Raw genomic sequence first — 72,089 nt, forward strand, 5'->3', positions numbered from 1 at the left:
ATGACTGTTCACTTGAAGTTTCATTTTATTTAAGTTGCTGACTCATAATTTTCAAATGCTGAATCATTCACGGAAAAGTACTGATTCATTCACTGAGGAAAAATTAAGTTATTCAAAATAATGAAGCATTTTCTGTGCTGATTCTTTCACTGAAAAAAAATTAAGATGTTCATTCGAAATATAGATGTATTTTTTGTGCTGATTCATTCACTGAAGAAAAAATAAGTTTATTCATTCAAACAATGATGCATATTCCGTGATGATTCATTTACTGAAGAAAAAATTTTCTATTCATTCAAAATAATGATGCATTTTCTGTACTGATTCATTAACTGAAGAAAAAATTAGTTATTCATTCAAAATAATGATGCATATTCTGTGCTGATTCATTCACTGAAGAAAAATTGGGTTATCGAAAAAAATTTTCATTTTGTTTTGTTTCATTCACTGATGAAAAATTTAAGTTTTCATTCAAAATAATGATGCATCTTCTGTGTTGATTCATTCACCAAAGAAGAATAGAGTTATTCATAAAAAAAAAAGATTCATTTTCTGTGCTGACTCATTCACTGATGAAAAATTTAAGTTTTCATTCAAAATAATGATGCAAAAATTTAGGTTATTCATTCAAAATAACGATCCATCTTCTAAGCTGATTCATTCACTGAAGAAAAATTGAATTATTCATCTGAATTATTGACGTACTCATTAAATGCATTCATTCACTAATTCATTCTCTGCATCTTTCTCTCCCCTTCCCCTTCCCTTCCCCCTCCCCTCAACAGAGTGATGGTGTATCTGTGGTGGTGGTGGCTGGAAGCGGAGATGGGCGTGCGGTGGGTGGGCGGCGGCGTGTGGCGGTGCCGCCGCTAGCCTAGCCCGCTCGCGCGCGCGCCGTCTCCGATGCGCCGCAGCAAGAGCTACTGTATGAACGCAGAAGCCAACCGCCAGCACCACCCACCCCCGCCTCCCTACGGGGGTGTCGTCGTCCACCCGCCCACCCTCTGCGGCCCCGATTGTCCCGGAGGAGGAGGAGGAGGAGGAGGAGGCCCTCAGGAGCCGCCCACAGCCGCCGCCACCGCGTCCGTCGTCGTCACGGGATCCCATCACAGCGTCGACCTCTGCAGCGCTACGCCCACGCGACCGGCCTATGGGCGTGGCGTGCCCCAGTGGAGCGACGGTCGTGGGCGTGGGGGAGTAGGAGGAGGAGGAGGAGGAGGTGGCTCTACCCACAGCGTGGGTGGGAGTTCTTGCGGGGGCGTTGTGGAGGGGGGGTTGGGTCCTTTGGAACCCCTCCTGCCGCCCCTTCCCCCGGAGTTGGAGGAACACCTGCGCACCTGTCGGTGCACCTGTAATCATATGGGATACGGCAACTACCAGCTCGGTGGCATTCCTACGACTGCACACTCAACGGTTGGTGGCTCTGTTTGTTTGGTTGTATGTTTGTCTCACCTGTTTTATTTATCTTTTTTTCTGGGGGGGGGGGCACTCTCAAAGGACTGATTTTTTGCTATATAATTTTTTTCTTTGGGAATTTTCATAAATTTTCCTGCTTTCATTTTGGCTCAGAGGACTGATTTTTTTCTGTATATTAATTTTTTTCTTTGGGAATTTTCATAAGTTTATTTTTGGGGTTTTTTTAGAGCTCACAGGGTTATTTTTTTCTCCATATCAATTTTTTTATTTCGAAAATTTTTGCAAAATACATAATTTCCAATTCATCTTCCAAGTTTTTTCTTTATCTATATTTTCATCTATTCCCAGTTACCTGGTTTTTCTTTTTAGCTCACAGAGATGTTTTTTATTTAAATTACTTTTTTTTTCTTTACAGTTTCTTATATATAAAATAAATAATTTCCAATTCATGTTTCAGGTTTTTAATATTTATATCTATTACCTGTTTTTTTTTTTTTTTTTTTTTTGCTCAAAGGACTGATTTTTCCTGCATATGACTTTTTTCTTTAAAAGTTCTTATATAAAAATAAATAATTTCCAATTCATGCTTCAGGTATTCTTCCTATCTATATTTTGATCTATTCCCAATTACTAGTTTTTTTTAGCTCACAGATATGTTTTCCATCCATATTAATTATTTCTTTAGAAATTTTTTGGATGATTTTTTCCAATTCATCTTTCAGGTATTTCCTGTAGGTATCTATATTTTAATCTACTAGTTATTTCCTCTTTTCCTTCCTATTTTGCTTTAACCATTATTTAGTATATGTTTATCATTTACAGGTGTTCATCAACAGCAATACATCATACAGTCCTTTGCAATTCCACATACAAATGTATTATTACGTGCTGCGAAAATTTATTTATTAATTTTCATATACAAACGTATTATTACGTATTGCGAAAATTTATTCATTAAATCTCACGTACAAATGTATTATTACATACTGCGAAAATTTATTTTTTGAGTCTCAAGTACAAATGTATTATTACGTACTGCAAAAATTTACTTTTTGAGTCTCACGTACAAATGTATTATTACGTACTGCGAAAATTTATTCATTAAATCTCACGTACAAATGTATTATCACGTACTGCAAAAATTATTTTTTGAGTCTCACGTACAAATTCTCTACTGGAAAATGTATTAAGTGTTTCTCTAATAACATTGCAATCTCCTTTACGAGCTCATAACTAATGCAACCCAATACTTCCCCTTGGGTATTATATTCTTACTACACATCATAAGACAATTACATGGGCACCACCTCTCTCAAACAGGTAACCTGGGTAATTCAATACGATTTAAACATTCCGTTTGTGCTTGCGTGCGCTTGCGCAATTGCCTGTATGTGTGTGTGCATGCGCATCTGTGTGAAATGAGTTTCATCTGTTTTAATTCGCATGAAGCTTCCATTTTTTCTCTCTCTCTCTCTCTCTCTCTCTCTCTCTCTCTCTCTCTCTCTCTCTCTCTCTCTCTCTCTCTCTCTCTCTGCGTGTCGTGTGTGTGTGTGTGTTCCTGTGTATGAGCATGTGTGTGAAATGAGTTTCATATGTCTCTCTCTCTCTCTCTCTCTCTCTCTCTCTGAGTGTGTGTGTGTTCCTGCGCATGCGCATACGTGTGAAATAAGTTTCATATGTCTAACTCACACGAACCACCACCCCTCTCTCTCTCTCTCTCTCTCTCTCTCTCTCTCTCTCTCTCTCTCTCTCTCTCGTGCAGCGGACCGGCTAATTAACGACACTCCCCACTAATCCGGCCCATTCTAAGCACCGTCTAAGCTTACATTTACGTAGAGGCGTCCACCTGTGGACGAGGGATACATTTCACAAAAATCCCCGAAAAAGAGATATGGCCCACCTGTCCTGTCACCTGAATGGAAACTAATGAGGCCTTTTACGGCCGCTGAGTCGGGTTACTACTTATTTCAGTAAAGGCCAGGTGTGGAGGGAAAAAAGGACTCTCTCCAAATTAGAGGGGATTAGAGACCCGCATGTTTTTTTTTCTCACGCGGGATAAATTTTTAGTAATTGAGAGCGAAAATAAACTGGTTGGTGGGTGTTTAGTGGCAAAGGTGAGAATCGACTTTTTTTTTCTGTCTTCCTCTCTGCTGCTCGTTCGTTTTGGGTGAGAGGGTGTAATGTGATATGAAGAAGTTTGTGAGTGATTACCTAACTAGCTTTGTATACTGATCTGTTCGTATCTCTCTCTCTCTCTCTCTCTCTCTCTCTCTCTCTCTCTCTCTCTCTCTCTCTCTCTCTCTTTCTACTTTTATACATATATATATATATATATATATATATATATATATATATATATATATATATATATGTGTGTGTGTGTGTGTGTGTGTATATATACATATATATACAATATATACAAATATCCATATATATACAAACATATATATATGTATATATATACATATACTGTATATACATATATATAAATATATAAAGAAACAGATGTGTACAGGGCTATAAAATGAAAGAATAAAAAAATTACCATTCTCACTTTCCCATTTCCAAAAGAATCCTGAAGGAACACCCACGAAAATAAAATGAGAGAGAGAGAGAGAGAGAGAGAGAGAGAGAGAGAGAGAGAGAGAGAGAGAGAGAGAGAGAGAGAGAGAGTCAAATAAACTAGGAGCTCGGAATCAGGAAACAGGGCGTATAAATAACACAAGTCGTGACATATTGCATCTAACAAGGGAATGTTTATTGCAAAGTGCAACGAGAGAAGATCCCTCCTGCAAATGAAAGGGCGGAGGCAGGAAATGGCAAGACAAATACACAGAGGAATATCCGGGGCATAAAAGAAGGGGAAATGCTGTAACGTGATAGTCTGAGAAAGGGATATCTCTGCATTCTCTGTTGTGCAGTCCAGAGATCGTGTTGCCATCTTAACAATGACTTCTTCCACATTTTTTTTTTGTAATGTAAACTATACTAAGGTGAATGTTATTATGTTGAATAATTCTGAGGTGAATGGTATCATACTGAGTAATCCATCTATTAACTCATTTATATTTTTACCCATTTATTTTCTTCCACTTTTTTTGTAATATAAACTATACTGAGGTGAAACTTCTTCCACAGTGTTTTTATAATGCAAACTATACTGGGATGAATGATATTAGATTGACTTATTTATATTTTTACCTATTCATTTTTAAATTTGTTTACTTGCCTTTTTTCTAATTACTGATCCCTTTTCATATTTCCTATTATCTTCTGTTTTTCTTTGCTCTTGGCAAACTAAATTGAATGCATGTGCTTATTTGTATGAGAGAGAGAGAGAGAGAAACTAAGCTGTCCGTCAACTACAGAAGACAGTCTCGGGGGGGGGGATTAGGAAAATACCTTTAAGAAATACCGTTCGTTCCCCGTGCAAAGTAATCTCTGGATCAATGTCAGAGACTCCTATCATCTGCGACCCTCATATAAAAATATATGATTTATATAAACTGCACCCCTGTAGATTTAACTTTCATCAAGACCAAATGTTCTGTCAGGACTTTTTTGATGCAAAATCTCGACGTACCCGTGTTGAGTGTGAACGAAATAAGAAAGCATATTGAGAGGCGTTGGATACCCGCATGTTTAACTACAAAAAGTATACGAGAGTAGAGAGAGAGAGAGAGAGAGAGAGAGAGAGAGAGAGAGAGAGAGAGAGAGAGAGAACCAGAGTCTAGAAGGCAATTTACTGCTAACACGGTAGGGAATATGCTTTTTCCCTCTAACTGAAAAAGAGTATCACATTGTGGCCCATACTATTTCACCTTTTCATAAATGTCAATTGATATTTTTACTCTTACCGAGAGAATATGAGAGATATTTCTCAGAGAGAGAGAGAGAGAGAGAGAGAGAGAGAGAGAGAGGGATAAATAAATTCAATATTTTCCGATTTGGTCCCCACGAAAGTCGCCTCTGAGACAAACCTCCTGTGGTTCCTTACTTCTTCAAAAGTTTGAGCAGCTTTCCCTGAGGGTGGGGGTAAGGTTTTTTTTTTTTTGGGGAGGGGCGGGGTAGGAAGGTGTCGTCTTGTCCCTTTGAAGACACCTGACACTGACACCCACCTCCAGCGGGTGTTGTGATATAGACCAAAGGAACTGGGTGAACATGAGCGCGTGTGGGTGATTTTTTAATCTGGAGCATTCCAATTACTAAAGCGAAGGTCTGCTAGGTTTAATCCTCTCTCTCTCTCTCTCTCTCTCTCTCTCTCTCTCTCTCTCTCTCTCTCTCTCTCTCTCTCTCTGACAAATACACACACACATTCCTCAGTTCGGTAAGAGTAAAGATTATCAACTGATATTTGTAAAAGGGCAAAAAATTACGGATAACAGTATGACTCCTCTCTCTCTCTCTCTCTCTCTCTCTCTCTCTCTCTCTCTCTCTCTCTCTCTCTCTCTCTCTCTCTCATAAATAAAATGAAGAAAATCTTTTGTATGATCAAGGAAAATCTTTGTCAATATTTTGTTGATGAAAACTAAACCCCAAAAATTTTATTATCATGATACATGAAAATCGTATTCAAATTTTAATTTCTAACAATGTTAATTTCTAAAAGTGTTAATTTCTAACAATTTTAATGTCTAAGAATGTTAATTTCTAAAAATGTTAGTTTCTAAAAATGTTAGTTCCTAAATGTGTTAATTTCTAAAAATGTTAATTTTCAAAAATGTTAGTTTCTAAGAATGTTAATTTCTAAAAATGTTAGTTTCTAAACATTTTAATTTCTAAAAATGTTAGTTTCTAAACATTTTAATTTTTAAATTTTAATTTCTAAAATGTTATTTTCTAAAACCGTTAGTTTCCAAAATGTTAGCTTCTAAAAATGTTACTCTAAAATGTTAACTTCCAAAAATGTTACTTCCTAAAAATGTTAATTTCTAAAAATGTAAGTTTCTAAAAACGTTAATTTTTAAAAATGTTGGTTTTTAAAAGTGTTAATTTCCACAAATTTTAATGTCTACGAATGTTAATTTCTGAAAACGTTAGTTTCTAACAATTTTGATTTCTAACACTGTTACCTTCCAAAACTGTTAACTTCCAAAAATGTTGGTTTCTAAAAAGGTTAATTTCCAGAAACGTAAATGTCTCAGAATGTTAATTTCTAGAACATTTGTACTTCGTTTTTCATATCTGAAACGCTAAAACTCATTCTTTATACACACGTATGAAATAAGAAATCATTTCACTTATCTACTTCCACCTTCTCGTAAAGCATTTTTGCGATACTTTCTTACATATTGCAAAATTATTTATAAAATTATATTTCACACAAATGGAAACTATACAGTTTTATAGATGACAAGTGAAAATTCTGAATCTGAAAATGTATAATGGCTTTATTGGTGACAAGTGAAAATTCTGAATATGTAAATATATAAAACATAAAATAAAATTAATTTTTAGTATATATACAGCTGATGTGATAATATCCCATGCAATTAAATATAGTAATGAATATTTAACTGATTTAAAAAACCAACCAATGACCCATGCCGTACTAACAATTTTGGTTTGAAGAAATAAACTAATGATACTTTTTCTCTTAATTTGTGGATCGTGAATAAGTAAACTAAAGCTAAGCTTTGCATTCTACCCTTGTAGTCTATAACATGACAGGAAAAAAACAACAATAATATTGACTGCAAACATTCAAACATGCAAACATTCCCTCCTTCTTTTTTTCTCTTAATGTGTGGACCGTGAATAAATAAACTATAGCTAAGCAATACATTCTACCCTTGTAGTCAATCCCATGAGAAGAAAAAAACAACAATAATATTGACTGCAAACATTCAATCCCTTTTTCTTATTTTTTGGGTTGTGAATAAATAAACTGCAGCTAAGCTCTACATCTATAAACAACGATAACATTGACGGCAAACATTCGAACATGCAAACATTTCCTCCTCTCTCTTTTTCTTTTTTTTTTTTTTTTGTTCTTATTTTTCGGGTCGTGAATAAACGCCAGAGAGCAAAGTGCGAACAAATAATACTGCTTATTTCACCCGCACGCTTGAGCGGACACCAAGAGCTTTGAAAATGGGCCCAGAGGTAAGTTAGTCTGTCATAATAACACTGCATTGCAGCCAGATCCGCAAGTGTCGTGGCTCTCTCTCTCTCTCTCTCTCTCTCTCTCTCTCTCTCTCTCTCTCTCTCTCTCTCTCTCTCTTAAAAGCTTCCTTCCAAAGAAAGCCACAAGGAAAAGTGAGGAAATTCGCTCTCTTTTTTTTATGACAGACGCCAAGAAGGTCTCGAGTTTACATTCGGATTGCGCAACGAGGAATGCAAGGTTTTGGGGAGAGAGAGAGAGAGAGAGAGAGAGAGAGAGAGAGAGAGAGAGAGAGAGAGAGAGAGAGTCTAGAAGAAGAGCGAGAGGGAGAATCTAGAATTGAAGAGCGAGAGGGAGAGAGAGAGAATAGAAGAGAGAGAGAGAGAGAGAGAGAGAGAGAGAGAGAGAGAGAGATGGCCTAGAATGGAAAGGAAAAAAGAGAGAGAGAGAGAGAGAGAGAGAGAGAGAGAGAGAGAGAGAGAGAGAGAGAGAGAGAGAGAGAGAGATGGCCTAGAATGGAAAGGAAAAAAGAAAGAGAAAGAGAGAGAGAGAGAGAGAGAGAGAGAGAGAGAGAGAGAGAGAGAGAGAAAATGTGCTGCTTCTCGTAATGAACATTCATTAATTTGAAACTGTTTAAAACGACACGTGAAATACTTTTCCTGTCTCTTAATGTCTAAATACCCAAACCGCGCCTCCCCCCCTCCAAAAAAAAAGCAAAATACAACCCTATTACAAGCATAATCACAAACAACAACAACACGTCACAAGAACAATGAAGATGGCTACCGGAAATACAGTAAACTAAGAGTAATATTTCATATAGAAACACAAATTTTAATTAATAAATATTTCTCCCCTATGAAAAAATATTAATTTCGAACGCTGTCGATGAAAAATATGACGGAAATATTAATTATTACGATGCAGGCAGGATTTTTACGGGGATGCAATTTAATTGACACGAACGTTCGATAATTACGGTTCCAAAATATTTCGGGACCGTTCCACTATAATGTTGTTATTACTATCTAGAATATAGAATATAGGATTTAGGCCAAAGGCCAAGCGCTGGGACCTATGAGGTCATTCAGTGCTGAAACGGAAACTGACAGTAAAAAGGTTTGAAAGGCGTAGCAGGAAAGCCTCGTAGTTGCACTATCAAAATAGCGTAAAAATATGCCGAAGTATCTTCGGCAAAATCGAGTTTTCTGTACAGCGTACAATGTTGAATGAGCCGCAGCCAATGAAACTTTCAGCCACGGCCCGGTGGTGGCCTGTCCTATAGCACTACCAGACGCACGATTATGGCTAACTTTAACCTTAAATAAAATAGAAACCACTGAGGCTAGAGGGCTGCAATTTGGTATGTTTGACGATTGGAGGGTGGATGATCAACATACCAAATTGCAGCCCTCTAGCCTAGGTAGGTTTTAAGATCTGAGGGCGGACAGAAAAGGTGCGAACGGACAGACAAATAGCTATTTCAATTGTTTTCTTCCACAGAAAACAAAAATTGTTAGGAGAGGGTGGAAAGTAATATAGAAGAGTGAGAATATGATCGGAGGTGTAGTAAAAGAAATGAAAGGGGTTGCAGCTAGGGGCGGGAGGGACGCTGCAAAGGACCTTAAGTAATGCTTACAGTGCACCACATGAGGTGCACTGACGGCATTAACCCCCTACGGAGAGAATACGCGGTGAGTTCATTCAATAACATATGGTTTTGAGACTATAGGCCTACTGCTGCGTGGCTTTTCTCCAGAGAAACTGACTCAATGTTACAATAAGTTAGTTATCATAACAGTCATTATAACAGTTAATCAAAAAAGCTAGTTTCTGATTAATAAACGACTAGGTCTATAGCCCAGGATTGCAAGGATTGTGCTTCTTTGACTGATGAGCATACTAAGTAACGCGTAGGATTTTATGGTAGGATTTTATTACCTCTTAATGTTGAGATTTTCTTGTCATGTCAGCCATATTGCACAGAAAGTAGGAAATCCTAGCAGCATATCAACTGCTGTTGATACAGCTGTAAAATCTTTCAAATATATATATATATATATATATATATATATATATATATATATATATATATATATATATATATATATAAGACCTTTATATATATATATATATATATACATATATATATAAGTATATATATACTGTATATATATATATATATGACCTTTATTATAATAATATACATATTATATATATGACCTTTTTATATATATATATATTATATATTGTTTTATATATATATATATATATATATATATATATATTTATATATTTATATATTTATATATATAATGTAAATATATATTTATATTTATATATACATATGTGTGTGCGTGGGTTTGTATTTTATATACAGACGAATAGATAAAAAAGATAACAACTCAAGAATCCACTTCTAAATATACACACATTCGAGAGCTGGAAAAAAAAACCCAGCTACGATAAGTGCCCAAAACCGCCCCTAGAAACCCTGATAAGCTGGTGCATTTTGTAACAGACCACTACTGATTGATTTATGAGGGATTGTTAATGATGTTTACCCTCCATGATAAGGAAACTCATTAGGTAGACGTTACGGTCTAAGTGCTTATTCAGCCTTAGAGACTCAAAGAAAAGATTCATTAATGAGAGCACTATAAATAGGCTACAGGGAGGCTGCCTTGGCATAGACCTTCTCTCTCTCTCTCTCTCTCTCTCTCTCTCTCTCTCTCTCTCTCTCTCTCTCTCTCTCTCTCTGTGGTCAGAGCCATTATATTCACACTATTGCCTGACATTCTCTTGATTGACAGTTCCTTTTCGGTTGCTCGTCTCTCTCTCTCTCTCTCTCTCTCTCTCTCTCTCTCTCTCTCTCTCTCTCTCTCTCTCTCTGTGAAGACAAAAAGTCACAGAGGAAAATAAGTCTAAACAAAGTCTTAAACTCCTTTTATTTTCTACATTTGTTTTATGACGACCAAAAGGCACAGGTAAAAATAAGACTTAAGAAACTCCTCTTATCTTCCGTATTTGTTATCATAAAGACCAAAACATACAGAGGAAAATAAGTCTTAAGAAACTCTTGTTATCTTCTGCATCTGATTCGTGAAGACCAAAAGTCACAGAGGAAGATAAGTCTAAACAAAGTCCTCTGATCATCTATCTACATTTGTTTTATGAAGTTCAAAAGAGTCACACAAGAAAATAAGTCTAAGCAAAGACCTAAACTCCTCTTATTTGCTATATTTGATTCAAGAAATCCAAAACCCAAAGATGAAAAGAAGTCTAAAGAAATTCCTCTTATCATTTGTATCTGACTCAGGCGATATTGACCTTAACAAGTAAATAATGCGCCGAAGTTTCTTCGGCGCAATCGATTTTTCTGTACAGCGTATAATGAAGGCCACCGAAAATAGAGCTATCTTTCGGTGGTCTCGGTATAACGCTGTATGAGCCACGGCCCGGTCGTGGCCTGTCTAATATCGTTGCCAGATGCACGATTATAGCTAACTTTAACCTTAAATAAAACAAAAACTACTGAGGCTAGAGGGCTGGAATTTGCTATGTTTGATGATTGGAGGGTGGATGATCGACATACCAAATTGCAGCCCTCTAGCCTGAGTAGTTTTTAAGATCTGAGGGCGGACAGAAAAAGTGCGGACAGAAAAAAATGCGGACAGAAAAATGTGCGGACGGACAGGCAAAGCCGGCACAACAGTTTTCTTTTAGAGAAAACGAAAAAACCCAGACATGGCATGCCTACCTTCTCCTATGATTACGGTACGTCTTTGCATTCCGCCTCCTGCCTCCTCCCCCCACCCCTAGCCAAACAAAGTCAGGAAATTTAAGGTAACCCAGCTTTAATCTGCATCTAATGCTCCCCGGCAGCAGCAGAACCAGAAGAAGAAGAAGAAGTAGGAGAAGAAGAAGAAGTAGGAGAAGAAAAGTAGGAGCCTTATCGTTAACCGAAAGAGAGCACATTCCGACAAGGGAGCATGATTGTCGTCCATCCGCCATTCGCCTGTCGACACAAGCAACAACGCGACCTTCCCGAGCAAAGCAAATAGAGAGAGAGAGAGAGAGAGAGAGAGAGAGAGAGAGAGAGAGAGAGAGAGACAACATCCGGACAACGCACACACACGCAATTCCCGACGACCAGCGCGAGTTTCAGGCGTTCGACCGTTTTCCAAAAAGATTCGACTGCGAATAGAACCTTCGTCCTGACGACGACGGTTCTGTGAGGGAGAGAGGGAGGGAGGGATGGAAGGGGGAGGGGAGAGGGGATTCCCTCCGTGAACGATGGGAAATGGAACGGAACGGGACTCGTTGTTTTCAGCACCGCATTATGCCGTTGTAGTTGTCCGGTCATGTCGAGTTTATTATCTCTTGCGATCAAGAGAGCGGCGTCTAGTGTTTCCCTTTACCTACTGGGATGTATTAGTGTGTGTGTGTGTGTGTGTGTGTGTGTATGTGTGTGTATGTATATATATATATATATATATATATATATATATATATATATATATATATATATATATATATATATAATATATATTTATATATATATATATATATATATATATATATATATATCATATATATACATATATATATATATATATATATATATATATATATATATATATATATATATATATATATTACGTTTATTACAAAGCAATCATAACTGAACACTTAGGTCAAAGATAAAGAAGAGAGAGAGAGAGAGAGAGAGAGAGAGAGAGAGAGAGAGAGAGAGAGAGAGAGAGGAGTGAACGGGAAAGGAAAGAAATGTAGAAAGGCCAGCAGTCAAGTCTGAATGGAGGAGAATTCTTCCCAGTCGTAACAACCTCCTCAGAGGAGATTGGATATTCCTCAGTGTCAGTGCCAACCTCTACCTGAGAATGTCTCCTTCGGATTCTCTCTGAATATCATCGTATTACGGGAGGGATCCTTTTCATTTCTTTGTCTGTGATGGGATCTCTCTCTCTCTCTCTCTCTCTCTCTCTCTCTCTCTCTCTCTCTCTCTGTCTTCTGTGCATGATTTATATATATATGTATATATATATATATATATATATATATATATATATATATATATATAGATATATAGATAGATAGATAGATAGATAGATAGATAGATAAATAGATATAGATATATCTATCTATCTATCTATATCTATATATATATAGATATATAAATATATATATATATATATATATATATATATATATATATATATATATATATATATATATATATATATATATATATATATATATATAGCCTACACACGAATATGCGACTTAAAAAAACTCAAGCTTCTTTTTTGTAAGAGCTAAAAATGACGTAAAATATCCACGAAATCTACAGAAAGTGTACTAATTAAGCTATACCCTTTATAGTACGAGTCTATCACTCGAGAAATATATTAGGCGACATTCTTTAAAAACTTTGTAAATCGCGATTACATACCAACGCGTTTTTGCGGCAACACTTTCATTAAAATTAAAAAGTAAGAAATAAAAAAATCTTTCGTCCTATTAAATGTTGACTGAAATCAACAAACCTAGGATAACTTGGCTATTATATATATATACATACCGTATATTAAATATATATGTATTATACATATATGAAATTGCGTGTTTCTATTTATTGATCGACGATTTCATTAGTCTTAACTGTATCAAGATTATAACCCCAACAATAATTAATTAGATGCAATCTTGCATGACATCTTCGTTATTTACGTTACCATAACCTTAAATGATTTGTAATTAGAGCTAAAATTACGTAAATCGTGTCAATGCGACAATTAAACAAAAATAAGGCTTTAATTACAAATACATAAACTATAATGTGTTTTATCGTGCATTTGCGGCATAAAATCACCTAGATACTACTTGTTTTGTCCCGTTCTGTCATTTTACAAAGTCGTATGGTAATAATGAAAAAAATTCGCTCAAACCCCCAGCCCCTACATTTTGTTTTTGCTTTTCCAATATACAGAAGCACCATACCCATACCCATACCCGTACCCAAACCCATACCCATATCCTTACCATACCCATATCTATACCCATACCCCTACCAATATCCATTCCATATCCATTCCGTGCCCATACCCATATCCATATCCATGCCATACCATTCCCATACCTATGCCCTAAATATTAATAAGCATGCCATGTTAATAATAATACTAACAAACAGGTGAGTAATGATTAGTGATGAAGATAATGGTGATTAATGCGAAAATGATCAAAAACTATACTCGCGCACAATTAATAACCATTAATACACACAGAGTATGTTAATAACAAGCTTGAAAAACCTGTGAATAATGATTGACGATGAAGATAATGGTGATTAATGAAAACAAATTTCCAAAAACTCAGTATGGCCATACACAGAGTCAAGAAACATTAATATACATATAATATGATAACAATAATCATGTGCGTAATTATTAATGATTATAGAGATTAATGCAAAATTCTAATTAAAATTTCCCAGCCAGTTAATAAACTAATAAACATTATTATACATGATTATTACGTTAATAACAATACTAACAAACTTGGGGATAATAATGAATAACAAAGTATTGGTGGTTAATGCATAAAAAATAATCATTAACAGATGAAAATATAACGTAAAAAATAATCATTAACAGATGAAAATGTATGTAAAAAGATGGGTAACGGTAAAAAAGACAGTTGTACTCACCAATTTTTAAGAAGTTCTTGTCGTGTTTATACTTTGTGGAGTTGTCAGTTGTATTAGGCCTAATTCACAGACAGGCAGGGCCATCAACACGTAGTTGAAAAGACTAGGCCACAATTTGCACAATTCCAGAAGATTTTATCGTGTTTATCATTCGTAAAGTAGCCAGCTGTATTAGGCCTAATCCACAGGCAGGCAGAGGCCATCTTTTCAACGCCGCAATTTGCATTTGTAGTAGTACGCCGAGCTGACAGGAGAACGACGAGGACATGAAATGGTCTGCTTTAAATCCATGGCTACACAGACCCTCGTAGTCGTCACAGAGTTTGGCAGGCTTCGCGGCACTTGGACACCACAAGTACTTTTTCACTGTGTGCCTTTTGTTCTCTTTCGAGGTGACAGACATCTGTTCCAGCCTGTTTCTCATCAACAAGAGCGTTCGTTTGCCGCTGCCAACGTAGGCCTGTCGCAAGCATCCTTCGTTAAAAGGCGAAAACCGGTATTATAATGGCGAATGAAAATCTTGTTGTAATGTCCTAAATTCACCAGGGCAACATAGGCTAGAACTGGTTTTTTTTTTTACACCACTCTTGTTAAGTTTCTTTTTTTTTTTTTTGGTACCACTCTTTTTAACAGTTTCTTTTTTTTTTTGGTACCACTCATTTTAAGTTTTTTTTATTTAGCCACTCTAACAGGTTTTTTTCGGTACCATTCTTCTTAACAAACTTTGGCAGGGCAGACTAAATCTTTTTATCTTTTTTTATGTCTTTTAGCAACATTAACAGCCCATATTTCCGATCTACTAACCCTTCTTCTTCCTTTTTCCTGCTGGAACAGCTGTTCAGCCTAATCAATAGAAGGTTCCACAAATTCGGGAACCGTTTTTGGTGGTGTCTATGGCCCTGGCTTCAAAACTATATTGATGGAATACTTACCCACGCATAGGCCTATGGGGCTGCTAGTGGCACAATGGGATGGAAAACCACATTCTGTATCACTGTCACTTATAATGATGCACCCCACACGTCTTCTGTTGTGTCACTATCCCTAGGCTATAACAAAATGATATAGTGAGATATTTGTCTCTTTCCACGGTATTCACTATAGGCCTAGTAGCCTTCCCCTCCTCTTTTGTTTGTTATTTCTGTTTTCTTCTTTATCCTCACTATTAGGACACTGCGTTGCTCAGTAACAGTGACAAGATCCATTGTCGGAAAAGGCTCATAATCATCATTACCACAATCATCATCCACGCAAGAAACATCGCCTGTAGTTCAAACCTTGACCATAGAAGCCACCGACAGCTACAAAGATGTTTCAATTTCTTACTCTTTTTTCACACTATCCAGAGACGCCCAGACCACAATGCACACTTCCATAGAATCTATGTTGTCTAGACTCACTATAGCGGTAATATTATCGTTCACTGATCAATAAAAACCGACGATAATAGCGATAAAAGCTATTTGTTTACGGAACAATCACGTGTGCTCAACGACTACTGAATCTTGCGAACGCTGATTGGCTCTCGCGGGACAATAACAAAAGCGCTGATTGGCTGTCCCGCCGCTTGGCGTTTGACGGTAGTCTTTTGAGTAGTGTCAGTTACAACGGCTCTTCTTAAACATATCTGGTAGATTTGCCAGCCTGTTGCATGGCTTATAACATTCTTCCGGGTGAAAGAACTTTGTCGTAATGCGTCTTCAGATACATATACGCAGTCGTTAGTGTTAATTATAGAATGCTTTGGTTAAAACAATTTTCGACCGTAATAAAGGCGGTGTATATTATTATTCTTTATAAAATATTTCTCTCGAACGTTCGACGAAAGGCTTTATGTTCTAATATGAATTTCTTAGAAAGTCCCGCATAAAATGTTTCTCGAGTGATGGAATCATGTATAACCAAACATAACAAATTATAAAAACTATTTAAACCCTTAATATAATGTTCTAATCATCGTTAGGATTCGTCTTTCAACAGTTTACCTGTTATCGAACTTGCTCGATAATTGTATCATCTCTCTTCCATTATTTACGTTTAGTATCACATTGTGGGTCTTACGCTGGCACTTCATAAGCTTTTTATTAAAGACTTCGGGTGCTTGTGAAACTTAACAACTTGAGTGTTGTCAGAGAAAAGTATTTGATCTACTGAAACTTTTTGATACATCATTTGTACAGCTACATGTATAAGCTGTAACAGTATATATCTATCCGACCAGGTATACATGTCATGAAAGTGTAACTACCTGTGTAAGTTAATACAGTAACTAAATCACCTGCATTCTCATCCATTTTATTTCAATATATTTTTACAGCTATATGTTTAAGCTGTAAAAGTGTCGAATTCAACCAGGTGTACACCTCATGAAAGTGTAACCCCTGTGTAAGTTAATATACAATCCACAATACCTGCATTCTCATACATTCATTTCCCCCCCTATGGGTGTAAGTTAAATATAAAACCCCGCCGTGCCTGGCATTCATAAAGATTAATTTTCCCAGATGGCTCGCCAAGTATCCCTCCTCAGTGTAAATAAAGACATTGAACTTGAACGGAGTAGTAGGAGGAGCAGTGGGTGGAGTGTGGCACTGAGTGCCAGTGAGAGTAAGACACTCATGGTAAGTAAGTCATAAGCAGTGCACCAAGGTTAACCTCCCTCCCCATTTTGACTCCAACACATCCCCCACCCACTTCTCAACAGCCCTAGGTACCCCCCCCCCAACCAAATTCTTGTTTGAATAGCGAAGTTCACTAAGAGACGGTGATCACTGTACTTTATAACATGCGATGTTTTACCATTAACTCCCAAAATCGCCGTTTGAGGGGGCACCTTCTATTAGATGTTTCCTTTGACGAGTAGGATGAGGTGTTTACAGAACATTAAGTTACTGGAGCGTCAGTGATGGATATATCCCTTGATTTTAGGTCATTTGTTATCTCCTAACCTGGATATGCTTCCCCCAAAATTGGTTGTCAACCACTGAGAGAGAGAGGACCTCCCTTCTTCCAAGCAACCTGAGTACCCTTTGCGGTAGATTTCCTTGATATAGGCCATCTGTCAGTTTCCCCCCCTGAACATCTTGTTCAAAATGGCTACCAGCCACAGAGTGAAGAGAGGTCTAGCATTCTTAACACGCACGAGGTAAATGTGCCTTTATTTAGACAATCTGTTATTCCCTTTACCTGAAAGTACCTCCCTGAACTGACTGTCAGTCAAAAAACAAAGAAACCTCTACCTTGAGGAAAATGTTACCTCAAATAATAGTCTGTTATCTTTTCAAACCGGGAGAAGTTTATATGCCTTTATTTAGACAATCTGTTAGTCCCTATACCTGAGTATACCACCCAAAACTGCTTGTTTGTCAAAGAGCAAAGAAACCTCTCCATTGAGGAAAATGTTACCTCAAGTAACAGCTTGTCATCTTTACAAACAAGGAGAGGTTCACCAGTAATGTATGTCCCTTCAGAAACTGAATGAAACAACTTGAATCACAATCAAATAGCCTCCTGAAATGTTATGTTACACAGAGCTGGTTCATGAAAAACGACCTTGACTTGAGCCTAATACCAACTAAATTTTTCCACCTGAGGAGAGCACAACCTGAGTACTAAGTACTAATTCCTGAATGTAACGTACCACTCCCATAATCCCCTATTCCTTTAATCTCCATAGAGGTATTATGTGTGATGTTTTCAAGTTAAAGTTAAGGGTTGTCTAGAATAAGTGACAGAGTATCTAAAGCAATTATGAAAATATATCATCTGAATATTTTTCCATCATCGTTCTCTGCTTATCATCATCAGTGCTCTTAAGATAATAATTAAATTAACCATTTTCACAGGATTATCATTGTAATTATTGTGGCCATTGTTTATTTTCCTTTAAAATCATCTCAGTTTTCACTTGATGTGCATCCATTTGTCTGATAAAATAAAAATTAATAAATGTAAATAAAAATACGGGGTTGGATCTTACAGTCTAGTGTTGGGTGAGATATATTATAGAAGAGGGTTATATATATTTGTATTATGGAGCATTTGTGTACGTGTATATATGTGTATGTGTGTGTAAAGTACCTCAAAGGTCTAAGATAAAGATGATTTTACTCTGTACTGAATCATCAGAGGCTGTATTAGGTATAACTTCATTGTTTAATTTCATGGAACCACGTGACTTTTGGAGAGAATGGAATGACAAATCAGAGTGGTTGATTAATTATTAATGACAAATTTATTTGCAGAGGAGGAAGGTCAACATCAGAACCAGCAGGATTGGTAATTGTAGTAAGAGTTAAGGTCAATATGAGATGAGTAAGACAAGGTCAGTTTAACAACCACTTGAGGTCATGACCCAGTTTTGTTTTTAAATCGCAGTTTTACAGATTTAACATAAATCTCTCCCTTTCTTTTCCAGCACACTCTACCCTTACCCAATGGCCCAGCAAACCGAAGAAACACCGACGGGGTAGTCTTCGCCGGCGCCCCGAGAATCTCTACCGAATCCTCCCGAGGGTCGAGAAGCCTCGGAGGGAGCCTCAAGAGAGTCTGTAGCCGAGCGGGCAGCGCCTCGGGCTCGGCGACCATCATCGCAGCTGCCGGAGGAGGCAGCAGCGGTGACATCCCCTGCAGGAGAAGCGGCGAAGGGAGCCTAGGAAGCGGAGGATCCCTCACCAGGGACCGCGACGGGAGGGGAAGCAGCAGCTTCCGAGAAACGGCCGTCTCGACGCCGGCGACTCCGGCCAGCTACCGAAGGGCCACTGCCAACCACAGGGCGGCGTCTGTAGCCACTGGTTCGGGCCCCCCGCCGAGATATCAGATCTCCGAGTACACCTTCGAAAGGGACCAACCAGACTCTCCTTTCTCGGACGAGAAGGACAGCAGCGAGGAGAAGAAGAAAGGTGAGGAAAAGGGGAAAGGGGAGGAGAAGAAGAAAGGTGAGGAAAAGAGGAAAGGTGAGGAAATAAGGAAAGGTGAGGAAAAGAAGAAAGGTGAGGAAAAGAGGAAAAGTGAGGAGAAGAAAGGTGAGGAAAAGAAGAAAGGTGAGGAAAAGAGGAAAAGTGAGGAGAAGAAAGGTGAGGAAAAGAAGAAAGGTGAGGAAAAGAGGAAAAGTGAGGAGAAGAAAGGTGAGGAAAAGAAGAAAGGTGAGGAAAAGAGGAAAGGTAAGGAAAAGGGGAAAGGTGAGGAGAAGAAGAAAGGTGAGGAAAAGAGGAAAGATGAGGAAACGAGGAAAGGTGAGGAGGAGAAGAAGAAGGGTGAGGAAAAGAGGAAAGGTGCGGAAAAGAGGAAAGGTGAGGAAAAGAAGAAAGGTGAGGAAAAGAGGAAAGGTGAGGAAAAGAGGAAATGAGAGGAAAATAGGAAAGATGAGAAGAAAAAAAAGGTGAGGAGAACAAGAAAGGTGAGGAAAAGAGGAAAGGTGAGGAGAAAAGGAAAGATGAGGAGGAGAAGGAAGGTGAGGGGACACAAGGATGGCGAGGGGCTTTGGTAGACACACTGACGAAGGGGAGACACTCTCTCTCTCTCTCTCTCTCTCTCTCTCTCTCTCTCTCTCTCTCTCTCTCTCTGTAGTACATTATTCCCTTAATAATAAAATTTGAGAGGCTTTCGTAGACATACTGACGAAGGAAAGACTCTCTCTCTCTCTCTCTCTCTCTCTCTCTCTCTCTCTCTCTCTCTCTCTCTCTCTCTCTCATTACATGATTTATTAACAATTAACTCTACCACATTTTTGCAACAGTTATTGACAGTTATGACACCACCCTGACAACGGACTATAATATACAATAATTGTAATAAATGTTAGAAAAATATTATTTATGAAACGACTGATATCATTTCACATTCTTCTCTCTTTACTCCCTTCTTCTCCTTCTTCTCTCTCTCTCTCTCTCTCTCTCTCTCTCTCTCTCTCTCTCTCTCTCTCTCTCTCTCTCTCTCTCTCTCTGGTAAAAGTTAAGAAAGCAGCATAAAATGGGAAATGTTAAGTCTCAAGTCAAACACAAATTTTTGAACTCTCTCTCTCTCTCTCTCTTCTTTTTATCCTCCTTTCTTCATGAAAAAAATATTGACAATCTTCCCTGTATATTCTTTCCTAGTACATACACAGTTGAGTCTGGCCCTCAGTTCATTACTTAATATTTCTAAATATATTATCCTCTATATTTTCTTTATTTTCGTGATAAAATCTCTTAAACTGAATTGATAAATGTGGTTTTAATCACTGCAAGTCCTTTAATCACCTTATTCGGAGCACGGTTTGTGTGCACACTTGCATAAGCTGTCATATCAGCAAAGCCAACTTATTAACAGATATAAATCTAATTTGTATACCTAATGACTTAATTCAGGCGAGTCTCCCTCGGTAAATTCATTAACCCCCAAGCTTTGGAGACAAACGTTTATATAACATGGATGGGATTTCTTTCGAGTCTGTATTCAGAATTAATATACTTGCGTACATTCATATATATGTATACATATACATACACACAGATAGACAGACAGACACATGCATAAAAGTCTATTGTCCATCGTAATACATGCATTTATGTGTGCATGTATATATAGGTATATATATATATATATATATATATATATATATATATATATATATATATATATATATATATATATATATGTACGAGGGCAATAGGCTTTTTATCCTTCTCGTAACCAGGGTGACAACGGGACCTCGTTCTGATAAGGGGACCCGGGTTCGTTTCCCGCTACCAGACATCACAATTTCTTCAGATTTCTCGCACTTGGATCTTGAGGCTTTGTAGTTACAAGAGTATCCAAAAAACTGCGAAGAATTCGAGAAGTTAAGAGGGCATTGTGGATTGTACAATTGCATATATATATATATATATATATATATATATATATATATATATATATATATATATATATATATATATATATATATACAGATGATTATGTATTTACAGTATATATATAGAGAGAGAGAGAGAGAGAGAGAGAGAGAGAGAGAGAGAGAGAGAGAGAGAGAGAGAGAGCTGCCCGTGGGTTCATGTAGATCATATTCAGGTAATCACAGACAGTAAATTACTTATATACAAAATAATACAAGTAAATCACAATCCTTTATCTAGTGATCAGATTAACTTCCGTTCTGATGTCATTCACTTACTCTGTTCTTTGATGCTTACAATCGTCGGTTCTTTATTCTTCTCCTCTTCGTCCCTTTGATCTTATCCTTGACCTTTGTGACGCCGAGATGACTCATTCAATCAAGAAGGAGGGAAAAAAATTATAAATCATTGATCACGAAATCAGAGCGAATCATCTTTCATCTTCCAAAAGTTTCACTTGAAAGCGAGTGTAGGATTCAGTCTCAGATTGGCTTGCTGAGTGATCGTTAAAAAAAGTCCTACGTAGATAATGTATTACGTCATAGTTATAGGATAACTGTTAGTTCATATCCTACGTAGATAATGTATTACGTCATACGTATAGGAAATATATTGGTTATTAAGTCAATGCCTTTGGTTAATTAAAATTTGATGTCCTCATATATATGACTTTGTGTATGTACGTGTGTATGTTTCACCAACCGTGAGATGTGTATAAATGTATGAATTTGTGTATTTATGTATGCATGTATGTATGTATGTATGTATATTTTACCAACCGTGTCCCTGACCTAACGACCTAGTATGAAAAGACGTTTATCTTTGGAATAATAATAATAATAATAATAATAATAATAATAATAATAATAATAATAATAATAATAATAATAATAATAATGTATTCAATGATAAAAATAATAATTATAATAAAATAATAATAATGATGACCTCTTGAATAATAATAATAATAATAATAATAATAATAATAATAATAATAATAATAATAATGTCCTCAATGATAAAAATAATAATTATACTATAATAATAATAACCTCTGAATAATAATAATAATAATAATAATAATAATAATGTATTCAATGATAAAATAATAATAACAACAATCTTTTGAACAACAACAACAAAAATAACAATAACAAACCTTCCGACCTCCTGCAGGATTCGAGGCCTACACTTGGCGTCACTGGTGCGTGCTGGCGGCCTTACTCCTCCTGAGCGGCGGGGTGGTGCTGGCTGTGGCCGTGCCCCTGGCCTCCAGGGGCGGCGCCCTGGCCCAGTCACAGGACACCCTCGCCAGAGTCCATCACATCCTCTCCACCGTACCTCTCATCGACGGGTGAGTGGCGGTGTGTGTGTGTGTGTGTATATATATATATATATATATATATATATATATATATATATATATATATATATATATATATATATATATATATATATATATATATATAAATATATATATATATATATATATAAAATTTCTGACTCACATCAAGGATCAGAACCCAGGTCTTTCAATTGAAAGGCAAGGGCGCTGCCCACTAGGCCACACGAGTCAAAAGAAGTGTGGCCTAGTGGGCAGCGGCCTTGCCTTTCAACTGAAAGACCTGGGTTCGATCCTGATGCGAGACAGAAATTTATGTCTGTTCACACGTGATTGTCAGTATGTATTTGTATGTTCTATTCCATACAGTGATTGTGTGTTGATTATATATATATGTATGTATATATATATATATATATATATATATATATATATATATACAGTATATATATAGTCCATATATATATATGTATGTATATATATATATATATATATATATATATATATATATATATATATATATATATATATATATATATAATAATACTTCTACGACAAAAATCTCCATCGTCAGCGATACAGATCACAGCTGATTTAATGAAAAGGGTGAAAAGATTAAGCATAAATAAGATTAACGTCCAAAATATTATCAGTCACCATTTCAAACAAAACACACCTTTATAGACTTCTGCGAAAGATCTCATTTTTGAATGCCTTAGTGAGTATAGCTTCTACCCTTAACACACAGAGAGAGAGAGAGAGAGAGAGAGAGAGAGAGAGAGAGAGAGAGAGAGCGTCACCCCTCTTTTATCTCTGGCAATATATTCATCGGATATTCTATTATACATTTGCATAATTTCTTTAGGAGTGAATAAACTGCTCCCATAGCTATGATTTTTTTATATAAGTTGTTTTTTGCTATATGAATAGAAAGGAGGTTCTTCATTTGAAAGAAAGGTTTTTTTCAGTTGTAATGTATAATATGATTATACGTCATTGATAGGATTTCTTCAGTTTTAATGTATAATATAAATATACATTATGAATAGGATTTATTCAGTTTTAATATACAATATATTTATACATTATTGACAGGATTTTCAGTTTTAATGTATGATATAATTATGCATTATTGATAGAAAATTTCTTCAGTTTCATGTATAATATAATCATATATTATTGATAGGATTTCTACATTTTTAATTTATAATATATTTATATTTTATTGATATGATTTTTTTCATTTTTAATGTATAATAACATTAGTTCACCAGTGCTGGTAAAAATGACTGTATTATAAAAGAGAGTCGAACCAGTCCTTAAGTATCTGTCTATATTTTGAGTGTGTAACACAGACAGTCTACAATTAAGAACCTCCATGTCTAAATGTCACAGATTCTTGAAAAAAAAAATATTGCAGAGCTACATAATCTACTCGATAAATCATTAGCACGAAGAAATGGCAGAATGATTTGAATATTACTTTCATTTTTACAGAACAGGTGAGTTAATGGCATGAAGACTACCTTTCACCTCTCTGCTTCAATTAAGCTAATAGGTTCCCATTAAGGCCCAGGTAACATGATGCGTTTTGAGAGCATTTGAAGTGGTCCGTGTAATGCCTATCATTACAAAGTCAAAATCAGACCGTGAGGGAGAACTTTGACCTTTGAGTCATCTCTCTCTCTCTCTCTCTCTCTCTCTCTCTCTCTCTCTCTCTCTCTCTACTAAACATCATGTGTAAATATATATATACGACTAGATTTTAAATCCAATCTCTCTCTCTACTCATAAACATCATGTGTATATAGATATACATATATATAAGACTAGATTTTTCTCAATCTCTCTCTCTCTCTCTCTCTTTCTATACTCATAAACATCATGTGTAGATATATATATACTAGATTTCAATATCTATATATATATATATCTCTATATATATCTATATATATATATATATATATATATATATATCATATATATATATATATATACAACTAGATTTTAAGTCAATCTCTTTTCTCTCCAATCTCTCTCTCTCTCTCTCTCTCTCTCTCTCTCTCTCTCTTCGTGGACATGACGTGTAGATATATATACAAGAGTATATTTTAAATCCAGGCTCTCTCTCTCTCTCTCTCTCCTCATAAATATCACGCTTAGATGTATATAACATACTAGATATTAAGTCCAGGTGATCTCTCTCTCTCTCTCTCTCTCTCTCTCTCTCTTCCTCCTCCTCCTCCTCGTAAACATCATTTCTAGACATACAGTATAAGAAAGACTAGATTTTAAATCCACGGCTCTCTCGCTCTCTCTCTCTCTCCTCATGAACAGCAGCATCACGTGCACCTCCTCCCAGATTTCAGGGCCCCAATTAATAGTGAATGTGGTCATTTCCCACCCCCCGCAGTCTCGGCCTCTGAATTTAAAATGAAGCTATTCTTTGCAAAGAAAGGGCCTGTTATTTATTAAGTAAACGCTTGGAACTTTTCTTCTGTTCCATTTAATCATTTCTTGTTTTACTTTCATTTTCTTTTAATTAAAGTTATTTTTAATTAAATTTAATCCTTTCTTTCAGTTTTCCTACACGAGTGTGGTCAGTTAATTATTAAGCTATGCTCGGAACTTTTCTTCCTTTCCATGTAATCATTTCTTATTTTTATTTTCTTTTAATTGAAGTTATTTTTAATTAAAGTTATTACATCTTTTTTAGTTTTCCTACACGAGAGTGGACAGATATTAGCAAACCTCCGGCAAGGCAGAGTTATCCACTGGCCCCTTCCCTCTAAAAGGTCCCTCACCCAGTTGAGGAGGACCTCTGCCAAAATTTGGTCACCTATTTCCAGCCATGAGGTCCAATTTGGGACAAATTTTCGTCAATTATGTTTTGAGAAATCCCAGTTATAAAATCTGTGAACCTCTTTTTAATGAAGTTGATCGAATTAATGGCGTTTTAATATTTAAAAAAAATAATTCGTAGAAAAGTATCAATAAGAAGTTTTTCGCTACATCTACTTATCTGTCTGGAAAGTTGGGAAACAAGATATAGGCCTAAATGGGTCAATATTTTAAAGAGTAAGATTCATGACGTTTTAATATGACAAAAAATCGTATAAAAGCATCAATAACACATTTCTCGCTCTATATACCTATCTGTATGGAAAGCTGAGAAAAAAATAATATAGGCCTAAATGGGTCTAAATATTTTAAGGATTAGGATTCAACTTCAGAGGACTGATGATGCAACCAAATACACTCATCAATAAATCTCGAGTTTCCCATTTTCTTAATAAATCATAAAATATTTTCTATTCGTGTCCAGCAACAAACTCGAAGCTGGTATCAACCCGGTATGTAACCACCTTTACGCGTTACCTACTCCGAGGCGCTAGTACTGAACATGGTGGAAGCTCCTTGGGACGCCGTGTTTAGTATTAACCTCTCGGGGATGAAAGTATTAAATGCAAATGGGTGTTTATAGTACTTTGATCCCCGAAGGCTAAGTACTGTGCATATAGTACTTTGATCTCCGAAGGGCTGGTACTAAACATGGCGAAAGCTCCTTGGGACGCCTTGTTTAGCACTGTTAATCAAAGTATTATATGCAAATGGGTGTAGCCTTTGGTCCCCAAGGGCTATTACAATAATACTTTGATCTCCGAGGGGCTTACTAAACATGGCGGGAAATGTGAGAATCAAAGTATAATACTCTGATATAATACTCTGAGACTAGTACTGTGTATATAACACTTTGATCTTCGAGGGCTAGTACTAAACACGGCGTCCCAAGGAGCTTCCGCCACGTTAAGCACTAGCACCTAGGAGTAAGTGATGCATAAAGGTGGATACATAAAGGTGGGTACATACCAGGTAAATACCCTCGAAGCTTTAAAAAGAATTACTCGAAAATATTCAAGAAAACAAGAAGCCAGGTGTTGATTGTGAGGGTCGTATTTACATAGCGTTGGCTCACGTAACCTGTAGAACTCGTTTCCATCACCAGCATTCTCCAAAAGAAGTTATTCCTATTTCTCCCAACCGTAATTCCCCGGAGAAAATTCGGGTATTTATGGCACCAATTCTTCCATCTCGGCCTCGACGGAAAAAGAAGGAGATTGAAATTCAATCTGTTTTATCGATACCGAAATGGGGACTCGATCGGGACCTCTCTCTCTCTCTCTCCAGCCGACCCTCGGCTCCGCTATCAGATGGTGACGACAGAATGGGCCTTCCGAATTTCCATTCCGGTTCCTTAAACGAGAGGGGAGGGAAGTGTGAGTCAATCCAAACCCTTAAATGAGAGGGGAGGGGAGTGTGAGTCAACCCAAACAACGATTTGTGTAGAGTTAGACTCCGGAATACCACGAGTCAGTCTTTGGAATACTATGAGTCGCTCGTTTCTCTAAGCGATTTCGCCGACTTTCTCCTTTCTGTTTGTTATAAACCAAAATAAGAAACTTCTTAATATATTCTTTTAAATTCGAGGCCATGTTTCCCAATTTATAGTTTCTCAGTTCTATCACGGTTGGAACTCAATATAGAATTTAGGCCAAAGGCCCATCGCTGGAACCTACGAGGTCATTCAGTGCTGAAACGGAAATTGACAGTAAAAGGTTTGAAAGGTGTAACAGGAGGAAAACCTCAAAGCAGTTGCACTATGAATCAATTGTTAGGAGAGGGTTAAGGAAAGTGAGATGGAAGAAAGAGAATATGAACGAAGGTACAGTAAAAGAAATGAGATGTGTTTAGCTAGGAGGCAGAAGGGACGATGCAAAGAACCTTAAATAATGCTTGCAGTACACCGCGTGAATTGCACTGAGGGCACTACCCCTTTACGGAGGTTCCTATCTTAGTTGATTGTGTGAGTGCACTTTTTTCACCTTTTTCAAACAATTAGTCAACAACTCCCTTTTTCAAAGTCCTTTCGTAATCTTGAAACTCAAATAATTTCTTAAGATGTTTCGTGTTTATTTATGCATGTTCCATAAACTTTACAATAAGCTATTTCACATTCATTGTCATTATTTTACTACTTTCTTGAGCATTTCTTCACATGGGGACATTTATCCTGCGAATGACCACACGTAAAGAAAAATGCCACTGACATCAATTAAAATGTTGCTCAACGTGCATTATAACATCTCAACCCTGGAAAACCGCTTGTAGAATTTTTTCTACATTTTTCTCTTATTAAACCTTCAGCTTACAGTATGCTTGCTTCTGTTTGTGTGTGTATATGTATGTGTGTGTGTGTGTGTACGATTGCGTTCGTTTGCGGTAGTTCATGTGGCTTGGTTGGTTGGCAGCGGTCTTGTCTTTCAATTGAATGACCTGGGTTCGATCCTGATGTGAGTCAGAATTTTATTTCTGCTCCATATATATATATATATATATATATATATACATATATATTGTACAGTATATATATTATATATATATATATATATATATATATATATATATAAATATATATATATAATATTTATATATATATATATATATATATATATATATATATATATATATAATTTTTAATGTAAAATTATGTAAAACACACTTTGACATTTAAACTACAAAAGCAACAGGTATCTCTTCAAAAAACCATCATTCCATTTCGCCCTCGCTTCCACATCAAAAGAGGAACACTATTTCCAAAAACCATCCAGTGTCTAACTAAAAACAAAAACAAAAAAAAAAACATTCATCAAATAAAAACTGCAACACACGCGAAAAAAAACAGAACCTCTCTATTTAAAATCCAATTCTGTTTTATGGGAACCCATTCCTTGTAGTCATTTTCCACATGAACAGATCATACGAATTGTAATCCCCACCCCTTACTGAACGAGGCCGGAAGGATGACATAGTATAATAGTAGCGCTGTCGGGGCTACCAGTGAATGCCAAGGGAGCATAGAGGCGAAATTGGTCCATATTTCAGTTACATTTGCACCTTTAGATCCAATGGTCCGTTGCAGATCGGGGGGCGTTCAGGCAGCGCAGGGGTGGATGCAGAAAACTGCTGGATTATTTGTATATTTCTTTATTTATGTATTTATTTTCATTTATTCAGTATTAATTTATCTATTCATTCGTCTTTGCAGGCAGGCTGGATTATCATTTATTTGTATATTTATTTTATTTATTTAATGTTAATTTACTTATTCGTTCATCCATATGGCCAGGGGTTCATATAGTAAATTACTGGATATCATATCTGTATTCCCGTATTTATCTATTTAATATTGACTTATCAATTCATTCGTCTTTGTAGGCAGGGATAGAGGTAGTAAATAACTGGATATCATTTATTCATTTTTATTTCAATATTTCTTTGTCTGTTCATTTATTTATATTTTTCCCTGCGAATAAATACCGCAGTAGAGGACGTTTGAAATGATTCAACAAAATAAAGCGAAGTTGCAATTGTGCATAGTATTAAAATTACAGCTTACTTTAATGGCAATTGGAAGGACATCAGAGACTAATGATATTCTATTACTATCTTCCATAAAAAGTCTTTCTATTTAATGTAATCTGAAGTGTAACTTTTTTTTTAATGTTTTTAGTAGGACGACCCATAGTTTAGTAAACCCCTTAAAACATCTCTCCTCCGGTTTTGACAATTCAAACTAAGCCACTTTGTTTACACTGTAAAACACCAATATAACCAACCTCTCTTTTCGAAGAAAAGCACCGTTGTTTACTATGTAAATAATCATATCGATGGTATTACTGGATTACATCACTCCCCACTCACATATTCCCTTCTTTGTGTTCCCTTGGGAAGAATGACTTGGCGTGGAATAATAATAATAATAATAATAATAATAATAATAATAATAATAATAATAATAATAATAATAATAATAATAATAATAATGCAACCAAGCTTTCTTTTCTTGGAAAAATATTGTTTTTATCATTGTGTAAATAATTATGTCAAGGAAATCAACGTATTACATTGCTTCCTTCTCACATATTCTCTTATATTTTCTTTTTCGTGTTCCCTCAGGCACTAATAATAATAATAATAATAATAATAATAATAATAATAATAATAATGATGGACTAACGCGTGATGCAACCAGGAACCCTAGACTATAAAGACAACCCAGTAGAATAAGATGACTGTGATAGACCAAAGTAATAATAATAATAATAATAATAATAATAATAATAATAATAATAATAATAATAATAATAATAATAATAATAATATAAACAAGCTTTTTCTCGAAGAAAAATATTGTTGTTTTTCATGTAAAAATAATTGTATAGGAAATCAACGGATTTCATCACATCCTACTTACATATTCTCTTATATTTTATTCTTCGTTATGTTCCCTCAGGCACAATGACCTGGAGTGGAATAATAATAATAATAATAATAATAATAATAATAATAATAATAATAATAATAATAATAATAATAATAATACAACCAAGCTTTCTTTTCGGGGGAAAATATTGTTTTTTATTATTGTGTACATAATTATGTCAAGGAAATCAACAGATTACATCACTTCCTTCTTATATTTTCTCCAACATTTTCTTCTTCATGTTCCCTCAGGCAGAATGCCTCGGCGTGGAACGTACGGAACTTCCTGACTTCTTCCTCACCTATTCTCCTCTTTGTGTTCCACAGGCACAATGACTTGGCGTGGAACATACGGAACTTCCTGACTCTTCACAATTCAAGCTGACTTGGCGTGGAACATACGGAACTTCGTCCACAACAAGCTGGAAAAGGTGGACATGTCTCAAAACCTCTCCAACGTGGAGCCCTGGGGGAGCTCCCAGTGGTCCCACACGGACCTGGCTAGGCTGAGGCATGGCAGAGTTGGAGCCCAGGTAAGGAGTCGAGATTGGTTGATTTATAGTTACTAAAACTGGCGTCACAACGTCTAGGATATACAATTTGCAGTTCTCAGTGTTACTTGGAAGATTGGCTTAGGTAGTTTTTTTTTTTTTTTTGCCGAGAGTGAGGAATGATACTGTATAAGTATGTGTTATGTATATGTATATCTACATATATACAGTATATACGTGTGTGTGTGTGCGTGTCTATGTGCATGTATATGTATGTATGTGTATATATATATATATATATATATATGTACATATATATATATATATATATATTTATATATATTTATATGACTATATATATACATATATAATAACATATATATATATATATATATATATATATATATATATATATATATATATATATATATATATATAGAGAGAGAGAGAGAGAGAGAGAGAGAGAGAGAGAGAGAGAGAGAGAGAGAGATTATATTATATTTATATGTATATATATATACACACACATACATACTGTATATACAGAGAGAGAGAGAGAGAGAGAGAGAGAGAGAGAGAGAGAGAGAGAGAGAGAGAGATTTTCACATCACCATCCGTCGTTTTCTGCGCCCTAACATCGTCGTAGAACATCAAAACAAGTCATGATTATACTCTGAGGTCTACTCTCCTGATATACGACCCCATATACTTCCTGCAAGGAGAATCTTACGGGCAGAAGGCGCCTCAGGTTACCTATTTAGGAGATATTAAGCCGTAAGGTGCATTAGTACCCTCAGCCTCCATATATTTATTTGTTCTTCGAGATGAGACGTATAAAAACAAGTAAAAATGCGCCGAAGCTTCTTCGGCGAAATCGAGTTTTCTGTACAGCCTCTACAGCGTATAATCAAGGCCACCGAAAATAGATCTAGCCTATCTTTCGGTGGTCTCGGTATAGTGCTGTATGACCCGCGGCCCGTGAAACTTTAACCACTGCTCGATGGTGGCCTGTCCTATATCGTTGCCAGAATCACGGTTATGGCTGACTTTAACTTTAGATAAAGTAAAAACTACTGAGGCTAGAGGGCTGTAATTTGGTATGTTTGATGATTGGAGGGTGGATGAGCAACATACCAATTTGCAGCCATCTAGCCTCGGTAGTTTTCAAGATCTGAGGGCGGACGGACGGAAAAAAAATTTTATGTCTGAGTAAATATTTTTGGTAGACATCTTGGATTTCCAAGTAGTTCTTATTCACGTGTTTACTTTCAGCATCCGTTTCTCAATTTCATTTACTAATATTTTCTGTTTTGTCTCTTTTCCTCATTCTTAAAACTGCCACTTCTTGTATCCATTTCTAGATCTAATTATTTTTTTAAGCTTTTCTTTAGTTTGACTTTTCCATTTTGTCTCATTCTCTTGTGACAGTCGTTCATTCATTTGTCTTATCTGTTCATTGATCAGTTTGTTGATTTATTTTTTCTTATTTAATAACTGATTTCGTCTTTCTGTATTTCCCATTACCTTCTGTTACTTCTTGCTTTGGAAACTTTTATTTCAAGTCAATGGCCACCCCCTGTAGTGGGCTTGTTCCATATGACTGGGGTTCATCTTCTGAATAATAATAATAATAATAATAATAATAATAATAATAATAATAATAATAACAACAATAATTCGTGTAAGAAACTATTTTTCCTCGTCTCTTTTCTATTCCTTTTAGTCACCTTTATTCTTATTCCACCTTGTGTCTTTGTAATTGATCCTTTCATCATTTTCTTCTCTGCAACTTCAGTTCTGGGCAGCATACGTACCTTGCGGAGCTCAATACCTCAACGCCGCGCATGTCACATTGGAACAGATCGACGTCATCAAGCGCATGATTGCCAGATACCCCAAGCATCTTGGGTACGCGCAGTCCCATGCAAGTAAGTGGGAGGTTTCATCTTGAATGTAGATTTTAGATCAAAATGAAAGCATCAAAGTTGCTTTGATGTGATGCGATAAGAGATTTTAGATCCGAAAGCATCAAAGTTGGATGCCACAACCTTAAACAACAATAAAGAGAAAAATGCCATTAGCCTTTATATCAACGAACATAATACTGGTAATACTGTAAGTGTCAACTCATATTTATGACTAGATTATGCTTGAATAAAGGGTATTCTTAGACATGTGAACTTATCAGTAATTATTACATTTATAAATGAGTAAAATAATGGTTAAACAAAAGTAGATATTTACACGATTTCTGCTAATCATAGTAATTTAAAAACGTTCAAATTACCTTTACAGTTTTCCACACTAACAGTGAAATAATGTCATATATACATGTCCGCAACTTATCGCATACATATCACAAATATGTTTGAAACAACTCAACGACAGTCAGCAGAAACGAACCTTTGACAAATGTTGGATAATCGTATGAAGTACTGTTTAGAACTACCACTAAGTCATCAACTTGTATTCAACATGTTTGAGACATGTGTGCAAAAAGTTGTCAACATGTGTTTATGACATGTTTTACTGCACCCTAAGACATTTTCTTTCTTATCATCTCTTTTCCTCCAGGCTTGAGGGAGGTGTTCTTTATTAGTTGCTGGATAATCGCATGAAATACTGTTTAGAACAACAGCTATGTCATCGACATGTATTCAACCTGTTTGAGATGTGTATACAACAAGTTGTCGACATGTTTGCAACATGTTTCACTAACCCCCAAAGTCATTTTATTTTATCGTCTCTTCTCTTTTAGGCTTGATGGAGGTGTTCAACTCCGGAAGGATAGCCAGCCTTTTAGGTGTGGAGGGCGGGCATTTGATGGGCGCCAGTCTGTCAGTCCTCAGGATGTACTATGACTTGGGCATCCGTTACCTCACCCTTACCCACACCTGCAACACACCCTGGTAACTATTCTCTGATTATAGATGACCTGGATCAGTTCGACAAGGGAATTGACAGCACAATAGGACCATGATGGGGATATAAAGTTCAAATTGTCACTAACCACTCCCCAATCATAACCAAAATAGTATAAATAAGTAAATTCCTGTGAGTAGAACCACTGAATTAAATATATATGTATACATATATATATATATATATATATATATATATATATATATATATATATATATATATATATATATATATATATATATATGTGTGTGTGTGTGTGTATATATATATATAATGTATATATTATGTATATATATATATATATATATATATATATATATATATATATATATATATATATATATATATATATATGTATGTGTGTGTAGGTATGTACAAGTGTGTAAGTGAAAATCCCCATATTTATGTATGCTTCGAAGCATGCTTATAAAATTACGAAAACGCTCACATTGCAAATTTCTAATTCTTATTCAACAAATGTGTTTACTTTTCAAATTCTGTAATCCAGGCATTACTTTCAAAATAATGGATTCTAATTTCCATAAAGAATTACATATCCGCATTTCAATAATTTTTTCTAGTTAATATGCCACAAAATGTGTTTACTTTTCAAAATCCGTAATCCAGCGATTTCATTATAACGGAAACTAATTTGCATAGAGAATAACATTTCCATATTGTAATATTTTCAGTTAATATGAATCAGGTCAAGGAATTCCTTGACTGATCGATTTTGGGTTGTTGGCAGGGCAGACTCCTCGCTGGCTGACTCGCCCGGGCATCAAGCGGAAAACTTCGGTCTCAATGACTTTGGTGCTGTGAGTATTTACTTTCTTTTTTTTTTACTTTCGCTGCTTTCTTTTTTTTTTTTTTGCTTTCTCTTTTTGTGGAAAATTTTCTTCTAGTCCGTTTCCATTCTCATTTTTTTTTTTTGCTTTCTCTTATATGTGGAAAACTTTCTCCAAGCCCGTTTCCTTCCACTTTCTTTTTCTGCTTTCTCTTTTACTTTCCCTTTCTGTGAAAAGTTTTCCTCTGGCCCGGTGTATTTCATGTGATTGGTTTTACTGCTTTCATTTCCATTCTCTACTTTCTTCTTGACTTTTTTTTTTTTTTTGCTTTCCCTCTGTGTAAAAAATTTTCTCATAGTCCGATGTAGTTTGATGTGATTACTGTATGTTTTTTTTCTGCTTTCACTTTATTGTTTATATTTTCTTACTACGTGCAGAGCTTTTTTCCATTTCCTTATTGCTTTTTTCTTTTACTTTTGACAAAACGTCTGTTCGTGTTTGTTTGTATGTGTGTGTGTGTGTGTGTTTGGAAAGTTTTCTTCCTGTTGAAGTTACTTGTTATAATATTTTTACGCCTTTCCTTTATAAATCTTTCACTGTATATTATTCATTGCATACAGACATGTTCCTTTTTCCTCGTTTTCAGGAATTATTATCATTCCCCACTTCTTCTTCTTCTTCCTCCACCTCCTTCCCTTCCAACTCCTCCTCCTCTTCTTCTTCTTCCTCCTCCTACCCCTCCTCTTCCTTCCCCTCATCTTCCTCCTCCTCTTCCTTCCCTTCGTCTTCCTGCTCTTCCTGCTCCTCCTCCTCCCATCTGCTCCTCCTCCCCTCCTCCTCTTCCTTCCCATCCTCCTCCTCCTACCCCCCCTCTTCCTTCCCCTCCTCCTCCTCCTACCCCTCCTCTTCCTTCCCCTCCTCCTCCTCCTACCCCTCCTCTTCCTTCCCCTCATCTTCCTCCTCCTCTTCCTTCCCCTCGTCTTCCTGCTCTTCCTACCCCTCCTCTTCCTGCTCCTCCTCCTACCCATCGTCTTCCTCCTCCTCCTTCCCCTCCTCCTCCTCCTACCCCTCCTCTCCTTCCCCTCATCTTCCTCCTCCCCCCCTCGTCTTCCCTGCTCTTCCTACCCCTCCTCTTCCTGCTCCTCCTCCTCCTTCCCTCCTCCCCTCCTCTTCCTTCCCTCCTCCTCCTCCTTCCTCCTCTTCCTTCCCTCCTCCTCCTCCTACCCCCTCTTCTTCCTCATCTTCCTCCTCCTCTTCCTTCCCTCATTCCTGCTCTTCCTCCTCTTCCTGCTCCTCCTCCTACCCATCGTCTTCCTCCTCCCCCCTCCTCTTCCTTCCCCTCCTCCTCCTCCTACCCCTCCTCTTCCTTCCCCTCCTCATCCTCCTACCCCTCCTTCTTCCCCTCCTCCTCCTCCTCCCCTCCCTTCCTCCTCCTCCTCTCCCCTTCCTCCTCCCTCTCCTCCTCTCCTCCTTCCCTCCTTCCCTCCTTCTCCTCCTCCTCCTCGTCATCATCATCTTCTCCTTCTTCCCCTTTAATCTATCTTCCTCGGCCTGACCACACAGATCTCAACGCAAGTTCTTTGGAAAAGGAAAAAGTTCGTTTCTTTTTTTTTTTATTCCGCATGACCTGCTTTCAGACCTGAATTATCTCGAGATAATAAACTTATGCCTCTTCGCCTGAATGCGAGTTTCTCTATTCAGAAACTTTGCGGAGAGAGAGAGAGAGAGAGAGAGAGAGAGAGAGAGAGAGAGAGAGAGAGAGAGAGAGAGAGAGAGAGTTTGCAAACTTCAAAGATAAGCAGATACCTCATTTCTTTTTTTTTTTGTTTTTCTTATTTATATGATGTTACCAGACAGCAATAAGAACACACACATATATATGTATATATATATATGTATACATATATGTTTGTGTGTGTGTGTGTAAGTGAAGTAAACAAATCATTTCTTTCAACTAATCAAGAAATTTTCAGTGATGTGGATAATAGTGATGATTGGAAGTAATTAACTGTTGAGTCATCAGAAACAGAAACAGGAAAGTGACTGGTTTGGGGGTAAATGTAGGTGTAAGACAAAGTTTTTGCCATATCTCCATAGCTATGAGAAGTAAGGCATTAATGTGATGTACTGGAAGTGAAGTGTGAATGTTAAAGGTAAATATGTGAAAGTTAAAGATATGAGCTGGATGTGTAGAATATTTTTAGTAAGAAGTATATGAACGATGATAAATATTTGGTAAAAAAGGTTAGAACACTCAAAAAGATTAACCAAATAGGAAGGAAAGAATAAAAGAAATTAAACTTCTCAGTTAATAACAAATGTAAGGAAAGAATACATTCAGTCCAAAATCCTACGAAACAAGATAAGCAACGTAAGCAAAGCCGTTGAGCCAACTCTCCTTTATGGAAGTGAAGAGTTAATTTTGAAGGTTTGTATGCCAAAGTTAATGATAGGAGTTGTGTGTGTGTTTTGTGTGTGTTGTGGTAAATCTTTACTAAGAATTATATGAACAATGATAAATATTTGCTAAAAAGCTTAGATTACTCAAAAAGTCAACCAAATGGGGACGCAATAATAGAAGAAATTAAAATTTTCAGATCATAATGAATGAATTGCAAGAATATACTCTTTTCAAAACCCAAAGAAACAGGGTAAGCAACATAAATAAACAAATAAAAAAAAGCGCCAAAATTTTTTCGGCGCAATCTAGTTTTCTGTACAACGCATAATGCTGTATAAAACTATCAGTTACGACCGGCCAGCACTCAGTCGCTCCCCAGATGAGGTCAGGTAAAGGTGTGTCACACTTCTCCGGAAAGCGCTGCCAGACACACGATACACACCTAACCTTAACCTTAAATAAAATAAAAACTACTGAGGCTAGAGGGTTGCAATTTGGCATGTTTAATGATTGGAGGGTGGATGATCAACGCACCAATTTGCAGCCCTCCAGCCTCAGCAGTAGTTTTTAAACTCTGAGAGCGGATAGAAAAAGTGCGGACGGACAGACAAAGCCGTCACGATAGTTTTCTTTTACAGAAAACTAAAACCAAATCAAGGACCAAGTTTCAAAAAAAAAAAAAAATAAAAAAATCTTTTTCCTAGCAAAAAGAAGAAAAGAAGGAGGAAGTTCATTTCATTAGGCCTATGATGGAAATGAACGACCTGAGACTGTTATCAATGAGGGAGGAATCCACCTGTCTTCATTAAGCAGACGTTATGGGAATTTTTCTTCCTTAAGAATATTGCCGAGTAATGAACGGCTGTTAGTTTGTGCTCCTGAAGCTGTCGGGTGAGGAGGTATATAAAGAGGTTTGTGTGTGTGCGTGTGTATGTATGCATGTATGTATGTATGTATTTATGTATGTGTATGTATATATATATATATATATATATATATATATATATATATATATATATATATTTATATATATATATATATATATATATATATATATATATATAATATAAATATATATATATATATATATATATATATATATATATATATATATATATATACATAATACCTTTCTCACCACCTTCCTAACAATTGGAATTGTTATACCTGAACCAGAATCATATATGGTGATAGTACCATTATAAATGACCTGCAGAAATCTAAGGAAAATATTAAATTGCAAAAAAAAGGGTTTAAAATAAAATACTTAATTCGACAAAATCAATGGATTTTCTTAATGCAGTCTCCTATAGATACCCCAGATAGAGAGAGAGAGAGAGAGAGAGAGAGAGAGAGAGAGAGAGAGAGAGAGAGAGAGAGAGAGAGAGAGAGAGAGAGAGAGGTTCAAATCGAAGAATATTCTTCAAACTGTCCAGATTCCACGTTTTTTTATATATTTTCAAGAGAGAGAGAGAGAGAGAGAGAGAGAGAGAGAGAGAGAGAGAGAGAGAGAGAGAGAGAGAGAGAGAGAGAGAGAGAGAGAGAGGTTCAAATACACTAATTTTCTTCACATTTTTTTAAATTTCCCGTATATTTCTACATTCAAAAGAGAGAGAGAGAGAGAGAGAGAGAGAGAGAGAGAGAGAGAGAGAGAGAGAGAGAGAGAGAGAGAGAATGCTTTTGTATTGCCAAGAAAAAATATCGAAACAGACCTTTCAAAATCTCAGGATACAAGAGAGAGAGAGAGAGAGAGAGAGAGAGAGAGAGAGAGAGAGTCTCATTTTTCCCCATGAACCAGACGTTTTGTTTCCACGTCAAAGAAACACGCGACGTCCCGTGCTTGCATTGCATTACGAGAGGGTAAAAAAATAAAGAGAGCAAAAAAAAAGTCTGTAAACGTTATCTTAGCCTTCGTTAAGAAAGCATTTTCTGAACGTTTTTCACAATGGCTCTTTCTACCCGGAGCGAGTTACCTGCACAGGTGAGCTAGATAATGATTCTCTGAATTTTGAATTTAAGGATGAAGTGTTTGGGGTGATGTGTGTGTATGTATGTTATGTATATATGTATGTATATATATATATATATATATATATATATATATATATATATATATATATATATACATATATATATATATATATATATATATATATATATATATATATATATATATATATATATATATATATATATATATATATATATATTACTGACAGGACCTCACTCAAACTAGATGGTATCTAATGGAGCATTTATTCAGAAAAAGTTACAAGCTTTCTTGGACAGACAGTCCTCATTATCAAGCATCTGTTTGTCCAAGAAAGCTTGTAACTTTTTCTGAATAAATACTCCATTAGACACCATCCAGTTTGAATGAGGTCCTGTTAGTAATTCTCCTATGCACAGAACAATTGTGTATGTGATAAAGTTTATATATATATATATATATATATATATATATATATATATATATATATATATATATATATATATATATAAATCACATCACAAAGACCAACACCTTCACAAAAGCTATAATTAAATGAATCAATAAATCAATTAATCAATCAACCAACCAACCAATCAGTCAATAAAGAAATCCTTCTTGCATCCCACAGAAAGTTGTCCTGGAGATGAACCCCCTTTACAAAACCTATAATTAAATAAATCAATCAACCAACCAATCAATCAATCAATAAAGAAATCCTTCCTGCATCCCACAGAAAGTTGTCCTGGAGATGAACCACCTTCACAAAAGCTATAATTAAATAAATCAGTCAACCAACCAATCAATCAGTCAATAAAGAAATCCTTCCTGCATCCCGCAGAAAGTTGTCCTGGAGATGAACCACCTTCACAAAAGCTATAATTAAATGAATCAATAAATCAATAAATCAATCAATCAATAGAGAAATCCTTCGTGCATCCCGCAGAAAGTTGTCCTGGAGATGAACCACCTTCACAAAAGCTATAATTAAATGAATCAATAAATCAATAAATCAATCAATCAATAGAGAAATCCTTCGTGCATCCTGCAGAAAGTTGTCCTGAGATGAACCACCTTCACAAAAGCTATAATTAAATGAATCAATAAATCAATAAATCAATCAATCAATAGAGAAATCCTTCGTGCATCCCAGCAGAAAGTTGTCCTGGAGATGAACCACCTTCACAAAAGCTATAATTAAATGAATCAATAAACCAACAAATCAATCAATCAATAAAGAAACCCTTCTTGCATCCCACAGAAAGTTGTCCTGAGATGAACCACCTTCACAAAAGCTATAATTAAATGAATCAATAAATCAATAAATCAATCAATCAATAAAGAAATCTTCCATCCCGCAGAAAGTTGTCCTGAGATGAACCACCTTCACAAAAAGCTATAATTAAATGAATCAATAAATCAATAAATCAATCAATCAATAAAGAAACCCTTCTTGCATCCCGCAGAAAGTTGTCCTGAGATGAACCACCTTCACAAAAGCTATAATTAAATGAATCAATAAACCAACAAATCAATCAATCAATAAAGAAACCCTTCTTGCATCCCACAGAAAGTTGTCCTGGAGATGAACCACCTTCACAAAAGCTATAATTAAATGAATCAATAAATCAATAAATCAATCAATCAATAAAGAAATCCTTCGTGCATCCCACAGAAAGTTGTCCTGGAGATGAACCACCTTCACAAAAGCTATAATTAAATGAATCAATAAATCAATCAATCAATAAAGAAACCCTTCTTGCATCCCGCAGAAAGTTGTCCTGGAGATGAACCACCTTCACAAAAGCTATAATTAAATGAATCAATAAACCAACAAATCAATCAATCAATAAAGAAACCCTTCTTGCATCCCACAGAAAGTTGTCCTGGAGATGAACCACCTTCACAAAAGCTATAATTAAATGAATCAATAAATCAATAAATCAATCAATCAATAAAGAAATCCTTCTTGCATCCCGCAGAAAGTTGTCCTGGAGATGAACCGCCTGGGGATGCTGGTGGACCTGTCCCACGTGTCCCAGCAGACGATGCGGGACGCCCTGGCTGTGTCGAGGGCGCCCGTCATCTTCTCACACTCTTCCGCCCACGCCCTCTGTCACCACTCGCGCAACGTGCCCGACGATGTCCTCAAACAAGTGGTAAGGGCGTCCCCCCCTTGCGGAGGATGTATATGTATATGATGTATGTGTATTTATATGTGTGTCATACAATAAATGAAAGATTTGTCATTTCATGTGCAAAATGAATTTGGATTTCTAACATCAATTAAATTTTTTTTATAATTTAGGGTTTTTTAATTTTTTTGTGTAAACTAATAAAAATGAATGCATGTTTCTTAATTAGTAATTATATTATATATATATATATATATATATATATATTATATATATATATATTATAAAATCGATGGCTCAGTCGGTTACAGTAGCAGCTTCGGACTTCGTAAGGTCTGTATATATTCAATCCGCAAGCCGGCTGATCAGAGATACACTTTGCTATCCGTAAAGACATCCCGGGATTATATATGTAATCAACGGATAGGTTTGCTTAAAAAGCAAATGGATGTTACAGACTAAATACACACATAAAACAAGGCCACTCAACACCTTCTAAAAACATAACAACCATCTCACACGTCTCTTTTATACCCGCGCAATAACTCTAAGAAAGGGCGTTGGGTCTGGTATAATACATGAAACATACGTACCGGGGTTTTACGATGTCAGGCAGGGCAGCCGATCGAGACACAGGTCTACCCCAAAGCCAAATCAAAATCCTTCAAAGAAGGCATCGTGCTTACCCCATACAAAAATGGGAATAAAAGCACGTTAAAAGAAAAAGAAGAAGAAGACATTTGTAAATTTAAATATACAAAATCTATGGCTACAATTTTTTATCATAATTATCTATGTATCTCCTCAGCCCATCCATATCTACATCTATAGTCTCTTTTAAAATCTAAAAGATCGATCATAATCTCCCACTTTTACGTTTTCTGCAAATCTTTCATCACGAGAGTTTTCTAATTTTCAGAATCGCTCTTGTCTTATTTTCGATAATGATGATTGTACTGTATATTAATCTAATCTATTTTTTTATCTGTCTCTTTCTTAATCTCCGTCTTATATCTTTTTACAAACCTAATACCAAACGTTTAGCCGTTCTTATTCTTTTTCATGTTATGTCCAATATATATATATATATATATATATATATATATATATATATATATATATATATGATATACATACATATATATATATATTATATTATATTATATCATAATATATATAAATATATATATATATATATTTTTTCAATTTCACCTAATGATTATCAATTATTGTCAATCATAATTTTTATCTGTCCTGCTCTAAATCCTCGCCTTTTACATCTTCACAAATATAATATCAAACGCTTACCATTTTCATTCACACTCGTGTTACATTCAGCCCTGACGATTATATAGATTATTTAAATATAATATTTCATTCTTCCATTTTCTATGACTACGAATGATTTAAACGTGAAATATTTTAATTCTTCCATTTTTCTTCTCCCGCAGCACTTAAATGGTGGGATAGTGATGGTCAGCTTCTATAACTACTTTCTAACTTGCAATGAATCCGCCACCGTCCATGATGTTGTTCGTGAGTGAATTGAGTCGTTATTTATATGTAATTACTGTCTTCACTGTGTCATTTTAGTTTTAATCTTCTTTTTTTTGTTTTTTGTCGTCCTCTCTTTTAAGTTTTTTATATTGCTTTTTTGTCTTTCTCTGTTTTAAGTTTTTTATATATATTTTTTTTTTGTTAATTTTTCGGTGCAAATATATAACAATCATACCAGAAAATAATCCGTCAATCAATCAATATATATGTGAGTGTATATAATTATACACATATATATATATATATATATATATATATATATATATATATATATATATATATAATTATACATACACACACACATACATATATATATATATATATATATATATATATACATAAATCAACAAAAATATTACTTATATAAATCATACAAAAATAATTATTCATTTGATAACAATCATACCAAAAATAATATATATATCAATCATTTGATATATATATATATATATATGTATATATATATAATACATAAATATATTTATACATATACATTAACAAAAAATATTGCTTATAACAATCGTATCAAAAAATAATCCATCAATCATTTGAGATTTCAGCCAGACATCTCTATAATATATAATATAAATAATTAAAATCAGACATTCGATTGATAGAACGTTTTCAATCTACAAGCAAATGTTGGTATCCTGATATACACTTTCTGATGATTTTGACACAAAGAATGATCAAGTTAATTATGTTCGAGCATCAATGTGGGTAATGATTTACAAATATTTAATTTCAGTACTGACAAGATAATTATCAATTATTTTTATATTTTTGTATACACTTCTTCACTGGGGGGAAACTGAATCTGTCTCAACTTGAGAAACAATAGATGAAATCAAAACCATCCTTCATTTGAGGCAGATTTATTTCTAAAAACTTAATTTCAATAGTGTCTTAATCTTTGTCACCGATTAAAACAAATAATTTTCTTTCACTGAGACAGATTTATTTCTGAAAACATAAATATGGTGATATTTTTGAAGATAGCAATCTTAATCATTGTCAATGATAAAACAAAAATAATCTTATCCACCTTAATATTATAAAGTGGTTATGCAATCCTGTAGATTTATCTCCGAAAATATCCAAGTAAGTTCAGAAATGAATTCCATATTTAATATACCAATCAAAACTGGGTAAAACCATAGCTGCGCAGCCTGATTCCCACAGGTTGTCGACCGGGACAGGTTCCTCGTTGACCGGGACAGGTTCCTTGTGCATAAACAGACATAACCTTTCCTATAATGACGAACCCTGACCTAACCAGATCTTACCTGCCTAACCTAACCTGACCGGGCTGAGGGCGAAGACTCCCCCCCCCCAAAAAAAAAAAGGCCGTAACCTTTCCCGGTCGGCGACTGGCGGGAATCAGGCCGCGCAACTCAAGTAAAGTTTTACCCGAAATTGTTTATTTTCTTCTTCTTCTTATTTTAGGTCATATCAACCATATCAGGGAGGTGGCGGGGCTTGATCACGTCGGAGTTGGGGCGGATTTCGACGGAATCAACAAGTAAGTTTTCATCTCTCTCTCTCTCTCTCTCTCTCTCTCTCTCTCTCTCTCTCTCTCTCTCTGTGGTCAGAGATACTGTAATTCAGTTATTTCTTATTTACTCTTTACTCTGTTCACTATTGCTGACGTTCCCTTGTTCTACAGTTCAGCCTCTCTCTCTCTCTCTCTCTCTCTCTCTCTCTCTCTGTGGTCTGAGATACTGTACTCAGTTATTTTTTAATTAGTCTTTACTCTGTTCACTATTGTTGACGTTCTCTTGTTCTACAGTTCAGCCTCTCTCTCTCTCTCTCTCTCTCTCTCTCTCTCTGTGTGTGTGTGTGGCCAGGCCCACTATATTCTACTTTTTTTATTTATCCTTTGCTCTGTTCACTGTTGCAGACGTTCTCTGGATCTACAGTCTCTCTCTCTCTCTCTCTCTCTCTCTCTCTCTCTCTCTCTCTCTCTCTATTAGAAAGCTGTAGTGTCACTTTAAAATGTCTAGATTACATTTCTGTGAAAAGAAATGAAAACCAAGCATACTTTTCAACCAAAAAAAATAATATATCTGTTAATGTAACTGTTTAACTGTTTATCTCATGTTTCATTCTGTTCCATAAGCTTACAAAACATGCTCCCCAATACTTTATCAATAAAATTTTTTAATAAAGTCTCTGTTTCCATGCTCATAAATACAGCTGCTTTAGAAAACAACAAAACAAATCCTTGCAACATTTCAGGATCCTATCACATATAACAAGTGACAGGGTTTCAAAATTAGTAACCAAAAGGAACATATTCCTGTTCTCCACAGGACGCCCGTAGGACTCGAGGACGTTAGCAAGTATCCTCAGCTTCTGGCGGAAGTACTGAAGGATCCCAGATGGAGTGAGGAGGATGTGGCCAAGTTGGCAGGAGGGAACTTCCTCAGAGTCCTACGAAGAGCTGAGCAGGTGAGGAGGATGAGGTGGAGTTGAATATTTCTATTTGTGGGAAAACTCACAGATATCCAGTTCCAGGGTTATCACAGATATCCAGTTCCAGGGTTATCACAGATTTCCAAGTCTAGAGTTGTCACAGATTTCTAGTTCAATAGTCATCACAGATTTCCAGTTTTGGAGTTATCATAGATTTCTAGTTTCTAGTGTAATAAGTTCTAGTTATAATAGATTTCCAGTTCTAGAGTTAGCAAAGATTTCCAGTTCTGAGGTTATCACAGACTCCCAGTTCCAGAGTTACCACAGCTTTCCAGTTCTAGAGATATCACAAAGTTCTAGTTGCAGAGTGATCACAGATTTCCAGTTCTGGAGTGGTCACTAATTTCCAGTTCAACAGTCATCACAGATTTCCAGTTTTAGAGTTGTCATAGATTTCTAGTTTCTAGTGTTATTACAGCTTTCCATTCCCAGAGTTATAATAGACTTCCAGTTCTAGAGTTAGCAAAGATTTCCAGCTCCAAAGTTATCACAGACTTCCAGTTCCAATTACCACAGCTTCCTAGTTCTAGAGTTTTAACAGATTTCTAGTTCCAGCGTGATCACAGATTTCCAGTTCTAGAGTTATCACAGATTTCTAGTTCAACAGTCATCACATCTTTCCAGTTCCAGAGTTGCCACAGCTTTCAAGTTCATTAGTCATCACAGATTTCCAGTTCCAGAGTTCTAACAGCTTTCCAGTCTTAGAATTATCACAGCTTTCCAGTTCCATAGCTATCTCAGCTTTCCAGTTCCATAGTTCTCAGACATTTCCAGTTCCAGAGTTATTTCCAGCATCCTCCACTCAGCTTCGATATTATCCAGTTACCTACAAAGACTCCCCCACAGTAGTAGTAGAAGTAGGCGGGATTTGCCTTTGAAACGGCTCCCACACTGCAAAACACTCAGTAACGAGTCCCTCCTCGATTTCCGAACAGGTTCGAGACGAGTTGAGCTCGACGCAGCCGTACGAGGACCACATTCACCCCGACAACCTGGCGGGCAGGAGATCCTGCTGGTGGACGTGACGCCTCCCCTGCCTTAGGACATGTTGCCCTCTGTTGTTCCTTCTCACTCTCGTCCTGGCTCAAGTTCATCGGCTCCTCAAGGACAATCGGAACTGAGAGATTCGAAACAAACCCCAAAACAAGACGAGAGACTCTCAACGTCGAAATTTTCAGAAATCGTTCAACTGTTCTACTGCACAAGAGTGAGAGGAACGTCGAGTTGATTTAAACAAACTAGAGTTGATTTGCTATCCCGTTGGAAAAAAACAAACTTGTGTTGATTTGCTATCCCGTTGGAAAAAACAAACTTGCGTTGATTTGCTATCCCGTTGGAAAAAAAACAAACTTGAGTTGATTTGCTATCCCGTTGGAAAAATACAAACTTGCGTTGATTTGCTATCCCGTTGGAAAAAAACAAACTTTAGATCCTAACAAATGCAGAGTCTATTCGGTTCGGTAAAGGACCAGGAAATTTTAGCTGTATATATACATCCCGAAGGATTTTTTTTAAACGAAGGGGCTACGGAGGCCTATTTTGCATGGAACTGCCTCCAAAATAAGGCCCAAAAGATTTGTGTACATAGAAATAGACTTAACCTGTCCCTCTCTTTTCGTCTAAAAGAAATATCTTTTGCTACGACGTTTTTTGTGTGGATACGAACGATTATAGATGATAGGTGGAACCCTAAAGACACTATGATAAAGAGAGAGATAGAGACTATAAAAGAAAGAAGAAGAAGTATTGTTTATTTATTTATTTTTTGTTTATCCCTTCCCGTACCTGAACTAGTCTTATGGGTGAGGTGCTTCTTTCAATGACCATTCCAGAACAGGTTCGCTTTTTTCTATTTTATTTTCTTCATAGACCCAAGCGAAAGACAAGAAGAATCATAATAAACCAATAACAGAAAAGAACACAAGCTCCAATACAAACTTCAGAAAAGGGAGAATGAAAAAAAAAACTAAGCACCTTTAAGCTCTGGGGGATAATAACCATAATAATAATCACATTTCAGACTGTCGAATCGTCTCGTTGAAAACGAGATTTTAAAAATGAAAAAGTTCGACTTTCGCTGAGCAGTGATGACTGTGTTGTTTTTCGGTGATATAAATGAAAGAACGAACTCTTGACGAAGTTTAAAAAACATTTAAAAAAACAATGAGAGAAAAAGAAACAAGAAAGTTAGAGAGAGAGAGATAGAGAGATAGAGAGAAAGCGAGGTTATTGAATCAGTACAAAACTTCAGCAGAATAAAAAAAAATGAATTTCTTCGTCTCGATGTTTAGATCCGTCGCGGACGTTTAGGTATATAAATAAATAAATATATATACATATAGACTCGTATATAAAGCTCCTCTGTGGGTAGACCGTATTCGTCATTGTATGACTTGTGATATATATATATAAAAAAAAGTGGTTCATCACCTTTTTTTAGACGCCATGTTAGTTATGAATAATATTTTCTCATCCAGTCGTTTCCTGAAGAATTCAGTCGATCTTGATTTTCAGTGGAACTCGACGTCGACACATGTATTTCCAGAGGATACGGAAACAGAAGTCTATTGAGGCATATCCCCGAGATATGAGTGCAAAGATATAAAAATAAAAAAAAAAAAAAGTGAAATATTTATATTCAGCTCAGGTGACCAGCAAGTGCAGAAGTGTTTATATTATATATATATATCGTTCCTAAGAGACCTTCAAGTGTTATAATAGATATATACACACATACAGACAGACAGAGAGAGACGAGAGAAAGTGAGAGAGAGAAAGGGAGAGAGAAAGTTTTGCTAGCCGTGTTTTTTGATGACGTGAATTCTCTCTATATATACATATATATAGAAAATTTAAAATAAAAAAAACAGTTGTATAGATTTTATAAAAAGAACAAAAAACTGTAATATAGATATATCGCCCTCTTCATACGGTGTTTGTTGGACATCTTTAGGTGGATATCATAATAGTACGCTGTTCGTAGCAATATCGGCGTGACGTCACGTCACTCGCAAGACGGTGACGATTCCTTGACATACTTTTATACCGAAGATATGTGTAAGTGTGTGTGATGCGTCCCCGTGCGTGCGTGCGTGCGTCGTGTACCTGCGTGCCGTTAGTGTACATACATAACTTGATCTTTGGTAGACACCGCAGACAATCTCTTTTAAAAAGAAAAAAAAAGCTTTTTTGATAATATTCGATTCAAACCCACCGAATGTACATTTTTCACCTTCGCCATTCCTTGGTCGGTGAGAGACTTTCTCATTCGTTTTTATCTCTCATTCGGTACATTTTCTGTGTTAGGGGAATGAAATTATGAAGTTACACTTCCTTACTTTGTTTTTTTTAAAAAGGGGGGGTTGGGGGTTGTGGCGTCCACGGGTCGCCGTGGAAAAGTCAATTCGTTCACAAACTCGTTCCGACGGCTGGCCTGATTGTTTAGGTTACTCATAAAGGGGGACTTAGCATTTCTTATATACCGGAACCTCACTGTTAATTTTTTTTTTAAATCATGCACAGTTTTTTAATCTTTATTTTCGTCATAAAATTTTCCAGTTCTTTTAATTCTACATAGAACTTTTAATTACGTATATACCTGGTCTTTTTTACCCTTTTCATTTGTAGTTTTTGACATATATACTTTTTTTCTTCTTCTTGAATTTTTGCTAGCAACGCCAGGTCAAATGACCTCTCATTTCAGTGGGGAGTGAGAAGGAATGATCTACTTAAGATGACTGCCCTAATGTGTATGTATATATATATATATATATATATATATATATATATATATATATATATATATATATATATATATATATTATATATATACATACACATATATATATGTATATATATATATATATATATATATATATATATATATATATATATATATATATGTGTGTGTGTGTGTGTGTGTGTGTGTGTGTGTGTGTGTGTGTGTGTGTGAAATTGTCAAAAAATATTGTCAAAAATATGCTCAATCTTTGGACATTTGCTGAGAGCAACTTTGTCTTGGCTAATATAGAATGAGAAACCTTTTACATCTTGACAAAGACCTGAGAGAGAGAGAGAGAGAGAGAGAGAGAGAGAGAGAGAGAGAGAGAGAGAGAGAGAGAGAGAGAGAGAAATTCATCCCTCGAAATGCAATTAAATCACTAAATCACTTTACAGGCGTAAAAGCCAAACTCAGACCAGGTGTAAAGTCCAGTGTTTTCAGTCAAACATTACCTGATGACATTAATTTAACTACCTCCATAACTGCTTGATTTATCCATCTTTCTGCTAATTCATTTATCGCTCATCTGTCATTCGACACTTCAAGAAAATAAACAAAAGAACAGGAAGCAGCTTCCGGTCGGAAATGCTATGAGTAGTAACGCCAGGCCCTCAGGCCAATCGTCCAATTAGGACAATTTTTCTTCTCCTTGTCAAGTCCCAGAGATGAATTCATCCCAGGTGTCAGTCAGTCAGTCAGTTCACCTTCCTGTACACAACTTTAGCGGAGAAACGAAGCGAATGGCCATTTTTAGAATTCGTCTATTTTCGGATATCGATCACACTTCTCTCGATATTACATATATATATATATAAACATATGAATCTATATAAATAACCTTTCTTTCATCTTCCAGACTTTAGGATCGTCTGTTTTCTCCGATGTATAAATATCGATATTATTAATCTTAGTGTCACTCCTCCGCACAATAATAATAATAATAATAATAATAATAACAATAATAATAATAATAATAATAATAATAATAATAATAATAATAATAATACTAATATATACACACACACACGAGGCAGAGTGTGATAGTGCAAAGTGATGATATGATTGTTAAATCTTGCATTTTATAGACTTATATATATATTATATATTTCTACGAGATGAAAAACAGTTATTTCAAAGAGAGCTCGCAGGTTCGGGAATATCTGTGATGCCTGTAACTATTATAAACGTGACATTAAAGAAAAAAAAAAGGATCCATAATTTTCTAAGTTGATGAACGGGCGAGAGACGGGCAGTCGAGTTTTGCCCTCGCGTCTCCTGGAAACGCGAATCTTCACGATATTGAAGTTTAAACCAAAAAAAAATATGGAAAACCGCCTAAATTGTGACTGTGATTCGTAAAGTTGTGGCAACAATGCTTGAGGCCGAGACTTGGTAACAACTACCTGCTCTCTCTTTATCCTAGCTTCTTCTTCTTCTTCTTTTTCTTCTTCTATAGCATCTTCTACTTCTTCCTCCTCTACCTCTTCCAGACGTTCTTAGTTGCTCAAACAAGACGATACGAACGCTTTTCCCAAGAAGAGATTTAGGCCTATCTTCCTAAGAATACGTCTACACAAACCTAACAAAATTGACTGATCCATAGTGTGCCATTCAGCCAAAACTCTCGTCTACAGCACTCCGAACCTCAGCAGCAGCAGTCTTCTTCTTCAGTGATGATATCAAGTTGCGCGTAGTCTATGGAACGGAGTTTCTGCAGTCTACAGAAACTATGTAGGAGTTTCCCAAAGAAGAAGAAGAAGAAGAAGAAGAAGAAGAAGAAGAAGAAGAAGAAGAAGAAGAGAGTTCACACTTTCCCCGGGAGGGAGGGAGGCTGATGACGACTTTCTCCCTCCTCCTCCTCCTCCTCCTCCTCACACTTTCCAAAAAAAAAAAAAAAAAAAATAAAAAAGCTTTTCCAGCACCAGTGTCTTCGTTCATATGTGTTCACTTTTCTCGAATGTAAAGTCCTTTTTGCGAGCGACTGAATAAATAAATATGTAAGTCGCTCTACGTCTATTTTGAAGGTGAGAGGCACTAATTAATTGTAAGGTTGTTTCACTGATGGAATGGATTGGCAAGCGCCAATGGGTGGTGCTTGTTTTTTTTTTTTTTTTTGACTGAGGGAATTCCTGTGAAGGTGTGACGTCGAGAGTAAGCATAAAATTTCCTTACTTATAGGAGTTTTTGGGTCCAATGTTAGGGATGTCCTATTCTTATATACTAAAATGTACACGTGTAACGAAAGCATATATGTATGGTTCATAATATATATATATATATATATATATATATATATATATATATATATATATATATATATATATTTATATATATATATATATATATATATATATATATATATATATATATATATATATATATATATACATATACATATATATATATATATATATATATATATATATATATATATATATATATATATATATATATATATATATATCTTACATGTGCTTTTCATGCAACTTTAGGTATATGTGTGTACGAATAAAGACACATGTGAGTCTCAGAGTGTACATGGGACACTGAATTGAAGGTATTTCTCATATCTTAGTCCTAAGCATATGTATAGCTAAGAGTTCTTCTCCATAGAAAGATTGAATAACACTCAGTATCAACTATTTCCATATTCTTTTCCTCATTTATATTATCCCCTTTATTGGAAATTAATGATTTGGATGTTATTTTGGGTTGTAAAGTTACTGTTTAAATTTTAGAGTACATATGTATGTATATACATATATATATATATATATATATATATATATATATATATATATATATATATATAATATATATATATATATATTATATATATATATATATATATATATATATATATATATATATATATATATATATATAAAATATCAGTAAGTTTGAATGCAAAAAAAAAAATAGATTACCATTTTCTGTTATTTGAAACATTTGTGATCCACACAATTCAGGTGATCAGTGAGGCTGTTCTAATGATTTCTATTTTCCAGAGAAACTAAGAATTTAAACTGATATGTTTTCTTGAATAGACACTACAGTTAAGTGTTATCACACACAAAAAAGTACTGACCTAGAAATAAGTTAATATATGCTCAATATGTACATTATTTTTTGCTACTAGGTTCGAAGCTCATGAATGAAAATGATAATGACATTATAAGCATTCATATTCTGATATATGCATTGTAAGAAGCTTTGGCAAAAGTAACACTAGTCTTTTCAACATTGTCCTTAGAATTTGAAAATGATGTAACCAGCATTAGAATGTTGATGGAGGCATAAGTGTTCATAGAGAATAACGTTCCATGCAATTTTCAGTCAGTGATCAAAAATGAACAGATGTAGAAAAAAAAAAAGAGTTGAAAGTTTCAAATAACGAGAAACAAAATGTGATCAGACATAATCATTATATATAAATATAATATGTAAGGATATTAATTTGTAAAAAAAAAAAAAAGAGAAATATTTAAAACGAACAAATTTACTGTAACTGAATTGTTTATCAAAGGTTGATCTATGTAATACAAAGTAAGTTCCGCCTCTATGATTTAGTAGAAGACAGTAGGTTAACAGGAATCAAACCTGACGTAAAGCAGGTGATTTGTTTTTATATGTGTATTATTTAACGTTCTATTTTAATTGGGGGGAAACTGTTAATGTACCTTTACTTTTCTCTTCCTTTAACGACCTCGTTATCATTTGATCAGTGACAGTCTTGTGCTTTTTTTTTTCCCTTTGATCGATTGATGTGCTCAGTCAGTCGATTGTCTGCTTCACGATGTTGATTGTGTTATTCACCGGACAGGCCGCGCAATTCCACAATCAATATGCTCCCGAGAGACAATAATGATTGACGTAAAACATCGCCTAACACCATTGATGATCTTCGTATAATAATAATTGGTCAAGTTGCAAAACATCAACTTTAAAATGATGTCGTCACCTCTCTTATTATATACCATTTACCTTGTACTGTACAGAGTTTGTAACTCCAGATATTGTTGAGATTGTAAATACGTACATGTTAGAGAAACAAAAAACCATGCTGTTGTAAATTATATAACATAAATTCCAACAACTCTCCTTATCCTGTGTTGCTATTGGTGGCGTTGTAGGGATTGGTTGTTCGGGTATTAGTTTTTTTTTTTTTTTTTTTTTTGCTGTCTGTTTACATATGGATATTTGGGTATGCATATATAACCTGAATATATATATATATATATATATATATATATATATATATATACATATACATATAATGTATGTATGTATATATATATATACGAGTATATATATATATATATATATATATATATATATATATATATATTCATATATATATGTCTATATATATTATATATCTATATATATAATATATACATATATATGTATACATATATACATACAGGAATAGATTCCTTAATTGTGTCACGACCGGTTCCTAGACAACGTTGGGACGTCTTGAAAACATTTTCACAAAATAAATAATAAAAGCATGATTATATAATAGACTCGATATCCATCACAGAGAAGATAAAATAACAAAATATCTGCACAGCAAAAAAAGGATTCCGAACTGGATTATCCCAGATTCGAAGCATTATGGTTGCCGAGTCCAAACTGAAATACACACATCAAACACTTTTTCCTAAATAAAATGGTTCTGTCTCAGTCTCTGCCATTTTGTAAAACGTGATTATAAATAAGCAGTTTCAGATCCCAGGACTGGCGGATGTCAGGCCGAAGATTAAAAAGTTTTAGACACTTCAAAACGAGAGTGAAAACTAAATCATAAGTTTGGAAGTTAAATTTGGACATGAAGAGATACGCTGAAATTCCTTTAGTGGTCATTTTCATGTCAGAATGACCTGATTATTTAAATATAAATTTGCTAAAGTTCTTACCAAGAAAGAAATTAATTTCATGTTTAATTATTATTATTATTATTATCATTATTATTATTATTATTATTATTATTATTATTATTATTATTATCATTATTATCATGGATGCAAAAAAAATATTAAATACTTTATTAGAATATTTAAATCCAACATCTTTTTTAATGATCAAGGAAACCTTTCATGCTATTTAAATCACAATGTTAAACAAGTAAAAAATGCACCGAAGTTTCTTCGGCGCAGTCGAGTTTTCTGTACAGCCGCTATAGCGTATAATCAATGCCACCGAAAATAGATCTATCTTTCGGTGGTCTTGGCATAATGCTGTATGAGCCGCGGCCCATGAAACTTTAACCACGGCCCGGTGGTGGCCTGTCCTATATCGTTGCCAAAAGCACGATTTTGGCTAAATTTAACCTTAAATAAAATAAAAACTACTGAGGCTAGAGGGCTGGAATTTGGTATGTTTGATGACTGGAGGATGGCTGATCAACATACCAATTTGCAGCCCTCTAGCCTCAGTAGTTTTTAAGATCTGACGACGACACAAATAAGTGCGGACGGACGGACGGACAAAGCTGGCAAAATGGTCTTGTTTTACAGAAAACTAAAACCAATAGAAAGTCAGTCATGGTAATATTTTAACGAGAAAATACCGTCCACATCTCTATGGAAATGTTCATACATTGTGCAAAATATAATAAATGCTTATATAATTAAGATAAAACATGAAAAACATACTTGGGAATTATAATAACTACTTCTTGAAACACCTGAAATTTGTATAAATAATCATGATAATCCACGAGAATTTATAAATTGTTTGGTCTTCAGTGATTTCATCTCGCTACTTAAATGAATTTTCTCCTTCCGATTATAACACTAACAATTTATTCCATGATCGCCAAAGACTTTTACATGCTAAGTCATTAAAAACAAGTAAAAAATGCGCCGAAGTGTCTTCGGCGCAATCGAGTTTCCTGTACAGCCGCTACAGCTTATAATCAAGACCACCGACAATAGGTCTATTTTTCGGTGGTCTCGGTATTATGCTGTATAATCCGCGGCCCATGAAACTTTAACCGCGGCCCGTTGGTGGCCTATCCTATATCGTTGCCACATGCACGATTATGGCTAACTTTAACCTTAATTAGATTAAAAGTTACTGAGGCTAAAGGGCTGCAATTTGGTATGTTTGATGACTGGAGGGTGGACGATCAACATGCCAATTTGCAGCCCTCTAGCCTCAGTAGTTTTTAAGATCTGAGGGCGGACAGCAAAAGTGAGGACAGAAAAAAGTGCGGACGGGCAGGCAATGCCGGCACAATAGTTTCCTTTTCAGAAAACTAAAAATCAAAAACACATAAGTATTGCTCATACATTATTCATCCAAGTTTCCATAACAAATCAGCGTAAACCTCTAGCGATTTCCTACTATGAAAATGGCGACAGAATATCCATTTCATTAAATTTCTACTCTTCCTTTCAACTACATTCCTTCGCTAATCCACAAAGTCGAAAAGAACGGGGGGCTGGACTAAAAAAAAAAAAAAAAAGCTTCGTTAATCCACGAACTCCAAAAGAATGAAGGGGGTAAATGTCTAAAAAAAAAAATCCATCAAAATATACAAGCAAGCTTTCCGGGGTATCACATTTTCCAATACTCTCGACACTGTCTGTTTACAAAAGCTCTCGATTGCTGCGTCCTGTTTATCAGTTCATACCTCTGTTTACTCTCCCTGGCTTTTTCGTAACCTTGCACGCAGATTTTCATTCCAGTTCCAGTACTAACCCCACCCCGCCCCACCAACACCCCTTTTATGCACCTAGTTTTATCACTGTAGGGACGCGATGATTCGTTTTCCAAAGCGTGGCGAATCATGGGCAGGTGTTTACTGTTTACCTTTTAAAGCTGAAATCTAGGGCAGTGTTGGGTATTATTCTGTGGCATTTAAAGGTATGTGGGAATGCCTGCTACTCCCCTCTTTTACCGGCAGAAAGTCTAACAATGAGTGTTTTATGATCATTCGTTTCTTTGTTATTATTATTATTATTATTATTATTATTATTATTATTATTATTATTATTATTATTATTATTATTATTATTATTATTAATTAGTTAATTAACTGCACGTGCTCAGTCTTTCCGCATATTATTATTTATTTATATTTACCAATGTTTTCTTAGCCCTTAAAGAGGTTTTGTTTTTTTTTGTTTTTGAAAAGGTGCCTAAAACGGAGTTGAACTATATATATATATATATATATATATATATATATATATATATATATATATATATATATATATATATATATATATATATATATATATATATATATAGATATATATATATATATATATATATATATATATATATATATATATATATATACTTTTTAGGGACCTTTTATAAAAAAGTAACTCAAACTAAAAATATATATATATATATATATATATATATATATATATATATATATATATATATATATATATTCTTCTTTTTTAACGTGCTTTTTCCCATTTTTATATGGGGTAAGCACGATGCCTTCTTTTGAAGGACTTTTGATTTGGCGTTGGGGTAGACCATAGCCTCGATCGGCTGCCCTGCCTGACATCGCTTAGACCTCGGTAGCGCATGTGTACATGGATCATACCAAATCCCCAGCTCCCTTTCTCCCAGCAGCAAGGAGAGCTGAGCGGTGAGGTCGACAGTTCGAGACGTGTGAGGTGTCTGTTATGTTTTTAGATGTTGGAGTGGCTTTGTTTGTGTGTGTAGTAGTCTGTAACACCCATTTGCTTTCAGCAAACCTATCCATTGATTACATACATAATCCCGGGGTGTCTACACGGATAGCAAAGCGTCCGCCTCTCCGGCCGGTCGGCTGCGGATTTGAACCCGCGCCACAGACCTCTATGAAGCCCAAGGCTGCTGCTCTACCGACCTAGTCATCGAGGCTCTATATATATATATATATATATATATATATATATATATATATATATATATATATATATATATATATATATATATATATATATATACATACATATATATATAATATAAATATATATACATATTTGTACATATACATACATACATACATACACTCATAACGGAAACTGTTATTAATATACTATGTCATACCTATTCCACTTGCCGAAAAGAGACACATTTAATAATCACGCTTTCAGGAACTTCCTCCAGAATGCACTAATTTACAAGTACTGTAATTTCATCCTAATGAACGAAGCCTGAAAACAATACATAAAATACTAAATTACAAAGACTGAATATGCAGCTGCGTTCATTAGACATCTGAGCGAAACGTATTTCCATTTAGCGCCCTGCAAATTCACTCCAGAAAAAGATGAGAGAGAGAGAGAGAGAGAGAGAGAGAGAGAGAGAGAGAGAGAGAGAGAGAGAGAGAGAGAAAGGAAGTTCATTCTCTCATTTCAGTAAAGCGATACTCCATTTCCAACTCATTTTGGCGGAGTGCACATTTGCGTGCACACATTTACACATTTGAGTGCACACATTTACACACTACCCCTTTTGGCGCTCATAATGTAACACTAATACTTTTTTGTTTCTTTTTTTTCCTCGTAATGCTGGTGTCGCGGAAAAAAAATTATTTTAATTACAAACATTTCATTACGAGGTGTGTAATTACGGAGAAAAATTCACTGGGAATATTTTCCTCTAAATTAATGTACGGTTCCTTTAAAGACAGATGTGTGTATATATATACATATATATATATACATATATATATATATATATATATATATATATATATATATATATATATATATATATATATATATATATATATATATACCACAGGTGAAAAATAAGAGACGGGGTGTGTGTAGGGTCTGACCGGTTTCGACTTTATTTCCCTCGTCAATGGCTTGGAAATAAAGTCGAAACCGGTCAGAACTACACCCTGTCCCTTATTTTCTACCTGTGGTAATGTGATAAATGAATCACGTACAAAAGTGATAATAATTATATATATATATATATATATATATATATATATATATATATATATATATATATATATATATATATATATATATATATATACATACATGTAATGTATATACACATTATATATATGTATATATATATATATATATACACATATGTGCAGTATATAAACATATATAAATATGATCAACCATTTCACACTACGTCATTTTGTTGTACAGGGAATTACACTTTATATAAAATACTCAGTGCCTTTGCATTTCCGAAATGCTTGATGCATTATATTTAGGAAGTGCATGATTAGGGAAAGCTTCATAATATGTTTTAAATATTACTGTAACCAAACTTTACTTCACACTGCAAGTGAAAATGAATATCCTATATTATTGCTTGAAAAGTTTTGTTTTAAATAGAATAAGCATTTGAGGCTATAAGAAGAGAAATATTTGTACTTATTTATTTCACAAAATATTTTCCTTTTTTGCAAAGACAAAATAAAAAGCAGGCGACTATAAATACTGAAGGGAAAGAAAAAAAAATAAATGCAGTGTGAATTAAATGAAATGTGGTAAAATTAAAGTAATTAAATACATTAATAATTTAGTTAATTTTGGTAAAAATTATTTCCACTAATCAGAGGAAAGCTTTGTAGGTAACAGAGATGATATAATCCCTTTATTCAACGACTGACGCCAAGAAATATTAAAAAAATAGGGAATTATATTACAAAAATTTTGTATTTTTCACACACACACAAATACACACAAATAAGCACACATACAAATACAAAGTTTTCGTTATCAGAAAGAAACGCTTTCATTATGAAATGAAATTTATTGCACAGAAAAAAGACGAGTTTTTTTTAAAGCATTTAAAACATGGTTAGGTACTGCTGACAGTGTGCCCTTGGTAGCAATCCGTGGGTGGTGTAGCTCTTTCCAGAGGCCTTTGGCACCTAACTATCCTATTCTCTGATTTTCAAGCACTGTTGCTTATTCTTAAGTAGCTCCCCAACTTCTCTAACTTCCTGGCTAAAATGACCATCCAGTTACCATGTCCCAAGCTGTAGAACTTCTCAGTTCCAGAGGTCTTTTGTTCCTCACACCGCTAGACTGTGGAGCAGTCTCCCTGAGGATGTCGTGTAATTAGAGCCTGAAAAGTTCAAGTTTATTTATGTTTTTATCTATTTATCTATTTACCTACTGAGGCTCCAGGGCTGCAAATTGGTATGTTCATCATCCACCCTCCAATCATCAAACATACCAAATTGCAGCCCTCTAGCCTCAGTAGTTTTTATTTTATTTACGGTTAAAATGATCCATAACCGTGCTTCTGGCAACGATATAGGATAGGCCACCACCGGCCCGTGGTTAAAGCTTCATGGGCCGCGGCTCATACAGCATTATACGGAGACCACCGAAAGAAAGATCTATTTTCGGTGGGCTTGATCATACGCTGTAGCCGCTGTACAGAAAAGTCGATTGCGTCGAAGAAACTTCGGCGCATTTTTTGCTTGTTTTCTCTAATAGCAGACCTCTTCCTGATTACAACCCTGAAACAATTAACCTTGTATTTTAGTAATTTATTGATATTTTCACCTTTTCATCTATTAATTTATTCATTCATGTGTTTAGTTTTCTAATAACTGACCTCTACTTTCTGTACTTCCGATTAACTTCTTTCAAATGAACACGATGTTCTTTGGAAGCTTGAATTTCAAGTCAGTGGCCCCTTTGGTGGGCTTGTTCCATACGAACAGGGGTTCATCTTCTGAATAATAATAATAATAATAATATAATAATAATAATGCTAATAATAATAATAATAATAATAATAATAATAATGGATGGCGTTGCGATGGGCTAATTGTGTCCTCTTTGCAAATTTCTACATGGGCACTGTAATAAAAACCACAAATATATAGTAAATATTATACTATATAATGTGTGTGTTGATTTTATTCAGCACAGATTGTTTTCCACGTTAAATTGTGAATGTCTAAAAAATCCAATAATAATAATAATAATAATAATAATAATAAAGATTTCAGTAGAAATGGAACAATGGTCAGAACAAACTGAAGTTGACTGGGAAATGCATAATTAAATACATAGCTGGCAACCTTATTGTCGAGAGCAAACCATCAACCTATCACATTCACAACTGGTAAACACCGCCAGTCATTTTGAAAGCAAAGAGAAAGAAGAGGTGAAAGAGAGGTGGATGACGCAAGAATCGAACGAAGAGAGGAGTCGAGGAGTAATCTAGATAAAGAAGAGGCTGGGATTTCTCATAAAGCTGTGAAATGAGAGATGAACTAAGATCAAGCAGAGTTGCTTGTGGATGGAGAGAAAATTGAGACCAGAATTATTTGTGGACTGGGCGTGAGGGTGTCTTTCTTGTGAAGGTGCAAGCAGACGGAATGGGTTCCTGATAAAGGAGAAATGTAGAGAGAGACAGAGAGAGAAACGAACAATTGAGAGAGAGAGAATCCAGAGAGAAATGAGAGCTGTTAGAGAGAAGAGAGACAGAGAATAGAGAGAGAGAGAGAACCTGAGAGGAAATCAGAATAATGAAGAAATTTCAATTCTGTACCAAATGAATAAGGTCATTTTTTAAAAAAAGATTTTAACATACAAGCACAAATAAAGCAAGCAAAGCATTTGGTGAATAATTAAGAAAAAGAAGGGAATAGAGAGGGAGAGAAAGTGAGATAAAGGAAATCCGGATGATGAAGAAGCGTTTCATTTCTGTACGAAATGAATTGCAGCTTTCTGAAACACTTTGAACATGAATGTATAAAAGAAAGAGAAAGTGAGATAAAGGAAATCCGGATGATGAAGAAGGTTTCATTTCTGATTATTTGGTTGATGATAGAGAAGAAGAAGAAGAAGAAGAAGAAGAAGAAGAAGAAGAAGAGAGAGAGAGAGAGAGAGAGAGAGAGAGAGAGAGAGAGAGAGAGAGAGAGAGAGAGAGAGAGAGGAAATAATCCGAATGATAAAAGAGACGCTAATTCTGCATAAATTGAAATGGAGCATTTTTGAAACAAGTTTATCATAAACGTCTAAATAAAGCAAGCACAGTGTCTGGTGAATAATAAAGAACAAAAAAGAAACAGAGAGAGAGAGAGAGAAAGTGAAAGAGAAAGAGAGAGAAAACGAAAATCCGAATAATAAAAAAAAAATTTAATTCTGCACTAAAACATTGAAGCGTTTACAAACGGTTTTAACATACCCGTATAAATAAAAAGAACAGGTTATTATTGGAATGAATGCATGATTTCGTAAATCTTTCACAGAGGCAAGCACAGAACGAGAGAGGATATTAATACCCAGTGCTTTAGCAAGCGTCGCAAATTGGAATGGAGAATAAAGCGTGTAATAAAAATTGCAGGTTGATGAAGAATTTTTTTTCTTTTTGTAGGAGGTTAGTTCAGTCTTTCTTTCTTGACAAAGAAGTCAATGTAAAGATATATTATATATATGTGTGTGTGTGTGTGTGTGTAAATGTATATAATATATATATATATATATATATATATATATATATATATATATATATATATATATATATATATATATATATATATATACAGAAGAAGAATATAAGAGAAGAAGAAGAAGAAGAGGAGGAGGAGGAGGAGGAGGAGGAGGAGGAAAGGAGGAGGAGGAGGAGGAGGAGGAGGAGAAAACAGACGAAAGACGAGAAGAAGAAGAAGAAGAAAAGAAAGACGATAAGAAGAAGAAGAAGAAAAAGAAGAAGAAGGAGGAGGAGGAGGAGGAGGAGAAGACGAAGAAGAAGAAAACAGACGAAAGACGAGAAGAAGAAGAAGAAGAAGAAGAAGAAGAAGAAGAAGAAGAAGAAGAAGAAGAAAAGAGTAAACGAATCTGTTGCGAGGGCAGAAAACATCGTCACTTTTCAATTGGGGACTCGGACAGAAAATCAATAAGACCTTTGAGGGCGTATTAATAACCTGAGAAATACCAAAAGAGTTTTCCCTTTCATCTCACGCCCACAAAGAAGTTTTTCTCCTCTCTCTCTCTCTCTCTCTCTCTCTCTCTCTCTCTCTCTTGTATGCTCATGTGTTTCTCTCTAACGATATTCATCTCTCTTTCTCTCTCTTTTGTATCCCCATTTGTTCTCTCTCTCTCTCTCTCTCTCTCTCTCTCTCTCTCTCTCTCTCTCTCTCTCTCTCTCTCTCTCTAGCAAAAGATAAGAGAGTAGCATAAAATGAGAGATGTGAAGTTTCAAGTCACACAAATTTTTAAATCCCTCTCTCTCTCTTATATTCTCTCTGTTAAAAGATATGAAAGCAGCATAAAATGAGAGATGTGAAGTTTGATGACAAACACAAATTTTTGAAATCTCTCTCTCTCTCTCTCTCTCTCTCTCCTCTCTCTCTCTCTGGTAAAAGTTAAGGATACATTAGAAAACAGGGGATGTTAAATTTCGTACCAAACACAAATTTTAGAAATCTCTCTCTCTCTCTCTCTCTCTCTCTCTGTCTGATATGATCTCTAATACGAACTATAGCCAAACAAAAAAACTTAAGGAAGTGCTGTGCAATTTTACGCGAAAAAAACCCATATTATTTGCGTGACTTTCCTTACTCGCGTCAGACTGCATGATGAATCTTTGTTACAATCATCGTAAGCATATGCACCATTAAATTTTGTATATCCTCATAACTGAAGAATCTTTAGTTCCTCGGTTTTACTTATCATTAAAACAAAACAAGTAATAACTGCGCCGAAGTTTCTTCGGTGCAATCGAGTTTTCTGTACAGCGCATAATCAAGGCCTCCGAAAATAGATCTATCTTTCGGTAGTCTCGGTATAATGCTGTATGAGCCCAGGCCCATGAAGCTTTAACTAGTGCCCGGTGGTGGCCTGTCGTATATCGTTGCCAGAAGCACGATTATGGTTAACTTTAACCTTGAATAAAATAAAAACTACTGAAGCTAGCAGGCTGTAATTTGATATGTTTGATGAATGGGGGGTGGATGATCAACATACCCTCTAGCCTTAGTATTTTTTAAGGTCTTAGGGCGGACAGAAAAAAGTGCGGACAGCAAAAAGTGTGGACGGACAGACAAAACCGGCACACTAGTTTTCCTTTACATAAAACTAAGACTTATATTCTTCATTTACGCCAAAATCATATAACCTGTATAAACTGTTCCGTACTGAAATCTGATGATGATGTGCAATTAGAACCTCAAAAGTTCAAGCGAAGGTGCAATGCATTACTACCAGAAAACAATTTTCCTTGTATTTTAATAATTTATTGATATTTTTATCTATTTTATTCATTCGTTTGTTAATATATTTTTTTCTAATAACTGATCTCTTCTTTCCGAATTTCCTATTACCTTGTTATTTTTTTCGAATGAACGCCATATTCTTTGGAAGTTTGAATTTCAAGTCAGTGGCCCCTGTGGTGGGCTTGTTCCATATGAATGGGCTTCATATAATAATAATAATAATAATAATAATAATAATAATAATAATAATAATAATAATAATAATAATAATAATAATAATAATAATAATAATAATAATAATAATAATAATAATAATAATAATATTTCGCCTTTCTGCAATTCAACCATAAAACATTCAGTCAGTACAAAAATTTAAGAAACAACTAAGTCAGGTCCTTCCTACCCTACAGGAGAATCCAAAGGGCGTTGCCCTTGATCGTTTTTAGGATTCGCATAATGGGAACTCGATCCAGCACCTCTCGTCCGGCTCCAAAGTCGGATCTGAGGGCTTAAGTTTCAATAACCCAACAAATAGTCGAATTCATACAGAGAACGGCTTTTCGCTACCTTTTCCCCAAATTCTGCCTCTCTCTCTCTCTCTCTCTCTCTCTCTCTCTCTCACACACACACACAAATATCCAATGTCTTCTACTTTTCATTCAGAAACGCTCTCTCTCTCTCTCTCTCTCTCTCTCTCTCTCTCTCTCTCTCTCTCTCTCTCTCTCTTTCAATGACGTTGTCTCCACATTGAACCTCTCTCTCTCTCTCTCTCTCTCTCTCTCTCTCTCTCTCTCTCTCTCTCTCTCTTACACACACGCCCACATAAATATCCATGTTTCCTGTTTCTCATTCAGAAGCGCCCTAACCTCTCTCTCTCTCTCTCTCTCTCTCTCTCTCTCTCTCTCTCTCTCTCTCTCTCTCTCTCTCTCTCTCTCTCAAACCTTACTCAAAACAAAGCAGATGATGGACCTCCCTGCGTGTGTGTGTGTATGTGTGTGTGTGTGTAAAAGAGAGAGAGAGAGAGAGAGAGAGAGAGAGAGAGAGAGAGAGAGAGAGCAGACGCTTGGTTGTAAACTCTTTAACATTCCTTTTGTGACCCCTTAACAGTCACAAGAAATCCCTTTAAAACATGCATAATAAAATATTAATAAAAAAAATCCCTTTAAAATGGCATCATAAAATATTATTAACAATAAAAAAAATCCCTTTAAACAGTTATCTTAAAATATTAACAATAAAAAGATCCCTTTAATAGAGGCATCATAAAATATTAATAATAAAAATATAAACCCCTTTAAAACACGCATCATAAAATATTGTTATTAATACTAGTAATAAAACAAATCCCTTTGAAATATGCATCATAAAAAATTGTTATTAATATTAACAATAAAAAAATTCCTTTCAAACATGCGTCATAAAATATTAATATTGACAATAAAACAAATCCCTTTCAAACAGGCATCATAGAATACCAATATTTAACCATAATAAAATAAACCCCTGTCAAACAAACATCATAAAATAGTATTATTAACATTAACATCAAAACACATCACTTCAAAACATGCATCATAAAATATCAATATTAACAATAAAACATGCATCACACAACATAGTTATTAATGTTAAGAACAAAACAAATCCCGCTCAAACAGGCATCATAGAATATTCAGAGGCGAACCACACTGTTCTCTCCAAACTCCGGCTAGACAAACGAAAGCCCGGTTTTATTTATTCCTCTCGGGAAGGATTCGTGCTCAAGAGAGAGTTACGGACAATTCAGCCATTTCACCCCCTTCCGTTTTTACTTTTTTATTTCTCTACTTCAAAAAAAAGGGGGGTTTATTGAAGATTTTTTTTTCCGGATGAATTTATTATCATTAATAAGGTTGTGTTTTCGGTGGTGCTCGTTTGCGGTTATTTTCTACAAGTTTTCTTTGACCTTGAATTAATTTTCAAGGTCAAAGGTCATTTAAAAAAAGGAGGTTTTTTGACATCTTTTCCGGATTAATTTAATATTATTTAATATTTGTCGTAAGGTAATATTTTTGGTGTGCTTATTTGCTATCGTTTTTCTAAAAGTTTTTAAAATTTTGTTTAATTTTCAAGGTCAAAGGTCATCTAGGGGTCAAAACTGAAAATGTTGTTCACTTGCATCTTAGATACGACGATTGATGAAGGAATCTCGTTTTCCAAATTTTGTTAATTTTCTGAGAGACTAATTCACATTTCGAGGTATTGTTTTTTAACGTGGAGAGAGAGAGAGAGAGAGAGAGAGAGAGAGAGAGAGAGAGAGAGAGAGAGACTATTTCACATTCCGACGTACCGTTTTTGAAGATTGAGAGAGAGAGAGAGAGAGAGACTTTTTCGCATTTCGACGTACCTTTTTGAAAATTGAGAGAGAGAGAGAGAGAGAGAGAGAGAGAGAGAGAGAGAGAGAGAGAGAGAGAGAGAGAGACTATCTGGACTGTGAGGGAGTCAGAGGTTAAAGCAAAACTATCCTCTCTCTCTCTCTCTCTCTATCTTTCACTGCAGTCTCGAAAAAGGTCGAAGTTGAAACGCATTGGCGTATATATAAATATAAATACGCAGGTGTTACGCTTTCGTGGGATATCGGTTTAAACTGGGCTTTACATAATATTCTCAGTTCAATGCTGTCACTCACACTAGCCTTTTTTTTTTTTTTATTTTAAAGTTGGTATCTTCATTTTATATTTAATAAAGATTTTTCCTTTGTGTTTTTTTAATTCTTTAAAAAAATTCTTAAAGTTGGTTCGTTCATTTTATGTTTAATCCAGATTTTTTTCTTTTTTATTTATTTTATTTTGCAGTTGGTATTTTTATCTTATATTGAATCCAGATTTTTTAACTTTTCTTTAAAAAAATTCCTTAAAGTTGGTATTTTCCTTTTATATTTAATCCAGATTTTTTCTTTTTATTTTATTTTATTTTAAAGTTGGTATTGTCATTTTATATTCGACCCAGATTTTTCTTTGTGTTTTTTAATTCTTTAAAAAATTTTTCTTAAAGTTGGTATTTTCATTTTATATTTAAAGATTAAACATTTTTTTCTATTTTTATTTTATCTTACTTTTGGTATTTTAATCTTATATTGAATCCAGATTTTTTCTCTGTGTATTTTGAAATTGGTATTTTCATTTTATATTTAATCCAGATTTTTTCTTTTCATTTTATTTTATTTTACAGTCGGTATTTTAATCTTATATTGAATCCAGATTTTTTCTTTGTGCTTTTTTAATTCTTTCAAAAATTTTTCTCTTAAAGTTGGTATTTTGATTTTATATTCAACCAAGATTTAAATTTTTTTTTTTATTTATTGTGGTTGCTTTACTCATTTGGCTGTAGTCATAATGCCTGCTATATGTATGTGATTGGGGCATGGGATATTGTAGCGATTTATGTCCGTACTTTCCGTCCGTACTTTTTGTCCGTCTTTCCGAACCTTTGTCTGTCTTCTCGTCCTGATACCCGTACTTCTGTCCATACCTCTGTACGTGCTTTCTGTCCGTCTTCTCGTCCGTACTTGTACGTACTTTCTGTCCTTACTTTTGTGTCCGTATTTTCTGCTCGTCTTCTCATCCGTACTTTTCCGTCCATAATTTCTGTCCGTTTTTTCGTTCGTACTTTTCTGTCCGTTTTTCCTCCCGTACTTTCGGTCCGTACTGTCTGTACTTTAATTACCAATACAAAATTTATAAGAAAAACATCAATTAATATCTAATTTTGTCTTGTTTTATCTTGTTTTTTGATCTTCTCTCTCTTTCTCTCCTCACTCTCTCTCTCTCTCTCTCTCTCTCTCTCTCATTTATTTGATGCCGTCGGCAAAACCCATGTCATGCTGTCAATTCATTGTAGTGGAGCGAGATGAAATTCATCTCTCTCTCTCACTCTCTCTTTCTGTTTCGGTGGAGTCATTTATCCGTTTCCCTTTAATGGAAGTCGGCTTGCTCTCTCTCTCTTGTATTCTCATATGTTTCTCTTTATAACGAAATCTCTCTCTCTCTCTTTGTATTCTCATATGTTTCTCTTTATAACGAAATCTCTCTCTCTCTCTCTTGTATTCTCATAAGTTTCTCTTTAACGAAATCTCTCTCTCTCTCTCTCTCTCTTTTGTATTCTCATACGTTTCTCTTTAACGAAATCTCTCTCTCTCTCTCTCTATCTTTCTCTTGTATTCTCATATGTTTCTCTTTAACGAAATCTCTCTCTCTCTCTCTCTCTCTTGTATTCTCATTTATTTCTCTTTAATGAAATCTCTCTCTCTCTCTCTCTTGTATTCTCACATGTTTCTCTTTAACGAAATCTCTCTCTCTCTCTCTCTCTCTGTCTCTCTCTCTTGCATTATCATATGTTTCTCTTTAATGAAATCTCTCTCTCTCTCTCTCTCTCTTGTAAGTCCCAAAGGTGTTTCTCTTTAAATGTCAGATTTAATGGACTCTAACTCTCTGTCTCTCTATTGTTCCCACAATGTAATAATATAATAGCAATACACTAAAATCTTTTAAAAGCAAACATGGCATTTATAATTTCTCTATATATATATCTTATATATATATATGTTTATATTATATATATATATATATATATATATATATATATGTATTCTATTTATATTTATATATATATTATATATATATATCTATATATATATATATATATCTTGTATTATATACATATGTTTAGGGACAAGTAAAAAGTAACCTTAATCATTTTAACTCTCTCTCTCTACATCAATACGGATAACAGAAATGGCGTGAGTATGAAAAGGAGAATTCTTGGACGCCAGGGAACTTAGGCCTAGCAATCAAAAACGCCCAGGATGCAATAAAAAGATGGAAATGTAGACATTAAAATGTAGGAACAACAAGCTTCTTTTGGGAGATAGATCAGAATTTAAACTTCTAAATGTGTATTATATACATATATACGTTCCTCTGTACTGTCCCAGTAGTCCTTTAACTTGAACATCCTAACGGCCGTCTGTAAGGATTAATAATAACCAGAGCACTTCGTCATTTCTCCTGCAACCCTTCGATGCTCGTCTCGGACACAGAAACCGGAAAAAAATATAAAATGGAGTTCTGCTTTAAGCGAATATCAGGTCGCCGCCTATTTTCTCGGCCGGTTAATGAAATGAGTCAGCTCGTCCTGTAAGGTCGGGGATGAACTGAGTCCACAAGGTGGATTCTTAAATGGTCAGATTTAATGGGGGAGGAGGATTCGTGGAGTAATGTCTTCCATATTGTTCCCTGACATCCTAGACCTAGGAGAATGGACTGCTCATGTCAAAATGATGTTGGCAGAGATTTTCTTAAAGGAGTGTTTAAATATTAAAAAACATATGTAATGTATTTATAATACTTTGCGTTTATTTTGATACCTAGCTGCAGGCATATATATACTGAAATACAGATACAAATATATAAATATAATAACTTAATATGTATATGTATATATATATATATATATATATATATATATATATATATATATATATATATATATATATATATATTTAGGGACAAAAAAAAACAACCTAATATAATTGATAAATTGTATATTTTAAGACATAAAAATATACAAGAAAGGATAAAAAAATGGCTTTCGACCGTTTGAAAACAGAATTCTTCAGACTGAATCAAAATACTTAGTTTTTCTTATTAAAAACGCCCACGTTTAATAAAAATTTTGGTGATAGTCGATTAAAATGAAAACATCGAACTCTCTTTCAGTGTGGACTAAACTTTAAATGTAATGGCAGTTTCTCTGTATCTGTGGGCCAACCGTCGTGATCTTCTTAATGGCTGTCGTTTAATAATACGGTGTTCATCACGGGTGACTGGGTTCGGTTCGTCTCGGACACAGAAACCGAAAAAATATAAAATGGAGTTTCTGCTTTATAGCAATAAAAGGTGGCCTATCTTCTAGACACCGATGCTGAAAGTCGTTCTCAGCCACGAACCTGTAAAGGTCACCCGTGAACTGAGATATCCACACGAGGAGGAGGAGGGGGCGGAAAGAAGATCACGACGGTGGTGTGGAGGAGGAGGACTGATTACATGGAGTAATACCCACACTGAAAGTTTGTTTCGATGTCCTTAGACCTTGGAGAATGGACTATCACATGTCAAAATGATGTTGGCAGAGATTTTTTAAAAGAAAACTAGTATTTTGATTATTATGAAGAGTAGAAAACATATGTAAACGTATTTCGAAAGTAATACTATTGCGTTTTTTTGATCCCCTAGCTGCAGGCATATATTTACTGAAATAAAAATACAATTTATCAATTATAATAACTGTAATATTTAATCATTATTTTATATCACAATATATATGCTATATATATATATATATATATATATATATATTATATCGTGTGACTTGTATATATGCCCCCTGTGCTTCTCACACCAAGTTCCGAACCTTTAAAGTATGATAGGATATTATAGGCCTAAGCATGGTTTACACAGCCTCATGACTCATATTCCCCCGTCTGCGCTCTGTTTCCCCTACCAGCCCTAGTAGTTCGATTCAATAGTCCCAAGGATTATTCATTAAACCTAAATAACTATAAAGTTCAAAATAAGCTTCATAAATGAGCTGTTCAAATGTCAATGGATGACACAAGGACTGAACCTAAATATCTGGTAAATAACTCGTGAGGCTTTTTTCCCCTTTACAGATTAGTTCTGGTCTTATATTTACTTTCCGGGGCTACTTTTGAAAATGTCGCTCGCTCTTTATTGTTTAAAGAAGTTACTTCGTTGACGTAGGCCTAGTTGACACAGCTTCGAGCCGCTAGGCCCACTCGAGTGACAGGAAAAGGAAGGGAAACTTGTAACTATAACGCCAAAGTAAAGCAAAGAAACCAAGATGTGAACAAAAAACATACACACAAAAACATAGGCAACCTCTTTCCAGGACAGAGCTAAAAAAAAAACTCATTAGGCAATGTGTGGTAAATGTTACATCGTGAGATCAACACAGGCATCACAGTACACAGTAAACATTAAAAAACACTTAGGCTACTTTGCATAAAGTATTCGCAAAATACGGAAGCTACACATATATTCATGTAAATGACCAATACTTAAGAATGCCTCACAATATCTCCCCCCCCCCAAAAAATAAAAAAAAAAAAAATACTGGGGAGCTGCTTTACCTTAATGTTTTGTGTAAATCACCATGTTGCCATTCTTAGTCGTTTGAAAGTAAATGTTAACGGCCGGAGTTTTATTCTTTAAAGTTCTATATCTATAATGAAAATCATTTATATTTAATTCAAATTCTTGATAACTTATACAAATATGCCTATGCAGGAGAAATCCATTGCGGTTTACGATTAAAATATTACGATAACGTTGATAAAAATACGACCATTAAAGTCTTTGGTACGATAGTTGGGGCACGTCGACCTGCCACCCATTCAGTTCTGTCAATGGTCAGTGTAGTATTTGGTTGTGAAGTGTTACATGTCCTCTGTTTTCCTAGACATTATAGGTTTATTATAGACCTAAAGCTCCCAGATATATCTTTAATATACGATATAAAACCATTTATGAAACTGAACTCCCTTTGTGACTATACGAAGGGGATGGTTGCCGCCATGACAGGTCGAAGTGGTAACTACGAAAGTTTTAACATTTTCATCTTTGGGAAGATTGAAAACAAAGGCAGGGGAGATTTGTCTTCATCGGCACTTGAAAATCAAGCAGGCACTTTATAAAGCACCTCATAACGTGACACGGAAGTTAAATGAAAGAAACGGAAGCGTAGAATTCAGGGGAAGACAAAGGAGAAAGGTTAGTTTAGTGCACACTAACAGTAGTAACGGTTTATTGTACTTTTGTACCTGCCTGCAATAACATTCGATTAAATTTCACATTCTTTCTATCCGCATATTCAAATTATATCTCTTTAGGCCTACCATTTAAACGGTTTCCCCAAAAGAGCTAAGGCTATGTCAGTGGTTTCCCGACTATCCGGCAGGTTTAGACGAGGCAAGAACATATTTAAATATTTTCAAAGCATTTGAAAGGCTAAAGTATCGTTAAATCAACTGATTATGCTCCCTTGAAGACGACAGCCTTAATCAAAACAAAAGTTACAAATAAACTTTTTTCTTTGGAAAGCCCTAAAGGCTGAAGCGTGGAGCCAGTATAGGCTATGTAGGCCTAATTGTCAACCACCAATTGTTACACGTTCACCAATTTTAGTACAGCTAAATCAACACTAGAATTGCCATTTCCTGTACAACATAGAGTATATATACAATATAAACAATGTAACGCATAAAGGCTTATGTATAGACAGATTACTAGCCTACACCTTAAAATTAGTGTCATGCATTAGGCCGACATACCTTGGCTTATACATTTAGCATGTCAGCTCTGCAACCAGTCAGTAACCGTCTTGGTGGTGCAGTTAGTTATGTTCCTCTTCGAATCTCACTCATAATATACATATATAAAACTTTTCCGTGGTAATAATTACGTCTTCTATATCACTGGCCCAATTCACTCGTAACCGTCACCGTAATGGCGGGTTTGGGGCGAGGGCTACAGTCGTACCAACCTCTCCGTGGTATATATGAAACTTGATACCGAGTACTAATTGTTCCTTGAGATCACGTGAGGTTTGCAATCCTGTTGTTATCGTCCATTTGAGAAAATTGAGTTTGATGGGTAATACAACACTAAATTGGCCAAATTTCTTACAGAAATAAAAGTTTGTTTTCTTGTATCTCTAGTTAATGCTGTTGTTTACCACATTTTACATCGGTTTTCCCCAAAACTCGTAAAATGAAAAACCGGTTTTACCCCAAACTAAATTTTACGGAATAGGCCTATGTGCTCCTGGACTGGGAATACGTGACTTGAGTTTTAGTGGAGCTGTAGGTAATTTAAATGTGTAAAGAATAGGCAGTACGGTAATTTGATAGTACAATGGCCCTAATAGGATTAATTGAATTAAAGGGTGCTTACTTGCTTTAGGGTTCCCCTGCACATTCCACCCTTACACCACTCTGAAAGAGTCAGGTCAGAAATCACTATTTTATATATATATATATACATATATATATATATATAATCATATATATATATATATATATATATATATATATATATATATATAGAGAGAGAGAGAGAGAGAGAGAGAGAGAGAGAGAGAGAGTTACGTATGAATATAATTTCTATCGCCTACAATTTTACTCAATAGAATCCACTCTCAGATTGAACACGTATGTTAGACCTTTGTTACTCAATACTTCCAAACTATTTTGTTTGTGGTTTAGAGTAGTTACCTTATCTCAAAACGTATTTGACAATAATAAATGATGTCCTTCCTTGCTTAAACTAGTTAAGAAGTCTCAATAGCTGCTTCAATACGAGACTACCACCAACATTAACACGCGTATATATTCTCCAACAGCCTGCTTGTCATACGAAGCCATTGTCAGATTTTTCTGCAAAAATTTTACCGTCATGTAAAGCACTCGCTTCGTGAGATATAGAGGCGGGTGGCAATTTTCGCTAGTGAAATTATTGTGAATTAGT

General features: G+C 35.1%; 2 protein-coding genes across 3 annotated transcripts in view; both read left to right on the top strand.

Annotated features, from left to right (window-relative positions):
* The first annotated feature begins 766 nt into the window (after positions 1-766).
* On the top strand, positions 767-47,221 carry LOC136834901 (uncharacterized). The gene is made up of 13 exons (XM_067097720.1): positions 767-1,413; positions 18,667-19,150; positions 22,298-22,475; positions 30,114-30,135; positions 30,185-30,319; positions 32,073-32,205; positions 33,036-33,186; positions 33,948-34,017; positions 40,361-40,537; positions 41,965-42,049; positions 43,517-43,592; positions 44,383-44,521; positions 45,481-47,221. The coding sequence occupies exons 1-13, from the start codon at positions 904-906 to the stop codon at positions 45,568-45,570; spliced, it is 2,250 nt and encodes a 749-aa protein (XP_066953821.1). The 5' UTR covers positions 767-903; the 3' UTR covers positions 45,571-47,221.
* A 22,710-nt stretch (positions 47,222-69,931) lies between these two features.
* Positions 69,932-72,089, top strand: part of Sgf29 (SAGA-associated factor 29) — a 199,755-nt gene continuing 197,597 nt past the window's right edge. The window contains exon 1 of one of the 2 annotated variants that reach the window (XR_010851917.1): positions 69,932-70,334. The gene's annotated coding sequence lies outside the window, so the exon portion shown is untranslated. The remainder of the gene's footprint in view (positions 70,335-72,089) is intronic. The other variant, XM_067097723.1, reaches the window with a different exon arrangement.

This window comes from Macrobrachium rosenbergii, chromosome 54 (genome assembly GCF_040412425.1).
Source record: "Macrobrachium rosenbergii isolate ZJJX-2024 chromosome 54, ASM4041242v1, whole genome shotgun sequence".
Lineage (NCBI taxonomy): Eukaryota > Metazoa > Arthropoda > Malacostraca > Decapoda > Palaemonidae > Macrobrachium > Macrobrachium rosenbergii.

Coding starts and splice junctions, on each gene's coding strand:
- LOC136834901 (XM_067097720.1), top strand. CDS start 904: ATGCGCCGCAGCAAGAGCTACTGTATGAACGCAGAAGCCAACCGCCAG. Junction 22,476..30,113: donor ACCGTACCTCTCATCGACGG/GTGAGTGGCGGT, acceptor TGTGTTCCACAG/GCACAATGACTTGGCGTGGA. Junction 43,593..44,382: donor GATTTCGACGGAATCAACAA/GTAAGTTTTCAT, acceptor TGTTCTCCACAG/GACGCCCGTAGGACTCGAGG.